General features: G+C 41.0%; 2 protein-coding genes across 3 annotated transcripts in view; one reads left to right on the top strand and one right to left on the bottom strand.

Annotated features, from left to right (window-relative positions):
* The window catches only part of fam169ab (family with sequence similarity 169 member Ab), a 16,259-nt gene extending 11,452 nt beyond the window's left edge, over positions 1-4,807 (top strand). The window contains exons 11-12 of one of the 2 annotated variants that reach the window (XM_063011468.1): positions 1,649-1,786; positions 1,862-4,807. In XM_063011468.1, coding sequence (XP_062867538.1) covers positions 1,649-1,786; positions 1,862-3,109 — 1,386 coding nt within the window. In that variant the 3' untranslated portion in view covers positions 3,110-4,807. Of the gene's footprint in view, positions 1-1,645; positions 1,787-1,861 lie in introns of both variants that reach the window. The other variant, XM_063011467.1, reaches the window with a different exon arrangement.
* A 9,894-nt stretch (positions 4,808-14,701) lies between these two features.
* lhx5 (LIM homeobox 5) lies at positions 14,702-46,705 on the bottom strand. The gene is made up of 6 exons (XM_063011662.1): positions 46,689-46,705; positions 36,085-36,302; positions 32,455-32,678; positions 27,021-27,289; positions 19,607-19,772; positions 14,702-15,601 (listed from the first exon to the last, which is right to left on the bottom strand). The coding sequence occupies exons 2-6, from the start codon at positions 36,255-36,257 to the stop codon at positions 15,312-15,314; spliced, it is 1,122 nt and encodes a 373-aa protein (XP_062867732.1). The 5' UTR covers positions 36,258-36,302; positions 46,689-46,705; the 3' UTR covers positions 14,702-15,311.
* Between the last annotated feature and the right edge of the window lie 25,384 nt (positions 46,706-72,089).

The following is a 72,089-nucleotide window of genomic DNA, read 5'->3' as shown; positions in this document are numbered from 1 at the left end:
CCCCCCTCCGTGTGCCTACCTCGAACATGTGTTTATTTGAAACCGCAGCATTCATTAATAACAGTGGAGCGATGACTGAGAAGAGAAACTTGTGCTTCGCTTCATACGAATCGACTCCTGAATCACTTATAGCGATATTGTGAACAGAGCATCTCCCATGATACACCTCTTAAAGACACACACACCCATGTCCAATAACAGGAGTCATTGTTTTAGTCACTGATTATCTTCACCGTTAGTCCTATTTTGAGGGGCGACACGGTGGCTAAGTGGGTAGCACTGTCACCTCACAGCAAGAAGGTCCTGGGTTCGATCCCCAGGTGGGGCGGTCCGGGTCCTTTCTCTGTGGAGTTTGCATGTTCTCCCCGTGTCTGTGTGGGTTTCCTCCGGGAGCTCCGGTTTCCTCCCACAGTCCAAAGACGTGCAAGTGAGGTGAATTGGAGACACTAAATTGTCCATGACTGTGTTCGATATAACCTTGTGTACTGATGAACCCTGTGAAAGGAGTAACTACCGTTCCTGTCATGAATGTAACCATGAGTAAAACATAACGTTAAAATTCTAATAAACAAACAATAACAGTAAAAACGGAGAGATGACTGATAAGATTCATACGAATTGACTCCTGAATCACTTATAGCAATATTGTGAATAGAGCATCTCCTACTATACACCTCTCTTAAAGACACACACACACCCATGTCCTATATACCCATGACAGCAGTCATTGTGTTTGTCACTGATTTATCTTCACTGTTAGCCCTATTTTTAAGTTTTGCTAGCCAACGGTCTAACAAAGCGTGTGCGCGTGGTCAGCGAGACTAATCAAATATGTCTCCTGTGGGTGAAAAATGAATTGCTTTAGTTTTAGAAGTAAAAAAATCTCATAATGTTGCGCCCCTCCCTGGACAGGTACTCACGCCGCCCCCCCCCCCAGGTTGAAAACCCCTGCTCTAAGTTTTGCCCAGGTGGTGCAGCAGTTTATAACACACTGGCACACCACTGCAGTGTGTTTGAACTCATGTTTACACAAACACAATTGGCTGGGTTTGAAGGAGGGAAGGTCGGATGGGTTCTCTTCCCACTGATGCACGTGTTGGAGTTAAACATTCAGTTTGAAACAATGATGCTCGCCTACTTAGAGAACTCGTAAAACTCAGTTCTGTACCACGCAGCCTCCGAGCCACTAGTCTTGCTCGTCTTGATCCTCCACCCAGAACTCAAGGAAGACAAGCATCAATGCTCTTCTCTGTACCGGTACCCAAGTGGTGGAACGAACTTCCCCTGTCTTTCAATCTCTTCAAAAGATGATTAAAGACCCACCTTTTTATTAAGCACTCGGGCTGAGCAATAACATGCACTTCTATAACCTAACCTAACCTTCTATGGCATATTAATAAAAAACCTTTGTTCTAACCGAGTTTGAGCAGATTTGTATCATTGGACTGTTGTTTACTTAAACTAGAGTAAGTGGAAACACTTCTGTAAGTCGCTCTGTATAAGAGCATCTGCTAAATGCCGAAGATCTAAATGTAAAGCGACTAACTGTTACAGAATACAATCCAGGTGGATTAGGGTCTAACCAAAAGAGTTATCCAGTTTGTCATGCCTCATTTCTGTGCTCTCTGTAAATGTTACTATGAAGCAGGTTGAGGATCAGAAGGAGGTGAAAGAAGACATGGAGGAGGTTGGATCCCTTCTCCAAAATGGCACTGCCAGAAAAGAAGAGCAAATGGAGGTGGAGGTGGAGCAGGAGGCTGATGAACATCATTCACGTGCAGTAAAGGTGATTAGATCTTCCAAGTTTGCTGTTTGTTTGGTGCACTCCCTTAATAACCTTTGATATTGTGTCCATCCACAGGACTCTGATGATCGTGTGGACACTTCAAATGTTCTAGATGGAGAGAAGCTGGACAATGCAACCACAGAGGAACAGGAAGTCGGATTAGATCCGATAGCTGAGGTACAACTCGAAGATGGAAATCTTGCAGCTGAGGAAGAAGGACGGGAAGTAGAGGATCTGGCAGCCCATGAAGATGTAAAACATGATGCCAATGTTCCTGATGAAGTGGAAATGGCTCCTGCACCTGTGGACCAACTTGAAGATCCTCCTCTTGTTGAGGAGCAACCGGAAGTGTCAGCTGCTCCTGAGGATCACGACATGACCACTGCAGCTGAGGAGGAACCAGACGTTTCTCCTGCACCTCACGTAACTGAGGACCAGCAGAAAGCAGCTACTGAAGGAATGACTTCTGCTGTGACTGATGAACCAGACGTAGCTGCTGCAGCCGAGGAAGAGCAGGAAGCAGCTCTTACTATTGACAAGGAACAGGAAATGGCTCAACCAGCTGATGATGAACCCTCTGGAGATGTGGAGTTTAGGAAAATAATACCTGTAGGTGAAGAAACTGGAGCTGAAAATGGTAATGTAGTGTCTCCTGGTGCTGAGGAGAAACCTGAAGTAGGTGATGCTGCTGACCAGGAGGAAAAGGAAGCAGCTCCTTCTCCTGAGGAGGATCAAGACATGGTTCCTTCTGCTACCGATGACGAAAACAAAGCAGTTTCTACAGTTCTGGAGGACAAAGAGGAAGATCTTGAGGAAGATCATGAAGCATCTCCAGCTGATGAAGAGGAAGGACGGGCTGAGGACATGGACGGTCTGGACGAGGAAATGATGGACACACCTCCAAAGGAAGAGAGCCAAGCTTCTGCAAAGAAAGAAAATGACTCCAGAAGCATAGAGGAGGAGGAGGAGGAGGAGAAGTCTTTGCCAAACACTGAGGAAGGTGGAAAAAGCTCAGACGAGGCTCCCGACATCCAGGTTCTTCAAGAAACCAGGATTGAAGCAGCACCTCCATCCCCCAAACAAGCAACCAAGAGACTGAGCACTGTGGTTCCGGAGAGAGAGGAAGAAACGAAACCAAAGGAGGTAACCGTAGAAGGTCCAGAAGATGAGAAGATGATAGCAGACGAAGAGATGGAGCCCAGCACAGTTGGGGTGGTGCAGGATGAGGATCCACCTGCGATTGACAGAAGGGTGTTGAGAGGGAAAACCAAAGACATCCAGGCCACGTCGCGATCCAGATCCAAGAGACGTAGCCGAATGTGAACACACCACCTTCACACCCACTGGACGTTCACACATCGTGTCAACCTAACCTGTATGTGTATCGTATGTGTGATTACCATACACAGTTTGAAAATGTCACAATATTACTGGGCTAATGAAGCTCAATAACAGTTACAATCATTCCAAGATTAATCGTGTCCCAATACTTTTGAAGCGATCAGTTGCAACAGTTAATTTCTTCAGGACTAAAGTGTGTCCCGGGTCCCATCTCTCTGTTCTGTGGCACTGATCACACCCATTTACCATTGCTGATGGCTGCCATTTGTTCCCACTGTTCTAAATTGGCACTTTGCATTATCGATGAATGACCCCCTACTGATTTTTTTCTAAGACTGTTCCTGCCATTATGTCCATGCTGTATAGGCAGGACGGCAGATTAGCTCGCCCCATCCGACTCAACACCAGCCAGTGGTGAACTCTTTGAAGGTTGTACCTTGAACCAGGGAACACGCTGTACTCAAGTAGTCCTCGACCAGGCAATACCAGTCTCTATTGCATTGGCGGCATTCGCTCCCTTAGATACGCCCAGTTGTGTCTGCAAAGCTCTTGGCGTAAACGACTGCTGTGCACATTTAAAACCCAGTTCAATAATATGCTATATGGTCAAAAGTAGGTGGACAACAGCTTGTTAAAGGCCCTTTTCTGTTAGGTAATCAAAGTCTGTATAGACCTGGCTTGATGAGTTTGGTCTGCTGGAACTCCAGTGGCCCACATATTGCCCTGACCTCAACCCTACTGCATACCTCGGGATGAATAGTAACTGCCGTCAATTGCCGGCCAGGCAAGACTAAAAGCTTTTCAGAGGGCGCTCAGGTGGCGCAGAGGTAAAACACGCTAGCACACCGGACTCGTCGGTTCGAAACTCAGCTCTGCTACCAGCAGAGAGTTGTTCAAGGAAGGGGATTCCTTATTACGACCTCTGCTGGCTGATTGACGGCACCTGCACAGGGTTGGGGAATAATGTGTGATCAGGGTGTGTCTCTCCATACACAAAGCTGATCCACATACGAACTCGTCTCGTGCAGGTAAAAAGATACAGTCGGTCATTACACACGTGTTAGTCACGGCTCTCCTCAGTCAGAGTGGAGGTCAACATCAGTAGAGAGGACGCATAAGGCAATGGGGTTGCATCGGGTATTGGATATGACTAGATTTGGAGGAAAATTAGGGGAAAAATGCAACAAAAGTGAGAAAGCTGATCTAATCTAGGGTTTTGAAATGGAAAGTGGCGACTAGCTTATGGTCTGGTGTCCACATACTTTTGGGCGTATTGTGTTCTCATTGAACTAACACTGAACTAGCTCAGTTTTTTTGTTGTTCTTTTCTTGCAATATGTGTGTAAATTGGTGGTGGGTTTAGATTACTACCCCTTACAACGAGTTTATTAAGAAATTGCTTAGATTTTGAAGGGTTTACCACTTTTTGCAGTACACATACAATACAGATGTGGTGACAATGGGTTGACACTGAAGCATTTCTTTAGCACAGCTGTTTCAAACAAGGTTCAAACAAAAACAAATGTACACAGACGTATAAACTGAACTATTGTCCAGTTTTATAGGGAACAAGAACAGATTTGTTTAGGGGTCTGGGGTTCTTGAGGTTCACGTTCTTCTTATTACAGCTTTTTGGGAGCTCACTTTCTTACTCGTGTAGAAAATAAATAAACTTTTAGTATTTTGTACAAATGTTTTAGGCTTTTTTATTATTTCTTATTAGGAATGCACAAACATCTAAAACTTAATAACTAGAAGGGGTGTCCACATAACTTTGGTCACATGTTGAAAGGCACCCCAAAACAATCTGGATCCAAGTAAAGTGTATTTATGGATTTTAGCCATTTTTAATCTCTACTTTTTGGTATGTGAGTATAAATATTGTCCAAACAACTTCATTTAAATACAGTTTGTAGTTGTATCCTCTTTCCCTGACCGTTTTACTCACCGTTTTAATTTCTCTATTTTACCTTTGCCACAAGAGGGCGCTCTAAGGTAAACAACATCATGGCTGCATGGCATGATTTTTTTTTTTTTACTCGCCCTACAGTTGTAGCTTTTTGCTCTTTGAATTAAATAAATCAATACAGAAATACATTTTATGGAAATACATTTAAGCTCTAAGCTGTATAATCGAATCCAGTCAAAGTTGACATTTAAACTATTAGAAGATTACAAGGTTCTCCAAAATATACTGAATTAAATCATAAGTAAGCAACGCTGCTACCCATTATTATAAAGAGACTGTTGGATGTGGGGCATTAATAAGTTGTGTTTACAAGAATATATCAGTGATCTAAGATTTTTCAAAACCATTTTAATAATAATATAGTACTATACCATATAATACTGCAGGTTTTGTGACGTGGTGCTATCGGGTGGCTGGGTGTCTACACAGACATGATTGACTATCTATGGTGGCTGAAACCCTGAGATGGATTGGCACCCTGTCCAGGGTATTCCTGCCTTACGTCGGTGAAACTGGACCTGCCACGAACCTGTCCCATTTATCTCCCAATTTAGCGTAGTCTTCTGCTGCTGGGATTGCAGTCGAGGTGGGTATATTGCTGCTCACGCCTCCATCGACCCGCGCATGGCCCTTTGCGGAACACTTTTTTACGTAGGCACTCTGCACAGGCGCCTCTTTATCTGCCAATCAGGGTCCTTACATAGCGTTTGACCCCACGCACATAGTCCGGTCATCTCGCCCTAGCAGAACCGTGTCTCCTGCAGGCACTGGCAGTTATGCTCGCTAGATGCCGAGCAATGCCGAGTTTCGAACCGAGGAGTTCAGAATCTCAGCGCTGGTGTGCTAGCGGAATATGTGCCAACCAGTGGCACAAATCTTGATTATAAATTAGAGACATTTTAGAACTAGAGGGCTGGGTAAAAGAGACGCAGAAGCTGGCTGCAATAAGTGTTGTATTCATATCCAATGCTACCAAGAACTAAGTACATTCAACTATTTTTTGTACACACAATTGTTTCAAGTTCAAATTTAAAGTAACTGCATTACTGTTTGCTCTGGTAAACACGGTAGATACTGGACTAGACACTGTTGTATCTGAGATGTATTGGGCAGCAAAGCGCCAATAAAAGCTCATCAGTTCTAAATTCATATGAGCTATGTGGAGAAAAACAGTCCTGCTCCTACATCTGTTTCATATTTGTGCAGGTCTTTGAATTGCATGAATACATACATATAGGGAGGAGGTATGAGGATGATGTGGTGCTAGGTTTTGATAAAGAAAAGGTGTGTGTGTGTGAGAGAGAGAGAGAGTGTGTGTGCGTGTGTGAGAGTTTTTTTTGTAATTTCTAACAAAAGCCGCCAGCTGTCTATGCTCGGCCTCCACTCACTGGCCCTGGATTGCGTTTTTATATATATTTTTATTTGAATATTTTGTTCTTTATATTTAATCTTGGACATTTCTAGTGTTATTATTTTAATACCGTTTAATATCTGAAAACAGTGGAATTAAACCTTATTTTACGTATTAACCCTGTATACATGGTTTCGAATTGAAGACAAGATTAATAAAACAACGATATGTTAATGTAATGATTTGCATGTAACATTGTTTGTGTTTCCCACCATTACAGAGGGTTCAGGCTCATGAGTTTGAGTCTCAGCGATGCTACCAACCTGGCTGGGTGTTCAACAGACACAAATGGACAAATGGTGTCTGATGGAGGGAGGGTCGAATAGGGTTGTCTCCTCTTTGCCAGATCGATAGCGACTCCTAGAGCGACTGCTAGAAAGATAGCCAGTGCTACCGGCCTGGCTGGGTGCTAAACAGACACGGATGGACAAATGGTGTCTGAGGGAGGGATAGTGGAATAGGGTTTTCTCCTCTTTGTCAGATCAATAGTGACTCCTGCTGTCAAGTCGAGGTGCTGGCACGAGTAGTAGAGGAATACATAAGTCATAGCGTGACCCTTCAGGTGCGATATGACTGTGCAAGAATCTAGTCTGCAGGTATAAGTGGCCGAATGGTTGCTGAACAGTTAAGATCCTGGACTATTGATCGGAAGGTAGCTGGCTTAAGTCATATCACTGCCAGGTTGCCACAAACGTGCCCCTATGTGCAAGTTTTTGAATAAAAATGTTTGCTCATGGCCGCTCAGGTGGTGCAGCGGTAAAATACGCTAGCACATCAGAGCTGGGTTTTCGAATATATCGTATCGAATCTCAGCTCTGCCATCCGGCTGGGCTGGGCAGCTACATGAACAACGATTGGCTGCTGTTCACAGGGTGGGATTAACCGGACCAGGGTTTTTCATAACTGGTGCAATTATGACCTCTGCTGGCTGATTGATGGCGCCTGCAGAGAGTTGGGGAATAATGCTGATCAGGGTGTGACTCTCCGTACACAAGGCTGATCTGCATATAAACTCGCCTCGTGCAGGTGAAAAGATGCAGTCGGTACTGATCATGTGTCGGAGGGGGCGTGGGTTAGCCACTCAATTGCTTAGACAAGAGTGAGGCTCTGAAATAGAATTTTTTGAGGTTGAGGAGTGGGCCGTGGTCGGGTCTCAAATCTTTTGAACCCTTATAATGACGGTTTTGGTTGAGGTTGTTCCATATACTGCGCGCATTGCAAGTTCAATTGTCTGATGCACAGAAGACCATCTGTCATCACATTTACTCGAGTTTGATTGCACTCATGGTATTTGAGTGTTTGCATGCATTAGTGTGTATGCTTTTAGAGTGTGTGTGTGTGTGTGTGTGTGTGTGTGTGTGTGTGTGTGTGTGTGTGTGTGTGTGGTAGTGCTGGCTGATTAAGCATGGTACAGGTTTTTGTGTGTAATTAATGATGTGTCTCGTGTTCTCTCCCCTGGTAAAGGCTAATAGGATTTCCCTGCCCTGGGCTATTGCACTGAGAGGAGGTGCAAACAGAGCAGTGTGAAAAAGGAGGTGTGTGTGTGGGGGGGTACATCAGAGGTAAGGTAGATTTGAGTGTGAAAGGAGACATTTTTGGACTACAGATGAGAAATGAGAAATGATCTGCCAATGTTCCATGGAAAGTGGAGGCTGTTATAGCTGCAAAAGAATGAGGGGTGTCATATCATATGGACATATGTCACATGGTCACGTCTGGACATACAGTGAATATTTGGAATAGGATTGAGAATAGGATTGGTGGAGGATGTAATAGTTAAGATGACGTATTGACTGAATGGTTTAATATGGTATGGCATACGTTTTAGGGTCTAGGGTGCTGTTTCAAGGGCACTAATATAAGGGAATAGGAATAAAGGGGGATGGTTGTAGGATGATAAGGAACACCGTAGGGAAGATTGTATTATTTGAAGAATTTAGAAGACCCGGTTAGGATTTTACGGTGTAATACTTGGCCAGTGATGTTGGCCAATGTCCTATGAAGAGTGGAGGCTGTTCTAGCTGTAAAAGAGGGAAGGGTGCTATCTCATATCAAGGAATTTCCAACAAGCTAAAGGTCACGTTTGGACATTGGTGTCCATTGGTGACAGTGGACAATACAGTGGTAAATATGAGGTATTGACTGAAGGGTTAAATATGGTATGGCATACGTTTTAGGGTCTAGGGTGCTGTTTCAAGGCCACTAATATAAGGGAATAGGAATAAAGGGGGATGGTTGTTGGATAATAAGGAACACAGTAGGGAAGATTGTGTTATTTGAAGGGTTTAGAAGACCTACAGTAGTTAGGATTTTAGGGTGTAATACTTGTGATGTTGGCCAATGTTCCATGGAGAGTGGAGGCTGTTATAGCTGCAAAAGAATGAGGGGTGTCGTATCATATGGACATACAGTGAATATTTGGAATAGGATTGAGAATAGGATTGGTGGATGATATAATGGTAAAGATAACGTACTTACTGAAGGGTTTAATATGGAACGACATACATTTTAGGGTCTAGGGTACAGTTTCAAGGGCACTAACATTAGGGAATAGGAATAAAGGGGGGTGGTTGTAGGATAATAAGGAACACAGTAGGGAAGATTGTATTATTTGAAGAGTTTGGAAGACCCAGTTAGGATTTTACGGTGTGGAATGGGTAGGATGAAGGTTGTTGAAACACAGTGGTGACTATACTGGGATTATATAGACTGGAAATGTGAAGAACAGTGGTAATAACTGAGATGTTAGAGTATTGGCTGGAAAGTTTAGACCACAAAGATGCTGAAGTTGAGGGTTACAGTAACGGCTTCTGTGATTCAGTGGAGTTGATGGCGTGAAAGCACAAATAGTGTGTGCTGTGTATTTGGGTGGAAAAAATAGAGAACAAGGATGTGATTTATAGCAGCAGACCCGCTCTCTCTCTCTCTCTCTTTCTCTCTCTGTCTCTCTCGCTGAAGCAAAACAGGGAAATCCATTTCGAAAGGGTATCAGAGATGATGGCCTGTAGGCTGGATGTGTGTGTGTGTGTGTGTGTGTGCACAAGCACGACAAAACATATATCAGAGTAATAAACCACCGAACACTTTCCAAGTTACATAGCTGCCAATAGCGGCGTGACCGGAGTCTGACTTCTCTCTCTCTCTCTCTCTCTCTGTGTGTAAGTGTGTGTGTGTACACATACTCTGAACCCTCCTCATAGCGGCGTTAGTAATGTGGCCTCTCTTCTCTCAGCTTGTGCTTTCCAATAAAGTCATCCACCTCTTTCCAGACTGAACCCCAGAGACCAAACAGAGGGAAGGAAGGCGGGTAAATAAACGGGGTCGGTAATGGTGCTGCGGCGCCGACGAGCACGCCCGACTCTGCGTGTGGGTGGGGGCCCTCGGCACCCCTCTCACTTTACCCCTTATGTTAAAGGCAGTCGGGGGGAAAATTGGAGGCGGCGCGGTTCTCCGCAGGCCCACCTGAGACCGACGCCGTGAGACGGAGATGTGATGGTGGGGGATGAAATAGGGGGAAGTAAGGTGGATGTAGGGGCAAAAAAATAGTGGTGTGAGAAAGACAGATTTTAAAAAGCTAAAGGACAGGAAGAAGAGACAGCTGAAGAGGGCTAAAAGTTTGTAGACACCTGACCATAAGTGTGGAGTAGGCTCCCTCCCACTTGCATTTTATCTGTCAAGTCAAATGTCGATTTTATTTATATAGTGCTTTTTACATTGGACGGGGCGGCATGATGGCACGGTGGGTAGCACTGTTGCCTCACAGCAAAAAGGTCCTAGGTTTGATTCCCATCTGCAGCGATCCGGGTCCTTTCTGTGCTGAGTTTGCATGTTCTCCCCGTGTCTGCGTGGGTTTCCTCCGGGAGCTCCGGTTTCCTCCCACAGTCCAAAAACATGCAGTCAGATTAATTGGAGACGCTGAATTGCCCTATAATTGAATGGGTGTGTGTGTGTGTGTCTGTGAGTTTTTTACTGTGTGCCTTGCGCCCATTGAAAAGCTGGAATAGGCCCTGCTGGAGTTTTTAAATACCGTGTCCACTCACTGTCCGCTCTATTAGACACTCCTACCTAGTTGGTCCACCCTGTAGTTGTAAAGTCAGAGACGATCGCTCTTCTATTGCTGCTGTTTGAGTCGGTCATCTTCTAGACCTTCATCAGTGGTCACAGGACGCTGCCCACGGGGCGCTGTTGGCTGGATATTTTTGGTTGGTGGACTATTTTCAGTCCAGCACTGACAGTGAGGTGTTTAAAAACTCCAGCAGCACTTCTGTGTCTTATCCACTCATACCAGCACAACACACACTAACATGTCAGTGTCACTGCAGTGCTGAGAATGATCCACCACCTAAATAATACCTGCTCTGTAGTGGTCCTGACCATTAAAGGACAACATGAAAGGGGGCTAACAAAGCATGCAGAGAAACAGATAGACTACAGTCAGTAATTGTAGAACTACAAAGTGCTTCTATATGGTAAGTGGAGATCGGTGTATATAATACAGTAAGTATTACTTATTACAACACATTTCTACTAGTATAGCGCCATAATAGTGTCACTTTGTTTTAGTGTCCTTAATTTTAAGATGCTGATTTTTGGCACTCTGCACCTTTCATTAGAAAGTCTTTATTTTGTTTTTCATGCTATGTGAAAAGTAGAAAATCACGGATTATAACTGGTTTAGGCCTTTGTATGTGACTGCATGGAGTTTGTTACCGTTCCCGACCTCCAGGCGGTGCTACTCCGAGGCGGGTCCTGGAGCGCAGATGTTGCCCGCACCCTTCTTTTGTTTTACCCCTTTTCATGCTGGAGAGAGACCTCAGCTGTTCGAGGAGATTCCCTATTATGGCCTCGGTGTTCTTTTGTAAATCAGTTCCATTAAAAAGCAAGGTAATGAAACAAAGGTTAAATGGAGTTGAACAAGGCTGCGCTTCTGTAAAGGCGCCCAGTGACGGATGATTGTGTCGGTGCTGGGCCTTCAATCACCTACACGCTCTGTGTGTGTGTGTGTGTGTGTGTGTGTGTGTGTGTCATTTTGAATGGGAGGTAAGATGAAGGCTGCCAGGTTGGCTCTTCCCCATCCTCTTTTATAAGCTCTGAAAAAAAAATGCTAAGAGCAGCTAATTGATAAAGATAAAAATTCTGATAAAGGCCATATTTAGCCAAATACTGGTCTGTTATTTTAGCCATACCTGATGCAAACATGCCACCTTTCTAACAAGTTGGTTCATCATGGTTGGGGCCTGTAAGTCCCCCATTTAAAGTTCTGCTATTATAAAGAGATGTCTAGGAGCAACAACAGGCTACCTATTTTAGCGTAGCCAATTAGTCTACCACTGCTGGAGACCCCAAGGAGGGTCTATTTGCCTGACAGACGCTCCCTCCGATGCGTACACAGTCCACCCCATCTTATTTGCCCATACTTTGGTGGATTTGTCTCACACATGGAAAGTCACATGCTGTGTTTCCAATGACCACAGTGGCCTCAATACTCTTTAAACAAAAGAAGCTTGCTACAACCTAGAGTTGACCATCTACTTGGAGTTTGACAAGGACTCTGCACATCGCCAGGCTTATATCTTCCATGCTGTGAAACATGGTGGTGGAAGCGTCAGACTATTGAGGTGCATCTCAGCACCGGGGACAGGCAGACTGGTAAGAAATGAAGGACAGATTGATTCAAGAACATGGCACCACCATCAAGCATTGTCTGGACTGGTTTTCTGCCAAGATGTGTTGAACCTACCAAAGAAAGAATGTCTGTGGGTGCCGAGGTGGCACAGCAGTTCTGGGATTCTGATCTCCACACTGATCTCCACAGTCCACTGTAAAGGCACCTCAGGTTACTAACCAGGGTCCTTGCACAGCGTCGAAAGTCCCCACCCGCTAGTGCGGTCATTCCCAGCAGATGAGTAGTTCAGTTTTTTTGGCTGTGGCGAGGGGGCGCCCAGCCTAGCCTTAGAAAGTTCAGAATCCCAGCACTGGTGTGCTAGTGGAATATGCTGCTGTGCCACCAAGCCTTTGGTAGGTTCAACACAGCTTGGCAGACAACTCTTGATGTGTATGGGGGTGCCAGTTCATCACAGGACAACACACACTAATATAGTGGATTCAGAAAGTATTCAGACACCATGACCATTTATTGAGTTGTGGATTTGATTTTAAATGGATACAATTGCCTTTTTACCCTTAAATCTCCCCTTAATCACCCATAATGGTGAAGTGTTTAGATCCTTTGAAAGGGGTAGACGCCCCTTTGGCAGCGGTTACAGCTGCAAGTCGCCTTTAATACAAGCTTTGCTCTTCTACGCTTGGGCAGTTCTTTAGGTCTCAGATTTTGCCCCAAAACCACTCCAGTGTTGTTTTGGCTGTATCTTTTGGGGTTGAAGGTTGAACTGTTGCCCTGGTCTTATATTGTGTATGTTTTGGAGGAGCTTTTCTTCAATGATGTTCTTGCATCAATCTGTCCTTTTTTTCTTACCAGTCTGCCTGTCCCTGCTGCTGAGATGCACCTCAATTGTCTGATGCTTCCATCACCATGTTTCACAGTATGAATGATATAAGCCTGGTGATGTGCGGTGGCTGTTTTTTCCCAGACAAAATGCAAAGTCCTTGTCAAACTCCAAGTAGATGGTCAACTCTAGTACGGTTCAAGGTTGTACCCAAATTCTTTCGTTGCAAGACTATTGAGGCCAATGTGGTTCTTAGAAACACTCAAAGCTTTAGAGGTGCTACCATTTGATCATGGAGCTCTACAGACAGTTCTTGAACTCTATGGCTTGTTTTTGTCTTTGTAATGCAGTGTAAATTGTGGGATCTTAAGGACCAGGTTTGTGCCTTTGTGTAATCAATTCAAACTACAACCGTTGACCTCCAATTGATTTCTAGACACATCTCAGGGGTCTGAATAATAGATTTCAGTTTTTAATTTGTAATACATAAAAAAAAAAACAACAACTGTAAAACATGTTTTTACTTCATCTGTAGATTGTCAGGTCAGGGACAGTGGTAGCCTAGTGAGTAGAGCTATCGATCGGAAGATTCTTGGTTCAAATACAGGCTCTTCTATGCAGCCAGGGTCCTTGAGCAAAGACCTTAATCCTGTCTGCTCCAGGTGCACCGAACAATGGCTGACCCTGCACTCTGACCGCTATATGTATATACACCGATCAGCCATAACATTTAAACCACCTCCTTGTTTCTACACTCACTGTCCATTTTATCAGCTCCACTTACCATATAGAAGCACTTTGTAGTTCTACAATTACTGACTGTAGTCCATCTGTTCTCTGCATGCTTTGTTACCCCCTTTCATGCTGTTCTTCAATGGTCAGGACTCTCCCAGGACCACTACAGAGTAGGTATTATTTGGGTGGTGGGTCATTCTCAGCACTGCAGTGACACTGATAAGGTGGTGTGTTAGTGTGTGTTGTGCTGGTATGAGCGAATCAGACACAGCAGCGCTGCTGGAGTTTTTAAACACCTCACTGTCAGTGCTAGACTGAGAATAGTCCACCAACCAAAAATATTCAGCCTGCAGAGCCCTGTGGGAAGCATCCTGTGACCACTGATGGTCTAGAAGATGACCAACTCAAACAGCAGCAATAGATGAGCGATCGTCTTTGACTTTACATCCACAAGGTGGACCAACTAGGTAGGAGTGTCTAATAGAGTGGACAGTGAGTGGACACGGTATTTAAAAACTCCAGCACAACACACACTAACACACCACCACCATGTCAGTGTCACTGCAGTGCTGAGAATGATCCACCACCTAAATAATACCTACTTTGTAGTGGTCCTGACCAGATAAACAGATGGACTACAGTCAGTAATTGTAGAACTACAAAGTGCTCCTATATGGTAAGTGGAGATGATAAAATGGACAGTGAGTGTAGAAACAAGGAGGTGGTTTTAATGTTATGGCTGTATCCATTATATCCATAATGAGAACGCAACCTTGCTGCTACACACATTTTTAAATGTATTCTTGTATTCATTCGTTTTCATCAACGACTTATTCCAGATTGGAATTGTGGTGGGTCTGGCTACACCCTATAACACTGGGCTCAATGCGGTAGCATACCATGGACCATCCATGGACAGTTCCTCATAATCTGAGGCAGGAATTTAACGAAATCTCCAGCATACTGAACCTGTGTGGCACCCAAACCAAAAACTAGTGAACTTTAAGAACGATCTCAGTGTTCATCAAAAGGTTTATTGAATGAGTTAACCAAAAACTGCATGTTTCAACCCGATCAGGGATTTAGAACATGGGAAAACAAAACAGTACAAAACAAAGTAAACATAACTTATGATGTATGTAATGACTAAACCCAATTTGTGTAGGTATTAGTTTTTTGAAGATTAGATCAGTGGGTTTTGGACATAGACCAACACCCTTTGCTAGCCTGGAAATGATAGAAAAGGAAAAAAAATACTGGTCGAATCTGATAGGCAGCAAGTACATTTCAATGCCATACCATAATACTTGGTCCATTAAAAAAAACAACTGTTTGTTTGGGTCGTAGAAAGAGAACAGAGTGAATGTGAACGGAAAGCTTTTAGCATCCTTGTTTGAGTCACTGTGTCCTTTAATTGTCCAGCTTCTTCTTACAGTAAAACATCGTCCTGATTTGAAGAAGCAGTAATGCTGGGAACTGACCAAAATAGAGCTAGTGGGGCTTGTCAGAATTTTTTTAACGGGGGTTGAATGGGTTTCTGGTGCTATACATGTTCAGTCTCGTGTCCGTCCTGCACCACGTCTCATTCTGCCCCTCGATTCTCAGTCCAGAAACCCCACCAGCCCTACCATACGGTGTTCTCTCCCATCTCTTGCCCACTGTAGTTAGCATTACCAGCCAGCGAAAAAGGCGGACTGGGCCCCGTCCCGAATCCCCCTTCGTTCTGCGCGTTGGGGTGCAGCTCGGGGCTCGGCGTGTCATCGTGTGACATGATGTCTGTGAAGCGCTGGTCATCTCCGGAGCCGGAACTGAGCAGGAACGAAGCCTCGGCCGGAGACTGGGCCTGAGATGAGGGTGGACCGTGGGGGAAGAAGTCGTAGTTGACACCTGTGCTGTAGTAGTCGCCCTGGTACTCTGGAAATCAAAAACAAAAGACGGTTGTCAGGCGGGGGGGTAGGTAGCAAGTTTGTTAAATAATCAATATATATATATACAGTGTATCACAAAAGTGAGTACACCCCTCACATTTCTGCAGATATTTAAGTATATCTTTTCATGGGACAACACTGACAAAATGACACTTTGACACAATGAAAAGTAGTCTGTGTGCAGCTTATATAACAGTGTAAATTTATTCTTCCCTCAAAATAACTCAATATACAGCCATTAATGTCTAAACCACCGGCAACAAAAGTGAGTACACCCCTTAGTGAAAGTTCCTGAAGTGTCAATATTTTGTGTGGCCACCATTATTTCCCAGAACTGTCTTAACTCTCCTGGGCATGGAGTTTACCAGAGCTTCACAGGTTGCCACTGGAATGCTTTTCCACTCCTCCATGACGACATCACGGAGCTGGCGGATATTCGAGACTTTGCGCTCCTCCACCTTCCGCTTGAGGATGCCCCAAAGATGTTCTATTGGGTTTAGGTCTGGAGACATGCTTGGCCAGTCCATCACCTTTACCCTCAGCCTCTTCAATAAAGCAGTGGTCGTCTTAGAGGTGTGTTTGGGGTCATTATCATGCTGGAACACTGCCCTGCGACCCAGTTTCCGGAGAGAGGGGATCATGCTCTGCTTCAGTATTTCACAGTACATATTCATGTGTCCCTCAATGAAATGTAACTCCCCAACACCTGCTGCACTCATGCAGCCCCAGACCATGGCATTCCCACCACCATGCTTGACTGTAGGCATGACACACTTATCTTTGTACTCCTCACCTGATTGCTGCCACACATGCTTGAGACCATCTGAACCAAACAAATTAATCTTGGTCTCATCAGACCATAGGACATGGTTCCAGTAATCCATGTCCTTTGTTGACATGTCTTCAGCAAACTGTTTGCGGGCTTTCTTGTGTAGAGACTTCAGAAGAGGCTTCCTTCTGGGGTGACAGCCATGCAGACCAATTTGATGTAGTGTGCGGCGTATGGTCTGAGCACTGACAGGCTGACTCCCCACCTTTTCAATCTCTGCAGCAATGCTGACAGCACTCCTGCGCCTATCTTTCAAAGACAGCAGTTGGATGTGACACTGAGCACGTGCACTCAGCTTCTTTGGACGACCAACGCGAGGTCTGTTCTGAGTGGACCCTGCTCTTTTAAAACGCTGGATGATCTTGGCCACTGTGCTGCAGCTTAGTTTCAGGGTGTTGGCAATCTTCTTGTAGCCTTGGCCATCTTCATGTAGCGCAACAATTCGTCTTTTAAGATCCTCAGAGAGTTCTTTGCCATGAGGTGCCATGTTGGAACTTTCAGTGACCAGTATGAGAGAGTGTGAGAGCTGTACTACTAAATTGAACACACCTGCTCCCTATGCACACCTGAGACCTAGTAACACTAACAAATCACATGACATTTTGGAGGGAAAATGACAAGCAGTGCTCAATTTGGACATTTAGGGGTGTAGTCTCTTAGGGGTGTACTCACTTTTGTTGCCAGTGGTTTAGACATTAATGGCTGTATATTGAGGTATTTTGAGGGAAGAATAAATTTACACTGTTATATAAGCTGCACACAGACTACTTTTCATTGTGTCAAAGTGTCATTTTGTCAGTGTTGTCCCATGAAAAGATATACTTAAATATCTGCAGAAATGTGAGGGGTGTACTCACTTTTGTGATACACTGTATATATATATATATATGGATTGCATTTCTACTGATGCTGATCCTCACTGCTGATTGAGGAGAGCGAGACTGACACACGCCCCCTCCAACACGTGTGTTGAGGCAAGGGTGGGGTGCAACACTGTTCTTGGACCACTTTTCTGTTTTATGTCATTGGGCAGATCTGTGACTGGCTAACTTCAATGACCTTGGATTGGCTGGGGAGCCAGAAATCCACAGAAAACAGGACCTATCAGCTTCCAGCTCCTGGCCACCAATGGGTTGTGCTTGTGCATCACCTGAGCTCAAACAAGTGACCTCTGGTCCTAAACTTGTGTCTACCAATGAAGGAAATTCAGTACTGCTAATACGATCCAAGCAGAATTCTCAGCTGGGTGCTCAGGTGGCACATCAGTCTAATGTGCAAGCCCTCCACTGCTATCTTGAGCTCTGTAGAGCAATCGACTTGGTCAGGCATAGCCAAGGACACAATTGGCTGTGTCTGAGGATGGGGGTTTTAAAGGGTTTCATTGCTACTGTGTAACTGCGCCCTCTGATGTCTTGTTTGAAGCGCTAGTGGTGGACAATTTGTGTGGTGCTTAGTGTGACTCCCCTATTGACAAGTGAGTACATGGAAGGGATGTGTGTTGATTTCAGCTGTCTTTGCCACCTTGGGGGTTGGAGCAGGCCGTCAGAACAGGAAAATAGGGTAATTGTCTATGATTTGATTGGGAAAAAAGGGGTAAAATCTAAACAAGAAAAACCAGAACTTACAACAACTTAAGTCTTAAGTTTGCAAACAACTGAATGCTAAAGACGTTTGTGTGACATTTGGGGGGGGCAAACTGATCACTCAATTTCAATTAATCCCAAATGGGGTGTGCAATGGGTTGAGGTCAGGGCTCTTTGGAGGGCACTAAAGTCCCCTGTGACTGATTAGCCAGGGTATTCCTGTTATCCACTCTCAGGTTTGGAATAGAAAGTCCAGGAGGACGATCAGGTGAGGACGATCAGGTGGCACAATGGTCTATTATGCTAGATCACAGTATTTGCCGGCCGGATGTCTACACAGGCATGATTGGCAATGTCTGTGGGGGGGATGGCCGTAGCTCTGCGATTGATTAGCCAGGGTGTTCCTGTTATCCACTCTCAGGTTTGGAATAGAAAGTCCAGGAGGACAATCAGGTGAGAACAATCAGGTGGCACAATGGTCTATTACGCTAGATCACAGTATTTGCCGGCCGAATGTCTACACAGGCATGATTGGCAATGTCTGTGGGGGGATGGCCGTAGCTCTGCGATTGATTAGCAAGGGTATTCTTGTCATCCTGCCATTGTTTTCCAAGTGTTTCAATAATACTAATGCAGACTATACTGGAAAAATAGGAGTAAAAAGGGCGACTGTCTGGTATAATAGCTTCCTTGAGAAGAAGTCTACCACATAAAAAGATTACTTATACATTTCCCGTACTTTAAATTTCTGTCTGATACATAAGCTGAAGAAAGGAGAAAGCCGGATTAGAGTAATACATTCTTATCCTCGCTGCCTCCAGCTTTGTGGCGTGAATTCACGCTAATGTGGCTCATTTACTGTAAGAGCACAAATAGTCAATAACTGGCGACCCAGGGAATTCTGAGCCGTGAGATTACACGCCTCTTTGCTTTGACAAATTAACAATGGATTCTGTTGCACACACGCAGGCTGTTTATAAAAACACAGCTGCATTATTTTATACTGAATAAATAAATCGCCTGTCTGTCTGGTCATGGACGTCAGGTCAGTGTTTGTTTGAGTTTTCTGCTGATTCTGAGACGGGCTAGCGGTGGAAATGGTGGCTGGGTACTTCATTTCCCAGCAGGCGCCGCCCAATAAAAAAAATAAAGCCTGTATCCCTGGGCGGATCTAAACCCGAAGCTGGTATACCTCACGCTGCTCTGGCACGCTTCGGTGCCGGATGAGGTCTTCTCAGGTGAGACTGTTTTAGGCCATAAAGAGTAATGAGTCCAATCTAGATCCACCCAGCTTAAAGCACGGATCGTGACTGTGTACTTAAAAATCGGATTACGGATCCTGTGCTCCGAACTATCCAAGCTCATCTTTTGTGCTTTAAGCTTTCAGTGGGTTGAAAACAAGGCAAGAAAGAAAAGAAAACACAGAGACGGAGAAATGAGAGGCAGGAATCAGTGAAGCTTTTGTTTTTTTCAAGGTGAGAGAGAGAACAGTCTGAATGCGGTCTGTGTGCCGCACGAAGGACAGACGTCTTTGTCCGTAAAAAAAACAAGATATATAATGAGATGTTCTCATTCATACCTCCGTAGTAGCCGTATCCCCCAGGGCCAAGGAGATCTGCCTCGTCCAGTCTGCTCCCCAGCGGCCGCATCCTTCTGGGGCCTCTGAAGAACGCGTGGCGCCGGGCGCCGAGGGCACTGAGCTGCTTCATTCTGCGTTCTTTCGACCGTCTGTTCTGAAACCAGACCTGGAAACGAAGCGAGAGAGGGAAAATGATTAGAATTAGGGACCGACCTCGGTGAACTGACTGTAGAACAATCTGAATGAAAAAGAAATGATGTCTTATTTTTTTTCCTTTTATTTTATTTTATTTTATTTTATGTTCTATTGATCCAACTGACATCTTGTCCTTCTAGTCGAAGTGATAAAAACTCTCCTGCATTTACAAGTGAACAACTGGTTAGAATATGAAGTAAGACCTTGGTGGCTGAGCATTACTTGAAGGGCTTTTTATATAAAAAAGCATTTGAAATATCGTGAATATTTAAATTCAATGTGTAAACCTTTATGTCAGCGAGCACTTTCGTAGAAGTGCCTGTGTTTTATCTCAATAAAAATGGTAAAATCTATAAATGTTAGTTATTTAAAATGTATTAATGAATGCTGAACACTGTTAGTGTTAACATATTATTCACAGTAACGGATTACGTATACAGAGTATGTTTTTTCCCCTTAAAACAGCAGTGCTTCTGTTTTTTTGAGGTTCATGCAGTTCTTGTGTGATAATTTACAGTCGTAATTGGCGGTATTAGGTCAAGCACTATTTAAGACTATTACTATATAAATAGTATAGACCACGAAGCTACGTTCGTGGTCTAATCAAAGCCCGCTCTGCACCACGCAACCTCCGAGCCACTAGTCTCGCTCGACTTGAGCCTCCACCCAGGACTAAAGGAAGACAAGCATCAAGGCTCTTCTCTGTTCTAGCACCCAAGTGATGGAATGAACTTCCTCTGTCTGTCCGAACATCTGAGTCTCTTGCTGTCTTTAAAAAAGGATTAAAAACCCACCTTTTTACTAAGCACTTAAGCTGACTTGTACTTATTTACTAAATTTTTTTTCCATTTCCAAAAAAAAAAAAAAACCACTTTGGTTCTAACAGGTTTCAGCAGATTTGTGTTCTTTGACTGTTGTTTACTAAAACTTGAGAAATGAAATGTTTACTATTGAAGCTCTTCTGTAAGTCGCTCTGGATAAGAGCGTCTGCTAAATGCAGAAAATGTAAATGTAAATATACAAACTGTATGTGTTTGGTTATGATTCGGGGTGGCACGCTGGCTAAGTGGGTAGTACTGTCGCCTCACAGCAAGAAGGTCCTGGGTTCTGTCCCCAGGTGGGGCGGTCTGGGGCCTTTCTGTGCAGAGTTTGCATGTTCTCCCCGTGTCTGTGTCGGTTTCCTCCCACAATCCAAAAACATGCAGTCAGGTTCATTGGAGACACTGAATTGCCCTATAGATGAGTGTGTGTGTGTGTGTGTGTGTGTGTGTATGTGTGTCTGCGTGTCTGCCCTGGGTGTTACTGTGTGCCTTGCGCTCATTGAAAAGCTGGTATAGGCTCCAGAACCCATCCCCGTGACCCTGATTGGATAAGCGGTTAAGAAAGTGAGTGAGTGTTTATGATTGTTTTAGGTTCCAAATAAAATCTGAGACTGTTTAATGTATTGTTTATAATACTTGCATGGCAAAATTACCGGAAAGCACAGCAGAATGAATGAAAACTCACCCAGACTGGGCTTTAATGATGGATGGACAGACAGATAAATACTTTACTGGTCCTGGAGGAAATTTAGGAAGGGAGTTTACCCCTAGATGCATAAAAGAAAGCTATATTTAAATAATACAGTCCGGCTTCCGGAAATAGTAGCTTAAGCTTTGACACAGGATGAACCTGGAAACCTAGACGCAAACCTAAACTACACTACAGTACAATGACTAGAAGATACAAGACACATACAGTCTCATACAAATGTTTAGAGGTAATATTGGTAATGGTAATATTACATGTAAAAAACTATATTTTATTTGTCCATGTCATATTGTAAATATTGGTCATATTGTAAATGTGTAATAATGTGTATAATAATAATAAACACACATTTGTATTCTGTAGATGATGTGTCAAAATCAACACGACATCATGACCCTCTGTGCCCTCAAAGAGGGCGTACAATATTCTACAATGTTCAGTTCTAAATTTACTTTATCTACTCAACATGTAAACAAATCAAATCTAAGCAAATTAACCTTGCAAACCTGCCTATTCAATTTAGGTTGTAATGTAAAGGATTAAATGAAAGAATTAAGGCCCATTTGTCTCCTTATCTGAATTTAGCCAATTCTGCTTTTCCTGGGGGGCAGCACTGGGCACACTGGGTCGTGCTGTCACAGCAAGAAAGGCCAGGGTTTGATTCCCTGTCCAGGTGTGGAGTTTGCATGTTATTCTTGTGTCCGTGTGGGTTTTATTCCAGGTCAGTTAGAGCTACTAGAATTTACCCTGCATTCCCTGCAATTGTGTGTGTGTGTCTGTCTGTCTGTTCTGTGATGGGCTGGTGACCTGTCCGGGCTGTTCCCAATGAATCAGACCCAGCGCAAACTTGACCAGGATGAAGCGGAGGTAAAAAAAAATGCATATGATGAATGAATTAATGAATGAATGCTGTTGCTTAAAAGAATGTTGGTGATTGGTGGTGGTACAGATATAAATTTTAAGAGGGCCAAGCAATAGTAATTTAGTGAGAGACCAATTTCAAATGACAGTAAAAAAGTGGGCTTTGTTACTATTATAACTTCATGTCAAGTTCCGACCTCAGTGGAGGCAATTCATAAAATTGTTAATAATTGTAAGCTCTGGTATTGCTTATTTTATGTTTAATTGTAACATGTATACTGTAAGTTTGAGTATAGTGAAGTCACACATGTAATTTATGGCTGTTCCTATGTTCAGTGAATAAATATACACTGCTAATTCTGTTTATTTAAGAGTATAATAGAACAGAATGAGACAACAAGCTTGCATGGATTTGCATTTTGCTTAAGATATGAGCTATTTTGTTTAAGTGGCTCTTTCAATACCCTAACAGCAATGTGATGACTGAATAGCCTGCATATTTCACCCAGAAGATGTAATCTGCTCTGTATTTGTATTTTCTAGCATAGGAGCAAGTACAAGAAGAAGTCGAGAGAGATCTACACAGGATAAATCTGGAAACCTAGAAGGCATGAACTACCGTAAATGCACTATATACAGGTAACTTTATAATTTGATCGATCTGTGTAAAGAAAGTGTGGATATAATTAATGCTCATGTATATATTTTGATTACCCAGTTCTAACCAGTACATGCAAAATCCTATTCAGAATCTGATTTGTGTGAGGTATTACTATCATTATTTGTTTGCACAAACACGGTAACTAAGAAAGTAGTTGTCCTAGGGCCAGACTCAACCAGATCAGTTAATGCTGCATTTACATAATATCATGCTACTATGGTATTACGCTTCTGTATCTGATCCACTTATACCAGCACAACACACACTAACACACCACCACCATCATATCAGTGTCACTGCAGTGCTGAGAATGATCCACCACCCAAATAATACCTACTCTGTGGTGGTCCTGGGAGAGTCCTGACCATTGAAGAACAGCATGAAAGGGGACTAACAAAGCATGCAGAGAAACAAATGGACTACAGTCAGTAATTGTAGAACTACAAAGTGCTTTTATATGGTAAGTGGAGCTGATAGGAACAAGTAGGTGGTTTTAATGTTATGGCTGATCAGTGTAGTTTAAAAATAGGGTGAGTTATTTATTTGTACTAACTAACATTAATAAGGTCAGCTTTTAGAAGCAAAGAAAGGAAATAGTAAGGAAATTCATACAAAATATCCCAGTGTCTCAATCTGCTTTTTTACTCCATAATAAATAATGTCGGAGAAAAATAGAGAATAAAAGACGCAAATAAAGAGACTGTAACGTACAATGAAAGAAGACAGGAATTGTTCAGATGAAGGCATGATAGAAATAACAAGGCAAAGAATTCAAAGCAATTCATAAAACTGTCAAAAATTGACTGCAGTCTTTCCAACAGGTATTGTTACGTTTGTAAAAGAAGAAAAACAACTAGATATCATCATTAAAAAAAACACCAGCTAAAACAGCCACCACACATCACTTCTCCTTATCTTATGCCATCCCAACGTTTGAACCCTACTTTACATTGACGATCTATACCCAATCTGTACCTCTTAAGCGTTTTTGCCATGCTTAGCAAACACCTGCTCATTGAGAATAATCAGCTGATCGTCGGTGAGCCTTACTTTAGGATTACCAACACACCATACTAATGGAAAAATACCAGAGCAGCACTGTGATGACCCACCTGGGTGAGAATGAATATACAATGTGTGCAATAGAGAAGAGAAAAATGCACAGCAGGGGCAGTATGGGTATACGTATACAATTAATTTAGTAATCTTCAGTACCTGCTGATCGTTATAGGAATTAATACTGGGTGGCAGGTGCTTATAAGTCTCAGGGCTTCACATACAGTGTATCACAAAAGTGAGTACACCCCTCACATTTCTGCAGATATTTAAGTATATCTTTTCATGGGACAACACTGACAAAATGACACTTTGACACAATGAAAAGTAGTCTGTGTGCAGCTTATATAACAGTGTAAATTTATTCTTCCCTCAAAATAACTCAATATACAGCCATTAATGTCTAAACCACCGGCAACAAAAGTGAGTACACCCCTTAGTGAAAGTTCCTGAAGTGTCAATATTTTGTGTGGCCACCATTATTTCCCAGAACTGCCTTAACTCTCCTGGGCATGGAGTTTACCAGAGCTTCACAGGTTGCCACTGGAATGCTTTTCCACTCCTCCATGACGACATCACGGAGCTGGCGGATATTCGAGACTTTGCGCTCCTCCACCTTCCGCTTGAGGATGCCCCAAAGATGTTCTATTGGGTTTAGGTCTGGAGACATGCTTGGCCAGTCCATCACCTTTACCCTCAGCCTCTTCAATAAAGCAGTGGTCGTCTTAGAGGTGTGTTTGGGGTCATTATCATGCTGGAACACTGCCCTGCGACCCAGTTTCCGGAGGGAGGGGATCATGCTCTGCTTCAGTATTTCACAGTACATATTGGAGTTCATGTGTCCCTCAATGAAATGTAACTCCCCAACACCTGCTGCACTCATGCAGCCCCAGACCATGGCATTCCCACCACCATGCTTGACTGTAGGCATGACACACTTATCTTTGTACTCCTCACCTGATTGCCGCCACACATGCTTCAGACCATCTGAACCAAACAAATTAATCTTGGTCTCATCAGACCATAGGACATGGTTCCAGTAATCCATGTCCTTTGTTGACATGTCTTCAGCAAACTGTTTGCGGGCTTTCTTGTGTAGAGACTTCAGAAGAGGCTTCCTTATGGGGTGACAGCCATGCAGACCAATTTGATGTAGTGTGCGGCGTATGGTCTGAGCACTGACAGGCTGACCCCCCACCTTTTCAATCTCTGCAGCAATGCTGACAGCACTCCTGCGCCTATCTTTCAAAGACAGCAGTTGGATGTGACGCTGAGCACGTGCACTCAGCTTCTTTGGACGACCAACGCGAGGTCTGCTCTGAGTGGACCCTGCTCTTTTAAAACGCTGGATGATCTTGGCCACTGTGCTGCAGCTCAGTTTCAGGGTGTTGGCAATCTTCTTGTAGCCATGGCCATCTTCATGTAGCGCAACAATTCGTCTTTTAAGATCCTCAGAGAGTTCTTTGCCATGAGGTGCCATGTTGGAACTTTCAGTGACCAGTATGAGAGAGTGTGAGAGCTGTACTACTAAATTGAACACACCTGCTCCCTATGCACACCTGAGACCTAGTAACACTAACAAATCACATGACATTTTGGAGGGAAAATGACAAGCAGTGCTCAATTTGGACATTTAGGGGTGTAGTCTCTTAGGGGTGTACTCACTTTTGTTGCCGGTGGTTTAGACATTAATGGCTGTATATTGAGTTATTTTGAGGGAAGAATAAATTTACACTGTTATATAAGCTGCACACAGACTACTTTTCATTGTGTCAAAGTGTCATTTTGTCAGTGTTGTCCCATGAAAAGATATACTTAAATAACTGCAGAAATGTGAGGGGTGTACTCACTTTTGTGATACACTGTACATATGATCATGAGTCATGAGTATTGGCATTGACACAGAAATGCCCCCCTCTTGGGCATCATAGCCTTCAATTTCTGGAAAGGCTTTCCACAATATTATTATGTCTGATTGTTCTATGAGAAGACTTGATTCATTGGCGGTTATACTGGAACAGAAAATGACTTTCCTAAAACTTTAACTTATAGATTGTTTTATATAATACAGTTTTTACTAATACGGTCAGATGTAATAGGTCAGATGTAATAGTTATTAGGGGCCAGTGATAGCTCAGTGGTTAAGGTACTGGACTAGTAAACAGAAGGTTGCCGGTTCAAGCCCCGCCACCACCAAATTGCCACTGTTGGGTCCCTGAGCAAGGCCCTTAACCCTCAATTGCTCATCGTGTTCAGCTCATTGTGTAAGTCGCTTTGGATAAAAGCGTCTGCTAAATGCTGAAAATGTAAATGTAAATGTAGTTAGGAGAAATGCTTCATACTTTTGGCTATATATTATTTATTTATTAGGATTTTAACATCATGTTTTACACTTTGGTTACATTCATGACAGAACAGGTAGTTACTCATTACTCAAGATTCATCAGCTCACAAGTTTAATGTCAAACACAGTCACGGACCAATTTGTATCTCCAATTCACCTCACTTGCACGTCTTTGGACTGTGGGAGGAAACCGGAGCTCCCGGAGGAAACACAGACACGGGGGATCAAACCCATGACCTTCTTGCTGTGAGGCGACAGTGCTACCCACTCTGCTTCAGTTCATCCTAAAGGTGCTCAGTGGGACTGATGTCAGGGCTCTTTGAAGGCCACTCAAGTTCCCCCACACCAAACTCAAATCATTTGTTTATGGACCTTGTTGTGGGTTCATTAGTGGTTATACTGGAACAGAAAATGACTTTCCTAAAACTTTCCACAAAGTTTGAAACTTATAGTTTGTTTTATATAATACATTTTACACCCAGACTTTGTAATTAAGAGAGGTGCCTTATACTTTTGGCTATATATATAATGAGCTATATATAACAGGCCAGGTATGAGCAGCCAGTCCAACTGTACTTGAAGGAAACCCTACTCTGACTGTAGGCAAGGTCAATCATTAAGTCAATAAATCAAATATTGACAAGTCCAATTTATAGTAAACAAATGTAATCACAAACGTAATCGGGGTTATTAATGCTGACTCTTTGGAATACTAGATAGTGTATTAGTGGACATTGGACTGAAAATAATGATTGAAGATGTGTTACCTGGATGACGCGCATATTAAGGCCGGTCTCCTGAGCAAGCTGCTCACGGATGTGGCGGGTGGGTTTGGGTGTAGCTATGAATGCTGCTTTCAGTGTCTCCAGCTGTTTGGCTTTGATGGTGGTGCGCGGACCGCGTCGCTTTTGGCAGGTGCTTTGCTCCTCGCCTTCATTAGCGCCGGTGTCCTTGTCTGAGCATGTCGAGTTGTCCGTCTCCTTTGGGTCGTCCGTCATTGGCTCGGGGGACAGGCTGCGATCAGTGCATGACGATACTGCAAGGAAAAAGCCCAGAACACTAAGTTTTCGGCATTTAGCAGACGTTTTTATCCAAAGTGACATACATTACAGTTATAGCATACAGTCTGAGCAGTTGAGGGTTAAGAGCCTCGCTCAAGGGCCCAACAGCAGCAACCTGGCAGTGGTGTGGCTTGAACCAGCGACCTGCTGATTACTAGTCCAGTACCTTAGCCTGACATAAGGGTACACAAATCCATTCGCTGCCAGCAAGTGACCTTATGGTCACCTGATCAAAAAAATACATGTAATTTTTAAATGAAGTTTCCATGTTTGTTTATTCCAACAGTTGACAAAATTTTCAAATAAAGTTTCAATGTGAAATGTGATTATTAACATATCATGTGTTTGTTTAATTTACATTTACAGCATTTAGCAGATGCTTTTATCCAAAGCGACTTAGCAATTGAGGGTTAAGGGCCTTGCCCAAGGGCCCAACAGCAGCAACCTGGCAGTGGTGGGTTTGAACCAATGACCTTCTGATTACTAGTCCAGTACCTTAACCGCTAAGCTATGGCTTGTTTAAAATAGACTGTCTCATAAGTTTGACATTCTACATTTATATGATCAATAAAACAACCACTGTTGGACCCTTGAGCAAAGCACTTTAGGCTTAGTTATTTGAATCATGTTTTGTAGCATGTATGCTATAACAGATGCCCCAATTGTAGGCTGCTTGGAATAAGTGCAGTCCAAAGAAAGTAAAGTGATTTACTGTCATATTACATTTACATTTTCAGCATTTAGCAAACACTTTTATCCAGAGCGACAGTTACAGTATACAGTCTGAGCAATTGAGGGTTAAGGGCCTTGCTCAAGGGCACAACAGAAGCAACCTGGCAGTGGAACCAGCGACCTTCTGATTATTAGTCCAGTACCTTAACCACTAGGCTACACTAGTAAATATGCCTGCCTTTCTAGATTTTCTTTTACAGTAAATACAGACAGGGCTGTTACTACCTTACTACTGTAAATGCAATCATTTAAATAAGCAATCAATTCTAATCATTATAAATAATAATGACATGTTTTTCTTTATTCTTTTTCCTTCTTGAGCGTTTGGCGTAATTACTTCACATCGCCTCTTGGTGGCGCTTTATTAACTTACACATAAATGAGCAGAACTCAGATTTACGTGTCTGGCTGGAACCAGTTTAGAGATTTAACATACAGTATAAATAGCCTATATCATATTTCATATTGATATATAACATGCAGGTGTCATTGTTAGAGTACTTAACAATAAATGGGTCAGGCCCACTACAATACTCAATTGTCCATTGTATGAAAGGTGTTATTTAAATAAAGATTATTATTATTATTATGAAGTTCAATTTTTTTTATTATTTATCTGTATTTGTTTGACTGTTTACAAGGCCACCGAGTGCCACGCTTTCCTGCTCATTGTGAATAATGAATATAAAATCTAGTGCACCATAGAAAGAAAATTATTGAGTCAGATATACATTTCTATCTTTGCTAACATTTATGCAGGTTTATTTATTGACATTTAAGAATCATGAGGATGAGGATTCATGACAGACCAAATTATTCACATAAATATAAAAACCTCACCATGCTGCATGTCTGAGGGTGCATGACTGAGGTGCAGTTGGGATGCCTGGTTGTTACAGAGTTTCATTACAGATCTGCTGCCTTATACTTCTGCCACTGGTGTTTTCGTGTACGTTGACCAGCATAAACCAGCATGTTTCAATCGTAAGATTGTTTTTAATTGGTTTTATGATTTTAATGTTGAGTTAACAGAGCGTCTGACCCAGACTGTGAGTTTCTTAAGCTAACCTGTATATGATGGTGCTTATTAACCAGCCCATCATTAAGCTGCCCAGTTTAAATCAGAAATAGATCAGCAGAAACAAGCTTAGCAGGGTTAAGCACAAACAACAAGTATATGCCACTATTTAAATATGAGTTGGCTAACTTTCTATTAAGCAAGGGTTGTATACTGATTATTTTAAAACAAAGATGTCAAACATGTCTTTTTAAAGATTTACACAGACATTAAATACCCACATTTATGAAGCATTAAAAAAAAAACAAATGTCCGCAAACTTAAAAATTAAATTAAAAATTAATATTAATATTAATATTAATACATAATACATAGTCAATAATGCAATGGATTTGCAGATACATCAGTACCGGTCACAGATATGCTGCAAACCTTTCATAGCTGTAGTCTCTTATATATACTAAATAAATAGCTTAATATTATTTAAATGTAGACACAGACCTTGTTTCTTTAAAACATATTGACCTCCCAGGTTAAAAAAATTGAGAGATGCTTAGTCTATAACCAGTCTACGTATAATCATGCTTAGTCTATAATCAGTGTTACTAGGTAGTAGGATAAATGCACAGTACAAAACTCATATACTGTATATTCAAAACAATCTATCTGTAACCCCCCCCCCCCCCCCCCCCCCCAAAAAAAAAAAAAATAGACACCACAGTTTGAAAAATACTTGTCTAAAGCCAGTCTGTATATATAAAGTCTATAACCAAAAATAATGAGTAAAATATAATACAAAACAAATTAAATTCAGTAAACCAGTGCAGAACATTTAAAGGCTTGCACATGACAAACTTTTTTGTCTCTCTATTTGAGTAAGCAAGGCTGTAATTACAATATATGCCCCCACCCACCCACACACAGAGTATTTATGCTCAAAATGTACCCCCTCAATATACTGTTGTAAAAATTATGAATAAATACGTATAATATACTCAAAAGCTTTGTGTGATGTTAGGACCCGTTAGTCTACCCATCAGTTGTTCATAGGCCAGTGCCGTTATAGAATTTAGAACGTGGTCAGATTGCCTTAAGATTTTATTTAACCCATTGAGATTGAGAGCCTTTGGACTTTTTGGTAGAAGGTAACAACCCATATTTCACATCTCTTGCTCTCTTGCTGTTTAGTGTTTATAGTTTTCTAGTTTATATTCTGTTAATTACACCACAACTGGGTTTGAATGTATATACGCTGTCCGTGGTTCTGAATTCACGAAGGCTTTAGGCAGCACACACACACTTGTTAGTTTGTTTATTAGGATTTCAACGTCATGTTTTTTTGGTTACATTCATGACAGGAACAGTAGTTACTCGTTACACAAGGTTCATCAGTTCACAAGGTTATATCAAACACAGTCATGGACAATTTAGTATCTCCAATTCACCTCACTTGCATGTCTTTGGACTGTAGGAGGAAACTGGAGCACCCGGAGGAAACCCACGCAGACACTCCACACAGAAAAGATGCGGACCGCCAAATCTGGGGATCAAACCCAGGACCTTCTTGCTGTGAGGCGACAGTGCTACCCACTTAGCCACCGGCACACGCACACTTAAATACTTTATACCATGAGGGTGAGTAATTTCCTTTGACTTCTACACGCATTATGTGCTAAAAGTGGACTAGACCCAAATCAGAAAGGAAAAGCTATTGGGCTGACAATTAAAATTGGTCTGTTGTTGCTGTCCTCCTCAGTTTCACAAGATTTTTCAGCTTATCTGTGAGAACTTGTGCACCTTAAGTCAAGAGCTTTGTCAGGTCTTGGTGCATAACTTGCAAAGGCTTGTCTGTTTTCTGACCTTGTATGGTGCTCCTATGTCAGTGGATAAGACTATAACTCACAATATAACTTAAACACAAATTTGTGTTACAAGTGTTGTACACTGTATGTACAAAAGTATCGGGACAATTCTAATTGTTGAATTCTACTCATGTGTTTCAACCACAACAACTGCTCACAGGTGTAAAAAATCAATTAAATAAAGAAAATCATGTGCCTCCAACTTTGCAGCAGCAGTTTAGAGAAGGCCCTTCCCTGTTCCAGCATGACTGCGCTCCTGTGCACAATACAGGGACTATGAAAACATGAAGAAACTCCAGTGGCCTTTACAGAGCTTAGTCTTGTGAAGACCTTAGTCTCACTGAACAGCTTTGAAATGAACTAAAACATCAAGTAAGGCTTTCAGATCAGTTCCCAGTCATACAAATGATCTTTTGACTTAATGGGCACAAATTCCAACAGACATACTTGAGGGGATGTTGTTACAGCTAAAAGATCCCATAGTGGTCACTCGTATAACGGTCTCATTTGATGTTTACATTTACATTTTCTGCATTTAGCAGACGCTTTTATCCAAAGCGACTTACAATTATGACATGAACATGATTTTGAGTGGTTGAGGGTTAAGGGTCTTGCTCAGGGGCCCAACAGTGACAAGCAGTGGTGGGGCTTGAACCGGCAACCTTCTGATTACTTCACTTCCGGCACCGCAGCGAGTGGCTGCCTACTCGATAGCTCCCGTGTCGCGTTACTTTTATACGATATACGATTTTTCTTTTCTGTCTGTTTTACACGTTTTAGTGTGTATACAGATACTGTTTGTATAATGTGAATCTCTGTAGTGTGTACTATTACTTTTGATTTATCTATCTATTATCTATTTATCCATCCATCCATCCATCCATCCATCCATCCATCTATCTATCTACTAGTCCAGTACCTTAACCACTGAGCTATCACTGCCCTACTGCCTGCCTGATGTTGAATTTGATTTGGTAAGGTGTCCAAATACTTTTTGACAGTGTATAGTGTATGCTGACCAATGACATAACGTGTATTTTGAGTCCAATATCATCATCATTTTCATCGTCATCATTATTATTATCGTTCTTTAAAACTGGACAATTAATATTGGAAGGTCTTAAACACACACAGGTTTCAGAATCAGGGAGGAGAGGGGGGGGGGGGGTGTTAAAAAATATTTAAATTAGTGTTACTTGTCCGTTCTAATAAAATAATAAATAGAGAAATCAATAGATATAGTATTGACTACATGTATAACATAACTGAAATTATTTAATTTTGATAATGTTTTTGTTGGTAGCCAGTCTGGTACACATTTGGTACCCACCCAGGTACTCCGAATTGCTCCAACATTCCAAAAACATGCAGACAATTGGCAAGTTAGAATAAATACATGAGTAGATGTGTGGTGTGGGTATATGCACACCTTGCACGCATTAATCCCAGGTGCTATCGGATCCACCACGACCCTGGTTAGGATTAGAGAAAACGCCCTATACTGACAAGACGAATCCAGATGTTTTACCTGAGTTGAGCTTGACCTCTCGGGTTGCACCTGAGCTGACGTAATCCTCTTTGCACACGAACTTGTTCTCGTCGATGACGTAGAGCTCCTCTCCCGTGGACAGCTGCTTGTTACACACCATGCAGGTGAAGCAGTTCAGGTGGAACACTTTACTGCGCGCTTTACGCACCAGGTCGCTGGGTGAGATGCCCTGGAAACAGCCTGCGCACTTTGTCCCGAAGCGCCTGGTGAACACAAACACCAAGAAATCAACCCAAGCGAACTGCATTTACAAACAACAAGAACGTAGTAATAATGAGAACTGATTTCAGTGTTTTGTTAATTAGGAACGAACAAAATAACGCGTAAAATGTTTATCATAAGGATTTGCAAACATGCGCAGGATGTATAACGTACACCAGACTATCCAGCCACCAGAGCTTTGTCTGCACGTTGTTTCCAGCAGCTTTTGTGTGTCAATCTTTGAGAAAAAAAAAATCCACTAACAACAGCAGCAGCATCAAGGTTGTTGCCTAATGCTGCAGCGCATAATGAGGTGATATTACAGGATTAACAGGACTAAATGTTAAACCGTGAAAAGCATCAGTGGAAGGGTGGGAGGTGGAAAGACAATTGACACCTTCAAATATACAAATCGGATGGCTAATCCCATTATTATGTACCACAAAGACGTTTTAATGAAATAAACAAGCACATGCAGGCTACAACCCTAAAAAAAGCTCAAAACAATGTTGGATTACCAGAAATTGGATGTTAGTTTTTTGGTCTAGACACGTACATTATGTGAGAGAAAAATGTTAATTTACACTATAAGTATTAATACATGATTAATTACTACTTAGAAAATATAGACATGCTTAGGGCATTTTGCCAGTATGCCAGTAGTCATATTCCAAGAATACTGCTACAATAGAATGTTACTGGATGTGTACATGATAAGAAGTGCGTTAATTGCATTGTATGACATTACAGTACCGTGATATCATAGTTTCTAAGCAATTGAGGGTTAAAAGTCTTGCTTAAGTGCCCAACAGTGGTAGCCTGTCAATAGTGGGGCTTGAACCAGCAACCTTTTGATTACTAATCCAGTATCTTAACCACTAGGCTACAACTAGCCTACGTCCAAAACCCAGTTCTAGCTGATTTAGACCCGTTGAATCTTCCACTTTCCTGCAAGGTCACCAACAAGATATATAATGATGTTTGTTATTATTATTGTTATCGCATTCACAGAGCCTCACAATCCAGTCTCATATAAATGAGGTTATTAAGGGTTTTTTCCACCACAATTACATTACATTGCCCATTATAGTATGCACACATACATACACACACGTCCTAACATGATAACCAAATCTCCAAATGTCCATTAAAGACACCCTTGGTGCTAATAAATACAGTAAATACGCATGTTTTATTTTTTTGTTGTAGAAAAATCATTTAAAATTAAATATTACACAAAGTTCCCTTTGTTAATCAGTTAATTTATTAAATCACAATTTATTCAGTATATGATATATTTAAAACCACAGAAACAGTACAACCAGGGCTCCTTTTTCGTGTACAGAGAGACCAGAGTGATGGGGGGCATCTAGGGTTTATTTTAACACTAATGTACCGAATCACCCCCATTTGTTTTGTTGTGGAGTCTCTCTCGCTCTCTCTAGCTCTCTTTTCAAATGCATCTCTCTCAGTGAAAGGCCAAAACCACTACTTACACAACAAATGGACGCATTAGGGGTGATTAGGACTAATGGTCCCCACATTCACATGTGATGGTCAAGGCCGTTTGGGGAAAACAATGCACAACACCAGATCACATTCAACCTCTCTGTGTATAAATACCTAACAACAAAAAAAGAAGTGGGTCTGCTGTTCAGATACCAAGATACCAACACGGTACATACAACACTGTTTTAAATTAGGGTGGGATTTAAACATATCAGATCGACAGAAACAACCGCCGATTTGCGCCAGAATTAACGGATATTAAAATTCCTTATTTAAATTAGTTATATAATATTTTTTTAAAAATCAAGTCATACAAAAATGATCTGTAATAATTAAAATGTATCTTATAATATTACCTAGCATATTATACTGTATGATCGACCATCTCGTTTGATAAATGGTAAACACAACAAATATTATTATTATTATCTTTAAAAAAAACCCCTAACATTTAAGTGATGCTTTTTAAATATTTTAAATAAGAATTTTTAAATCCAGAAATTCAGAGAAAATTTGACGTTTTATATTGTAGATCAAGCTTTTTATTTTTCCTGGCTCATGCAAAAATAGATTCAATAGATACAGTATGTGTAAACCACTTACACTTACTAAATCACTTACTAAAAAATGTTTATTATTATTATTATTATTTTTTAGGTCAAATAAAAAAATCCATTATAATAGAAACAACATGTTAACAATCGTTGAAGGGTTCGTATGGATGTGTCTTTACATTTAAGAAACCATCTTGTTTTGACAATCGACCATAAAAATCCCACAATGTGTTTAAATGTCTTATTTGGAGAGATGTAATAATACCTGCCATTTATTATTATTTATACATTTTGTTTTAAATAAAAATTAATATAAATTCCTCATGCTTCAGGTATAAATGCTGCACCAAGATTTTATTCTTTAAGCCATAAAATGTTAGTAACTAATTAAACAATATTTCCTTCCATATTTTTGCTACATTCTCTGGGTTAATGTGATTTTCTTTTTGTTTAAGGAATAAACGTTTTGTTCCCTAATCACCAGTAATATTAGCTTTTTATGGGAGATTAAAGCAAGTAAATACACAACACTTAAATGGGCAATACAAAAAGGGGCATAATTATTATTGTTAATTTAATTAAGCAGTGAATATTTGTGGGCATAATTTCTAAATATAAATACTCACAATATGTAGAGGTGATTTTCTTCATCTTTACTTAGACATCTAAAATACATTATTAACTTTAAATTGGAACAAGAACAAAACTGGAAGGGATTGGCTAATAATTTACTATGAAAATATGCATTACTCTAAAATTAAGTAAAATAATTTAGATACCAATGTAAAGTTTATTTCTATTAAATTTTGTACAATTGCCAGACCAAAATAATAAATATTTTTTGAAAAAAAAAGATACCTGAACATGCTAGTATAAGGGCCTTTTCTTAAATGCTTTTTTTTTTTTTTTTTAGCTTATTTATTTATTAGTTTATTAATTATTATTGTTTTACACTCTTTGGTTACATTCATAACAGACATGGACACAAGATGTCAAACACAGTCACGGACAATTTTGTATCTCCAATTCACCTCACTTGCATGTCTTTGGACTGTGGGAGGAAACCGGAGCTCCCGCAGGAAACCCACGCAGACACGGGGAGAACATGCAAACTCCACACAGAAAGGACCACTCCACCTGGGAATCAAACCCAGGAGCTGTGAGGTGACAGTGCTACCCAATGCAAGTAAAAATGAGCTGACACCAGTGAGGAGCTGTGATTGCTTGACAAATCCGCAAATTGCGTCTAATCCACAAAGACGCAACTAAATCCTTAATACCTTTTCTCCCCCAAACACGAATTACAAGAAAAGTAGGCCTATCACAATCATCACGCCAGTCTTACCTGAAAAAGTCCATCTTGCAGTAGAGTTTGCCCTCCCGGGTGAAGCATTTTTCGGTGAGGTTGCAGCTACACTCGCAGCACTGCACACACTCGGCGTGCCAGGCTCGATCCAGCACGTTGAGTAGGAATCGGTCCAGGATGGGCCTGGCACACCCGGCGCAGTGCACCATCATGGCGTCCAGCTTCCTGCGAACCACGCACCCCGGCGTCTTGGCCTCCTTAAATAAATGCCAAGGTTTGGGAATCAAAATAGGTTTCTCCACCAGGTTTAGACGCAAACTCTCCGTGCGCCTTTTCTCCTTGAGCTACCTGCTGGCATCCAGACATCCAGAGCCATTAAAAATAAACAGTAAATTAAACACTGATGCGTTTTTAGGAAAGCTTTTTTTCTCGTATATATATTGTGATATATATATATATATATATATTTCCCTTTGGTTATATGTTGGTCTCTGGTGCGCTGGTCCGGGTTGCGCTCTACGCTTGCGCTTTTCGGCTCGCTTTGCTGAGAATCGCGGGAGCCTGGCGCATCCGAATTCAGATCTTATGACGTTTTGCGGCCGGTCGGCCAATCAAAGACAGGTTGCCGTGGCAACCGACTTAAATAATGGCAGTGTCAGTATGCCGCCGTGCTTTCTTTTTAAACCTGCTTTAAATGGTAAAGGTAGCACAGACACCTTCTTGTTTTGTTGTGGGCTTATCTGCCCTTCTTTTATCTTTGCTTAATTAAACTGCTTGAATCAATAAAAAAATGAATTCCAGCTTGGATCATTTTTTTTAATTATTAAGAAGAAATTGCTGTTTTTTTTTTTTTTTAATAAGAAAACGCTTTTTGATTGCGGCTTCTTCAGGAACCTATGAAGACTTACAGAAGTATAAATCTTTACAAGCGTGTATGCTTTATTTTGATGATCATTTTGGACCATGATGGGTCAAGGTAAAACCTGCGGGATGGTAGGGATGGAAAAGTTTATGTATCAGCCTTCAAAAACAAACTACCTGTGTGTGTGTGTGTGTGTGTGTGTGTGTAGGTGTGTGTGTGTGTGCGTGCATGGGTGGGGGGTCAAACCCTGCCTTTATCATGTAAAAGTTTATTTACAGGGAAATGTGCGGGATTAGAACACACGGGTTCATCCCCATTGGTTTGACTAAGTAGCCGCAGATCGAGGGGAATTTAAATATTTACCCAGATAATCATTTTGTTAGTCGTGGAAATGCTAATTTATACTCAACATCAGCGAGACTGAATTAACAAATCTTTAGCAGCTCTCTAATACTCTAAAGATTAGTCTAGACGCTTAAAATAAAACTGGAAAGACTTAAAAAATAAATAAATTAATGCTTTATTGAATGCGCACGTTTAATTCTGTTTTTATTAAAGCAACAAAAAAAAAAAGTTATTTTTATGTGTTAAACGTTTTATGATTTACTGTTCTGTCCGGTTTTACATTATTACCTTTTGTATATTGCCTTTTAAATATTAACTTACAATTTGATTTCTTATTTTTGCAGTTATAAGAGCCAAATTTTACGTTTTGTAAACATATAGTGACTGTGTAACGCGTTCAAAAATCGTAACAAATAATAATAACAATAATAATAATAATTCATTGTCTGTTTATTGTTCGAAAAGCAGAACACACATTATTATTATTATTATTATTATTTATGAAGATAAAAACAACAAAACAACATTATAATAACAATAACATCAATAATAATTCATTAACACACATTAGTATTATTAATAAGGATAACAACAACAACAGAAACAACAATAATAATAATAATAATAGTAATTCATTTAATTATTGTCTGTTCTTTGTTTGAAAGGCAGAAAACAAACACCCATTATTATTATTATTATTATTATAAAGGATAAGAACAACAACAATAATAAAATAATAATACAATAATAATAATAATAATAATAATAATTAACTTATTTATTGTCTGTTTATTGTTCGAAAGGCAGGAAACAAACACCCATTATTATTATTATTATTATTATTATTATCAAGGATAACAACAACAATAATAATATAATATATTGCATGAAATTTGGCGCAATCTTGTAACGCCGGTTTTGTGGCGCACATAAAACTCATGGCTGGCAAGGCAGCATGAATTAGTAGACATACAGTAGTTAAGTAGGGTTCGATACGCACATCTGTGCTCATTTAAAATGAATAAACTGCGCACAATCCAAACCGACGCTGTTTATGACTTAATACAAGACGATTTTGATAGCATGCATGTTGGATATTTTATAGGCTGGTTGATTTGTTAGATTTACACAAATAGGCATATAGGCACATATATACATTATGTCTTTGAAATTAAATCTGTCTGTGTGTTGGTCTGTCTGTCTGTCTGTCCGTCCATCCATCTATCCATCCATCTACAACGAATGTTCAATATCCATTATTTAGGTTTGTGTGTGTGTGTGTGTGTGTGTGTGTGTGTGTGTGTGTGTGTGTCTGTCCAGCTTTTGGCAAGCAAGCCCAAAACCTTAATCCAGTCACGATTCGCGCTATTTATTTTACTCAAACGTTATATTTAAACTAAATAGGTGGTTATACTTATTTATTCTTAATTAAAAAAATAGAGTATTGTAAAGTACAAACTAAACGTATATAATATATAGGGTTGTGATAAAATAAATATCTGTACGTTAATGAATTGACTGAAACTATGACATGCTGACCTAACACACACACACACACACACACACACACACACACACACACACACACACACAGAGGAATCTCGTGTGTGATTTGTGCCTGTCCATTTATTTGGCTTTCAAACTACGCGTCTCTAAAAAGTCCTCAAAAAGACCACTTGGCATAATGCACATGGATTACAGAGGAACACCCAGGATGCGATGCACCCATTCATTCACTCATTCATTCATTAATTCATTCTGATAGCTGGCTGTGCTTTCTTTTACTGGATTTCAAGAACTTAAAATGATAAAAATAGAATACCATGCAAGTAAAAAAAGAGAATAAATAATAAACAAATAATAAACAATTCTATGTTATGGATACATCATTTTAAACCATAAGATATTGAGAATAAGGGCAGCTTCTAAACTATTATATTTATACTGTTATATTTAAATTATAATTTTATTAGAGGACATGAAGCACTATTGACTTTTGTATAATGTAAGAAAAAAAGAGAGATTTTAAAGCTTCAGTAAAGTAAGTTTAGCAGTAGAACTTTATCTAATTCAGGTGGTTTTCAGAAAAAATCAATTAACTGTGTGATTATTTAAATAAGTGGGTTAAAATAGCTATAAGGCCATGCAGCTATCAAAACATTAAATACTGTATCATATTAAGTCTTTTTCCTAATTGATCCTTTAGCTATTCACTCATCTCACAATGCTTTATAGTCTTAAATTAAAGTAATCTTTACATATCAAAACAGTAATTTGCTTTTATAATAATAAAAGTACACTTGCTATCTAGCTATACACTAGCAGTCAGTGTATAATTTTAGTCTTATGTACTTTGCCATGTAATTAATTTATTTCAAAGGTTGAGGAGATGAACAGTTGTGGTTGTCGTTTTGTAATGAATGTAGTTTCAACATGGAATCTAAGAAAGTGCAGCTAAATGAATCAAGCAGAGTGAATATAAATATTTAAGTGCATTATTACTTTAAGTATGTATGTAAGAAGATGATGTTCAAATGTACAGCATATGCTAGGCTGGCTACATTATAGTGTGAATGTTTCCTCAGCCTATAATAATTGCTGTACTTTGTTTGCTGTGTATTTTTGCTTTAATAGACAACCAATTGTACTGTCATGAATAAGGTGAAACTATCTGAGGAAAACAATGAAACAGAACTGAAACAATGCAAGTGTGTCCACCTAAGAGTCCATCTAAATTATTTTACATAATAAAAACAACCCCCGTGTCTGTGTGGGTTTCCTCCGGGTGCTCTGGTTTCCTCCCACAGTCCAAAGACATGCAAGTGAGGTGAATTGGAGATACAAAATTGCCCATGACTGTGTTTGATATAACCTTGTGAATTGATGAATCTTGTGTAACGAGTAACTACCGTTTCTGTCATGAATGTAACCAAAGGGTAAAAGATGACGTTCAAATCTAAATAAACAAACAAACAATGTTATACAAAATTCTACCCAGTGTACCCCATTGTATTTTACAATGTCACACTAGAATTACATTTAGCTATGACTAAACTAGCTATAACTAACTCTCTAAAAAGTAAAAAGCAATACAATTCGGAAGCACAAGCACATTTTCTAGTCAGAGCACAAGAATAACAATTAGACTGTGATGTACTAAAGTTCTGGATTGGAATCCCAATAGAATTCAGAATTCTAAACATGAGCACCTTTTTCTAGTAAGACCACAAGAATGAGAGCTGAATTGTGACAAACTGACATTCTGCAACACAATTGCAATACAATACAAGTCAAAGAATGAGCAGTTTTTTTTTTTAGATAGAACATATGAATGCTAATTAAACTGTGAAGTAAAAACACATTAGAACAATGCAACTTTGTCTTAAAAAATCAAGAATTAAGTAAGTAAATAAGAATTTACTGACTTCTTAGGACAAGCACATTTTTTAGTCAAAACACACAGTAACTAGAGCTGAATAACTAATGTACTATCATCTGGGAGCACAATAGAAACGAAAATAAGAATTCCAAGCATGCACACACAGGAATTGAATTAAATTGCCATGTATTAACATTCTAGAAAACAGTAACAATTGAAATCAGAATGTTTACAATGAGAACGGTTCCATAGTAAGAGCACAGAAATAAGAACGAACACTTGGAAAACCCCAGCAATAGAATTTAGAATGCACTTTTCAGGTAGAAAAGTGGACCTTTCATTTCTTTGTGACATACTGGTGGTATTAAACACACCAAAAATAGAATTTAGAATTACACCGATCAGGCATAACATTATGTTACATAATATTGTGTTGGTCCCCCTTTTGCTGCCCCATACACAACAAACTGCGATGCGCTGTGTATTCTGACACCTTTCTATCAGAACCAGCATTAACTTCTTCAGCAATTTGAGCTACAGTAGATCGTCTGTTGGATCGGATTACACGGGCATCAATGAGCCTTGGCCGCCCATGACCCTGTCGCCGATTTACCACTGTTCCTTCCTTGGACCCCTTTTGATTGATACTGACCACTGCAGACCAGGAACCCCACAAGAGCTGCAGTTTTGGAGATGCTCTGACCCAGTTATCTAACCATCACAATTTGGCCCTTGATTCTAACACATCAACTTTGAGGATAAAATGTTCACTTGTTGTGTAATATATCTTATCCACTAACAGGTGCCGTGATGAAGAGATAATCAGTGGTATTCACGTCACCTGTCAGTGGTCATAATGTTATGCCTAGTCAGTGTATAAGCATTAGCAAAGTTTTCTAGTTAGGACCCAGTAATGAGAAATGAATGGTTATATAGTGACATTCTGGAACACAGCAACGTTAGAATTCAGAATTTTAAGGACAAGCACGGATTTTTAGTTAGAACACAGGAACAAGAATTGAATTGTGATGTTCTAATGTACTAATGCTCTGAAACCAAATAGCAAAATAAAAAACAGTAAATGTTACAATACAGGATTTCAAGCAGTTTAAATTTTGAATTAAACACTTCTCTTATTTACTATCTACTCAAAATAATCTAAATTTAAAATACCCAAGCCATCTTTGACACCTAGTACAACTAGCAGTCTTTATTTATTATGAACAGATACATGTTGTGCAGGATACACCAGGATACACCAATGAACATCTGGACTCTGCCCACTTAAGAACATCTGTTTCTTTATATACTACCTGTTCTATGTTGCATTGACAGTATGTTTTGTGTTCTTGTTGTTTTTTTACAGTAGCTGTTGAAAAAAGTGCCTGTTTTAAACATTTAAAGGGACAGCTTGATTTAGCCAGTATAGGTAAACTTTTATATATTTCCTTTCCTTTATGATAATCCAAAACCTTACTGAATTATAAGCAAGAACACGTTTTTGTAGTTAAAACACAGGTATGAAAATTGGATTTTGCAGTTCTGTTGGTATTTCTAATCACAAGCACAATGTATTAGTAAGAACACTGGAACAAGAATTGAATTGTGATGTTCTAATACACTGGAACACAATAGCAAAATAAAAACCTGAACACTAAATGTTACAATACCATCAGTTTAAATTTGGAATCAAACACTTCTCTTAGTAAGGACAAAAAAAACAAAATTTTCTTTAATATCTACTCAAAAAAATCTAAATCTAAAACACCCAAGCCACCTTTGATACCTAGTACAACTAGCAGTCTTTATTTATTATGAATAGATACATGCTGTACAGGATACACCAATGAACATCTGGACTCTGACCACTTAAGAACATCTGTTTCTTTATATACTACCTGTTCTATGTTGCACTGACAGTATGTTTTGGGTCATTGTTGTTTTTTACAGTAGCCACTGGAAAAAGTGCCTGTTTTAAACATTTAAAGCCTGGCAGTCAGAATTCTACTCACGACCGCAGTGCCTTGGAACACAAGGCCGCGAATTGAAACGCAGCCATCTAGGAACTGTCCGTGGTGCTGAATCCCAGCGGGCGGTTGCTGTCCGTCATGTGGAAACAGTCCCAGTCCACACAGCGTTCACACCACTAACTGTGGATTTATTGATCATCCAGTTGAGACAGTGAGTGTTGTATTTTTTAAATTCTGTTATGAGGAAAACTGTAATGAAGAAACTGATTCATCCGATAGTAAAAATTCCCACATTTATTCTCTATCTGTTTATCCACAGCTTTATTTAGGTCAGTGTCAAGTTGGACCTGATTCACTGGACTAAAGGCAGGAAACACCCCAGACTGGTAGCAAGTCTATCACAGGGTACGCACACACTCACACCTAGTGCAATTATAGTAGCTCAAATTAGCTGTATGTCTTTGGACTTGAGGGAGGAAACTGAACCCCCCAGAAAACACCTCCATAGGCACATAGAGAACATGCAGAATCAAACCCCGGCCCCTTTTGCTGTAAGGTGACCGCACTACCCACTTGCCACTGTCCCGGCCATAGTAAAACTGAAGAATGGAAAAAATACATTATTTTATTATGAATAATAAAATAACAAAAATATATAAAAGTTTAAATCTGCCATAAATTTAGTATTGTTTTCACCTCAGTTTGTTTAGAAAATTCTGAGCAATTGTTCATTAAAATGTATTATGTACCAATGTACCATTTTTTATTTTTGCATTAATTAAACACATAATTTAACTGAACCGTCTAAACAAAGATTACAATAATTTCGTATTATTGTATATAGCTGATCAAATAAAATATTATTTAAATATATTTATTATATGAAATATATTTAATAATAATATTCTTTAAAAAAACATCCTTCATATATTAATTAATAAATTAATTAAAATGTACTTCACTCCAGAGTCACTGTGAATCCAGTGTCAATCACAGGAAACAAAAAGGCATAAATATTCCCCAGACAGGGGTGCCAGTCCATCACAGGGCATCATACTCATATTTATTTACGTTCAACCACACAGAAAGTCAATCCACCTATGTTTTAGGTCAATCAGAAAATCAGATAACCAGTATAAACGCACTTGAAGGTAGAAACAAAAAAGGTGTAACCAGTACAACGTGTTTTACTTGCAGGGCCACCAAGCTGGCAACAGAAACATTATTTATTGTCAATTGCATAAAATAATTACCTCCTTTTACATAGATGACAGGTAAACGTTACAATACTTTACTATCTACTCAAAGTAATCTAAACCATCCATTTTTTATTTTTTATGAATAGGTACATGTTGAGCAAAATTATTTATCATGTCACGTTAGTCGGTGATCATTGGTGTTCAAACCAAGACTGATTTGACCATTCAAGAACACCTATTTGCATTGTTTTTAGGTCATTGTTGTTTTTAGCCATTCAAACAAGTGCCTATCCAATTTCAAAATGTAAAGGGGCAGCCTGATTTAAGTAAAATTTAATTAAAATGTATATTTCTTTTTCTTTAAGATGAGCTTCAGGAGCAGTGAAATGGTTTGGTATTCTTCTGCAGTTCTGAGATTCATTTGCTGTGTATATGCTTAATGCCTTTACTTTAATCTATGTGAACAGTATTTACCATAATAATAGACTTCATAAAGAACTATTTAATATTTGTAGAATTATTAAAAACAGCACATACAACTGTTGGATATATTTAACATTGTCTTTGCTGGTGATTTCTATAATGTCACAATGCATTGTACTCTGTAAATGTAGGTTAAACATTTACTTCATGCAGCAGGTAGATTGGATTCTGCACAAAAAAGTGGGTCCTGAAAACTTGGGTTTGATCCTTTCGTGTGGTTACTGTCTGTAAAGAGTTTTGCATATTCTCCGGTTCTTCCAACCTCCAAAAACTATAACAATAGTGGATCACCTAGTTTCAGTTGCCTCCCCGTGAGAGTAGGTGAATTAATGTATAAATGTGTAGCACCCTGCTATGGACTAGCATCCTCTCCAAAGGGTATTTCTGCCTTGTGCCCAGGGTTACCATGTGACTCTGACCAGGATAAAACCATTACTAAAAATGAGTAGATGACGCAGACACATTCACAAACACACACCCTCTGTAGTCTTATGTTCTGTGTGACCGTGACTGTACATAAACTAACAGGGAACAGAAGTCAATCAAGGGTTTTTAATTATGATAGAGGGACAGATCATAATGCCGTAAACACACAAGCACAAGGTTTAAATTAAATCAAATTAAATGAAAATAATGTTATACGCAGACCGAGAGACAAAAAGCTAGTACAATACACACACACACACACGCACATACAAATACAGCACAAGCACAAGCACCCTGTGAATAATGCATTCCGAGGACACAAACAGGTCCAAAACCGTGAACCATTGAGATGCAGATTTTTGCAGATTGAGATGCAATTTGTATGTCTTTTCAGGTGTATGAACTATTATTGGAACTATATATCCAGACATTTAATTATTATTAAAAGAAAATTATGTAAAGATAGTAAATTGTAGAGGAATGGTTGTATAAAACAACATCCTTTAACTTAACTCTGATTTGCAAAGCCCATGTCTAAAAAGGTGAAATATTTTATAACTAGTAATAAACAAGAATCAGGGATTTGTTGATTCTCATGAAACTATATTAGCGGGCAAAAGTACAAAGGAATGACTGTTAGTAAGTATAAACAAATTTGACATATGATGCTTGCAACACATGCAGAAAAAATGATAAGCTTGTTTTGGAACAAAATTGATGTCCATGCCATCACTAGTTTTCAGTGAATAGTGCAAAAGCCAACATCGGTCATGGCATGGGCGTGCCTCAGTGCCCGTGGGGTTGATGACTTCCACAGACAGACACATGCTGCCAACAAGGCGATGTCGTTTTCTGGGAAGTCCAGGGTTATTTTAGCAAGACAATGCCAGGCCTTAAACACAGAGTGTGTGTGCTGGACCGGCCTGCCTGCATTCCATATCCGTCTCCTATTGGAAATGTATGGCACATCATGAGTAGAAGAATGAGAACACTGCAACCATGGGCTGATGAGGAGCTGAAGTCTTACATCAGGTAAGAGTGGGCAAAAATTCTACTTGCGGCGCCCTCGATTCCCAAACAAAAAGTGTAATCAAAAGGGGACTCTGTCCGAACCTTTGTCGAGTGTGTTGCAGGCTTCATATTCTTGAAAACTACACTGATCAGCAATAACATTAAAACCACCTCCTTGTTTCTACACTCACTGTTCATTTTATCAGCTCCACTTACCATATAGGAGCACTTTGTAGTTCTACAATCACTGACTGTAGTCCATCTATTTCTCTACATGCTTTTACTCTGTTCTTCAATGGCCAGGACCCCCCATAGGACCACCACAGGGCAGGTATTATTTAGGTGGTAGATCATTGACAGTGACACTGGCATGGTGGTGGTGTGTTAGTGTGTGTTGTGCTGGTATGAGTGGATCAGACACAGCAGCGCTGCTGGAGTTTTTAAACACCGTGTCCACTCACTGTCCACTCTGTTAGACACTCCTACCTAGTTGGTCCACCTTGTAGATGTAAAGTCAGAGACGATCGCTCATCTATTGCTGCTGTTTGAGTCGGTCATCTTCTAGACCTTCATCAGTGGTCACAGGACGCTGCCCACGGGATGCTGTTGGCTGGATATTTTTGGTTGGTGAACTATTCTCAGTCCAGCAGTGAAAGTGAGGTGTTTAAAAACTCCAGCAGTGCTGCTGTGTCTTATCCAGTCATACCAGCACCATGTCAGTGTCAGTGCAGTGCTGAGAATGATCCACCACCTAAATAATACCTGTATGTTGAATGAATTTACCGTAATTCCGTATTTAAATACGCTTGTTAGCGTTACTACTGTATAGCAATTAGTATTTTTTACACAGAATGCTAACTCGTTAGCGCTATTTTACGTTTGCTTAAATTTCATATTGTACTCTTGTATTTTTATTGTTTGTATTGTGTAGTTTTACTTCATTCTCAAGCAAATAAAACCGACCTAACTGTATTTTGGAGGACGTTGTCTGTCTGTCTGTCTGTCTGTCTGTCTAGCTGAGAAAGGTGGAAACACTTTTATCGAGGGCAGAACAACAGTGTTGCCAACGCCTCAGTAAGAAGAGTAGCTATTGGCTGTCCTAAAAGTCGCTAAATGACGTCATCAACTAATTTGCATAACACTCATTTGCATGTTTGTTTGTTTGTTTATTAGGATTTTAACGTCATGTTTTACACTTTGGTTACATTCATGACAGGAACTGTAGTTACTCATTACACAAGATTATATCAAACACAGTCTTGGACAATTTAGTGTCTTCAATTCACCTCACTTGCACGTCTTTGGACTGTGGTAGGAAACCGGAGCTCCCAGAGGAAACCCACGCAGACACGGGGAGAACATGCAAACTCCACACAGGAAGGACCTTCATGCTGTGAAGTGACAGTGCCACCCACTTAGCCACCGTGCCGCCCATTTGCATGGAACTGACATAGATATGTAGACAGACTTTATTGTCATTGTAGTTATACAACAAAACTTTGTTTGGTAGCTCTCAGAGAGACAAGCAGCAATAATAAAATAAAAATAAGATGACAATCTTAAAATATATAACTAATAAAGCTAAAAAATAATATATGTACATACAGCGATCAGCCATAACATTAAAACCACCTCCTTGTTTCTACACTCACTGTCCATTTTATCAGCTCCACTTACCATATAGAAGCACTTGGTAGTTCTACAACTACTGACTGTAGTACATCTGTTTCTCTGCATGCTTTGTTAGTCCCCTTTCAAGCTGTTCTTTAATGATCAGGGCCCCCACAGGACCACTACAGAGCAGGTATTATTTAGGTGGTGGATCATTCTCAGCACTGCAGTGACACTGACATGGTGGTGGTGTGTTAGTGTGTGTTGTGCTGGTATGAGTGGATCAGACACAGCAATGCTGATGGAGTTTTTAAACACCTCACTGTCCCTGCTGGACTGAGAATAGTCCACCAACCAAAAATATCCCGCCAACAGCGCCCCGTGGGTAGCGTCCTGTGACCACTGATGAAGGTCTAGAAGATGACCAACTCAAACAGCAGCAATAGATGAGCGATTGTCTCTGACTTTACATCTACAAGGTGGACCAACTAGGTAGGAGTGTCTAACAGAGTGGACAGTGAGTGGACACGGTATTTAAAAACTCCAGCAGTGCTGCTGTGTCTGATCCACTCATACCAGCACAACACACACTAACACACCACCACCATGTCAGTGTCACTGCAGTGCTGAGAATGATCCATCACCTCAATAATACCTACTCCTTGGTGGTCCTGTGGGGGTCCTGACCATGGAAGAACAGGGTAAAAGCAGGTTAAAAAGTATGTAGAGAAACAGATGGACTACAGTCAGTAATTGTAGAACTACAAAGTGCTTCTATATGGTAAGTGGAGCTGATAAAATGGACAGTGAGTGTAAAAACAAGGAGGTAGTCATAATGTTATGTCTGATCGGTGTATATATACACACACACACACTCTACCAGTCTACTACAGTCGTTTCTCTGGTTTTCAGGTCTGCTACACCTTTAAATCCATCCATCCACTTTACTCTATTTGTGTGTGTGTGTGTGTGTGTGTGTGTGTGTGTGTGTGCGTGTGCATGTTGGTGTGATGGATGGCTGATTGGTAGCCCTCCCCAGGGCTCAGGGCTCGCTCACCTCTGGCAGTGGGAATTAAATGGCGGTTTGTCTCCTGTGGGTCCTCAGCTGCTGAGAGCGGCCGGGCAATTTCACACAGATCAGGGAGACCATTACTGCCGTCTGTTAGGGGGAGGATCGGGAGGGGACATGCACACATGCACACACACACAACATTGGTACCTACATAGTGCCTTCATATCATATGCTGGAGGATTTATAAAGACCTCCTGTCAGAACCAGTAAAGTAACATTAAAAGTAGAATTTAAAATGGAACAAAAGGCAAAAAGTAAAAACATTTTTTGATGGAATGGATTGTTTCTACAGCCTGTCAGCATGATGATATTCATACCCTGAGAAAAAACTTGGCAATGCATTTGTTCACATGACTATTATAGGCATTAATGTCACTTTTACTCTGTTTCATTGTTTACATGTGCTGGCTAAATAAATGATGTTGATGCCATTAAACTGAAGTGGTGACCAATTTCCATTCATATCTCTTATGTCTTGAAGTCACATGAATGAGGGATTTAAATGGCCTTAAAATAAATAATAAGATGTGTTAATGTTTTCTTTATTATTTATGATTCTGCTTAATAAAAAAAATATAATTGTGTTTATATATATATATATATATATATATATATATATATATATATATATATATATATATATACTGTATATATACAGTGTATCACAAAAGTGAGTACACCCCTCACATTTCTGCAAATATTTTATTATATCTTTTCATGGGACAACACTATAGAAATAAAACTTGGATATAACTTAGAGTAGTCAGTGTACAACTTGTATAGCAGTGTAGATTTACTGTCTTCTGAAAATAACTCAACACACAGCCATTAATGTCTAAATGGCTGGCAACATAAGTGAGTACACCCCACAGTGAACATGTCCAAATTGTGCCCAAAGTGTCAATATTTTGTGTGACCACCATTATTATCCAGCACTGCCTTAACCCTCCTGGGCATGGAATTCACCAGAGCTGCACAGGTCGCTACTGGAATCCTCTTCCACTCCTCCATGATGACATCACGGAGCTGGTGGATGTTAGACACCTTGAACTCCTCCACCTTCCACTTGAGGATGCGCCACAGGTGCTCAATTGGGTTTAGTCCATCACCTTTACCTTCAGCTTCCTCAGCAAGGCAGTTGTCATCTTGGAGGTTGTGTTTGTGGTCATTATCCTGTTGGAAAACTGCCATGAGGCCCAGTTTTCGAAGGGAGGGGATCATGCTCTGTTTCAGAATGTCACAGTACATGTTGGAATTCATGTTTCCCTCAATGAACTGCAGCTCCCCAGTGCCAGCAACACTCATGCAGCCCAAGACCATGATGCTACCACCACCATGCTTGACTGTAGGCAAGATACAGTTGTCTTGGTACTTCTCACCAGGGCGCCGCCACACATGCTGGACACCATCTGAGCCAAACAAGTTTATCTTGGTCTCGTCAGACCACAGGGCATTCCAGTAATCCATGTTCTTGGACTGCTTATCTTCAGCAAACTGTTTGCGGGCTTTCTTGTGCGTCAGCTTCCTTCTGGGATGACGACCATGCAGACCGAGTTGATGCAGTGTGCGGCGTATGGTCTGAGCACTGACAGGCTGACCTCCCACGTCTTCAACCTCTGCAGCAATGCTGGCAGCACTCATGTGTCTATTTTTTAAAGCCAACCTCTGGATATGACGCCGAACACGTGGACTCAACTTCTTTGGTCGACCCTGGCGAAGCCTGTTCCGAGTGGAACCTGTCCTGGAAAACCGCTGTATGACCTTGGCCACCATGCTGTAGCTCAGTTTCAGGGTGTTAGCAATCTTCTTATAGCCCAGGCCATCTTTGTGGAGAGCAACAATTCTATTTCTCACATCCTCAGAGAGTTCTTTGCCATGAGGTGCCATGTTGAATATCCAGTGGCCAGTATGAGAGAATTGTACCCAAAACACCAAATTTAACAGCCCTGCTCCCCATTCACACCTGGGACCTTGACACATGACACCAGGGAGGGACAACGACACATTTGGGCACAATTTGGACATGTTCACTGTGGGGTGTACTCACTTATGTTGCCAGCTATTTAGACATTAATGGCTGTGTGTTGAGTTATTTTCAGAAGACAGTAAGTCTACACTGCTATACAAGCTGTACACTGACTACTCTAAGTTATATCCAAGTTTCATGTCTATAGTGTTGTCCCATGAAAGGATATAATGAAATATTTGCAGAAATGTGAGGGGTGTACTCACTTTTGTGATACACTGTATATATGTGTGTGTGTGTGTGTGTGTGTATGTGTGTGTGTATATACACTTACCATATAGAAGCACTTTGTAGTTCTACAATTACTGACTGTAGTCCATCTGTTTCTTTGCATGCTTTGTTAGCCCCATTTCATGCTGTCCTTCAATGGTCAGGACCCCCCACAGGACCACTACAGAGCAGGTATTATTTAGATGGTGGATCATTCTCAGCACTGCAGTGACACTGACATGGTGGTGGTGTGTTAGTGTGTGTTGTGCTGGTATGAGTGGATCAGACACAGCAGCGCTGATTGAGTTTTTAAACACCTCACTGTCACTGCTGGACTGAGAATAGTCCACCAACCAAAAATATATCCAGCCAACAGCGCCCTATGGGCAGCGTCATGTGACCACTGCTGAAGGTCTAGAAGATGACCAACTCAAACAGCAGCAATAGATGAGCGATCGTCTCTGACTTTACATCTACAAGGTGGACCGACTAGGTAGGCGTGTCTAATAGAGTGGACAGTGAGTGGACACAGTATTTAAAAACTCCAGCAGCACTGCTGTGTCTGATCCACTCATACCAGCACAACACATACTAACACACCACCACCATGTCAGTGTCACTGCAGTGCTGAAAATGATCCACCACCCAAATAATACCTGCTCTGTGGTGGTCCAATACTGATCATGTATAACCTATATAAAATAAAATGTTAAATTAAGCTTTTAATGCTGTTATTTGAAGAAAACTTTAATATCTGGTTCTAGCTGCTCACCAGAAAATGAAAATCTAAGTATTAATTAAAGTTTACAGCCTCAGATCAAGATTTGTATGTATTTTCGACTTGTGCTTGATTAATTCTACAAAAACAGTAGACTGAAGAACTGATTCAATGATTTATCGCTAGTTGCACACGGCAACACTTTTCTACCAGGGAGGTCTTCAAATACCCATTTAACAAATGTTAGATACCGCAGCTTTAACCAAATTACAAGAACTGCAGGAATACAAATCGTGAGGGTAATGCGATCTGATTTGAATCTACCTGCACCGAATGTAACTAATGTAGTTTATTAGCAATTAGTTAGCAGACCTGCTATAATGGGATGGCTACAGGACAGATGGGAGTACATCAGCTCCTCTTAATCACAACCCTGTGAGGAAATCTATTTTACCTCGTCTCGACATACCTGAATCAGCTTAGCAAGGGCTGCTAATGAGCCGAGTCAGATGAGTGAGAATCACTGAGTCAGATGTTTCACTGTGGACAAGCACTGATTTACATGCAGTTTTACACCTGATGGTCACTGCAGGTCAACATGTTTACACACATACATACAAATATCTTCAGAATATTTGATTCATTACAATTTATCAGCAAAAATGGGTTAATGAATCATGATTGGGTATAAACAAAGGATCCACCAAATAAACCAAATCTCAATGTAAGATAGCAAATAATTGAGGTCTTTCTCCATGTACCGTACATAATATAAAAAGATTGCAAAGTCGAAAACCCTTGTTGAATGTACAGTGTATCACAAAAGTGAGTACACCGCTCACATTTCTGCAGATATTTAAGTATATCTTTTCATGGGACAACACTGACAAAATGACACTTTGACACAATGAAAAGTAGTCTGTGTGCAGCTTATATAACAGTGTAAATTTATTCTTCCCTCAAAATAACTCAATATACAGCCATTAATGTCTAAACCACCGGCAACAAAAGTGAGTACACCCCTTAGTGAAAGTTCCTGAAGTGTCAATATTTTGTGTGGCCACCATTATTTCCCAGAACTGCCTTAACTCTCCTGGGCATGGAGTTTACCAGAGCTTCACAGGTTGCCACTGGAATGCTTTTCCACTCCTCCATGACGACATCACGGAGCTGGCGGATATTCGAGACTTTGCGCTCCTCCACCTTCCGCTTGAGGATGCCCCAAAGATGTTCTATTGGGTTTAGGTCTGGAGACATGCTTGGCCAGTCCATCACCTTTACCCTCAGCCTCTTCAGTAAAGCAGTGGTCGTCTTAGAGGTGTGTTTGGGGTCATTATCATGCTGGAACACTGCCCTGCGACCCAGTTTCCGGAGGGAGGGGATCATGCTCTGCTTCAGTATTTCACAGTACATATTGGAGTTCATGTGTCCCTCAATGAAATGTAACTCCCCAACACCTGCTGCACTCATGCAGCCCCAGACCATGGCATTCCCACCACCATGCTTGACTGTAGGCATGACACACTTATCTTTGTACTCCTCACCTGATTGCCGCCACACATGCTTGAGACCATCTGAACCAAACAAATTAATCTTGGTCTCATCAGACCATAGGACATGGTTCCAGTAATCCATGTCCTTTGTTGACATGTCTTCAGCAAACTGTTTGCAGGCTTTCTTGTGTAGAGACTTCAGAAGAGGCTTCCTTCTGGGGTGACAGCCATGCAGACCAATTTGATGTAGTGTGCGGCGTATGGTCTGAGCACTGACAGGCTGACCCCCCACCTTTTCAATCTCTGCAGCAATGCTGACAGCACTCCTGCGCCTATCTTTCAAAGACAGCAGTTGGATGTGACGCTGAGCACGTGCACTCAGCTTCTTTGGACGACCGACGCGAGGTCTGTTCTGAGTGGACCCTGCTCTTTTAAAACGCTGGATGATCTTGGCCACTGTGCTGCAGCTCAGTTTCAGGGTGTTGGCATCTTCTTGTAGCCTTGGCCATCTTCATGTAGCGCGACAATTCGTCTTTTAAGATCCTCAGAGAGTTCTTTGCCATGAGGTGCCATGTTGGAACTTTCAGTGACCAGTATGAGAGAGTGTGAGAGCTGTACTACTAAATTGAACACACCTGCTCCCTATGCACACCTGAGACCTAGTAACACTAACAAATCACATGACATTTTGGAGGGAAAATGACAAGCAGTGCTCAATTTGGACATTTAGGGGTGTAGTCTCTTAGGGGTGTACTCACTTTTGTTGCCGGTGGTTTAGACATTAATGGCTGTATATTGAGTTATTTTGAGGGAAGAATAAATTTACACTGTTATATAAGCTGCACACAGACTACTTTTCATTGTGTCAAAGTGTCATTTTGTCAGTGTTGTCCCATGAAAAGATATACTTAAATATCTGCAGAAATGTGAGGGGTGTACTCACTTTTGTGATACACTGTATGTGACCTTTAAGCCCTAAGACGGCATTGCATAAGTAATCAGGACATGTTGCTGTGATAAATATAGCTACATGGGATTTGGAGAACTTCGGAATACCGTTGTCACCTAACACAGACTGCTTCTGTATAAGAAATTCCACCTGTAACTGTAACTGTATTAAACCCGTACATCAATTCAATGTAAAAATGCAGCCGAGTCTCTTAGGTGGACTGAAAGACAGTGGAAATGACCACGGTTATCAGCGAAAGGTGCAAAAGCAAGCATCTACCACGGTATGGAAGTGCATCAGTGACCACAACATGGGGGACTAGCATATGTGTAAATATACCATTAAAGCTGAGATGACTTGACTTCATGTTAAATATGTAATGAATATGTTTGGCACACTCTGGGTCTTTTAGTACCAATCGCGCACTATTATTATAGTACTGTTGGTCAGCATGTGCATCCTTATGGATTCACTATCTTAGTATGACTTTAAAGATTGTTACTTCCATTACTTATGGATACGCCACCCTGGCCACCCTGAGAATGCCTTATCCTATCTGATCTTAGAAACTAAGCAGGGTTGGGCTGGGTCAGCACTTGGATGAGATCCCGTTTGGGAATTCTGATTGCTGTAAGCTTAGGACAGCGGTAGCCTGGTGGGTAGAGCTTTGGTCCATTGATTGGAAGGTTGTCGGTTTGAGTACTGGCTCTGCTACGCTGCCACTGTTGGGCATTTAAGGCCCTAAACCCGCTTGGCAAACAAATAAAAAAACATTTAATCATACTGTACTTATGAACAAGATACTGTGTTCTTCAATGGCCTTCCTAGTTGTCGGATCTGAATCCCAATAGAGCACCTTTGGTATATTGTACAACGGGACATACACAGCAAGAACGTGCAGCCGACAAATCTGTCCTACCAAATATAAACATAGTGTTTCTAATAAACTGGCCAGGGAATATATATATGTATATGTATCCACTTAAAATTCATCCCCTGTTAGCAGCTTAATTATCAAGATTACCTGCAAGCCCCGGCACATCCTAATGATACTAATAATCCTAAAAAGGGTAATGACAGGTAATGACAGTGTCTATACATAGGCATGACCTGTCTATTCCTCTAATAGCATTGATGGGATGGTGTCTGTTTCCCTCTTTACACACACACACACACACACAGAAGCGTATACTCAAATGGACCCTAAATGGCCCTGTCTACTCATAACAAGACCTGAGATGTAGTGGGGTCCAACAGTGTCAGTCTATGATCAGGACTACATTAAATAATGTTACCCCAGTATGTAGCCAAAAGTATGTAAAAACTTGACCATGAGATTGTTGAGCATCCCTGGAAATGCTTCAAGATTCTGAAGTGTGTTTTGGAAAATAAATCATTTGCAAGATCAGATACTGTTGTTTAATGAAATGGCATGTCTCACAATTCATCCCAAAGGTATTCTTTTGGGGTTAAGGTCATTGCTCCGTGCAGGCTGAGTATCTTCAGATCTGAAAATAAAGTAAATGTATGCTTAAAAATAATACATTTAAATAGCTAGTAGAGTGTGTTGCTCAGTAGCATGGGTTTGTTCCTCACTTCTATTCCTTGTGATGAGTGCAGCATTTATGTTCTGCATCTCTGGTGTCCTTCCACCTCTCAGAAACATGTACCCAGTGGACTAGCTGCACTATATTTCCCCTATGACTGACTTGTACCCTGGTCAGGGTGTTTTACTTGTTGGTATATTTAGATGCCAAGAAGTATAACCGGTTTGCCGGACACAACGTGGAAACATAGATAGAAAAATAAAAGTTAAGGGACAGTTTTAGCAATTGTTGGATTGTCAGATTAATAGTGTCTTCAATGATGTCTTTAAAAATACTACTTTATTAAAAATGTTGCTTCCCGGGAATCTGTTCCACTCTGGTTTATTAGCATACAGGTGTGTAAGCGTTGGTCACAAACGTGTGTCGGCTACCATTTGCCAGATACAGATCTTTAACTTTCTCAATTTACCAGCTGGTTGAAGTGCTAATTTGGGTCATTACTACTAACCACATTACCAGTCAATCCAGTCTGTGAAATTCTTCAGGCTGTTTCTTTATTTGGTGCTGGTCTCCATCCATGAGTAACACAATTCTTGGGTGTTGATTTTGATCTATGATGCCATATAAACATGTATATGCATGTGAGGCCAGTCTCGTGCATGGAGAGTCATGCACTGATCTCAGCACTGATCTCAGCTCTTAGCTGAGCGCTCCCTAGCAGGGGTGGGGTCTTCGACGCTGTGTAGGGTCCCTGGTTAGTAGGTCAAGGCGCCTGTACAGAAGTGGAGGAATGCGTATGCACCAAAGTATGGGTGAATAAGAAGGGGTCATTGGGCTAAGTAGGGAGGAGGAAGGAGCGTGTGTCAGGTGAATATACCCTCCTCGGGTGCGACTGGGGTCCCCAGCAGCGGAAGACTTATCCCAGAACCCCAGCCTTGGTGTGCTAGTGGAATATGTATGTACTGTAGATAGATGTCTTAGTAATGCATCTGTACTCTCTGAACAGACTGTTATGTACAAATAAGTTAAAAAATGAAACGACACGATGAATGTGAATGAAAAAAAGTGGTAGATATCATACTAGCTTATGAAGGGAATTGAAAATAGACCGAAATGAGCAAGAAGGTGCGAGTGCGAAAGAGACCAGGTGAGAGAAAAAGTGCCAGTGTGTAAAAGGGAGAGCGAAAGTGAAATGGAGTGCTATAGAGAGTGAGCGAGAGTGTATAATCTGCTCTGTGTATGGAAGGCTGCGCCTCTCTCTCCTCTGGCTGGCTGCCCCGGGAGCCACTTGAATTAGCCGCTAAGGATTATGGGATAGCGGCTCATTAATGGGCCAGACAAACAGCAGCCAGTGTGCATATTTGCACCCCGAAATTGAAAAGATTAAGTTCTATTTGGCAGTGACTGGTGCGCTCGGAGAGCAGCAACTGTTAAATATTCATACGCCGCTCACAACACTACACCAGTGTGTGTGTGTGTGTGTGTGTGTGAGAGAGAGGGTAAGAGTGTGTACACATTTGTTAATGCCAATCTTTTAGAAATATGGGGAATTTGGTTACGTTCATATACTTTGCATCTTGAATCATCAGGGCTGTTATTTGCAAGTCCAAGACCAAGACTAACCAAGATTAAGTCTGAAGGAGGGCAAGTCTCAGTCAAGACCAAATATATTTCTCCTTTGCTTCTAATTTAGTCATTACTATTTCCCTATTACCTGTTAGCAGTTGCCAGCCATTTCTTTACACCAGCCAGAGAAATAGCTTTATCATGAACAGAATGTCATGCTATGCCTTATGTATTCCTCTACTACCCTGCAGACAGCAGACTATCAGAACTTTCCACCCTCAAACACATATGATTGGTGTGTGTTAAGTTACCACAGCTAGTTGGCTAGCTTACAGTTTTTCTCAGTCGATTTGGTTCATTTCTCAGATCAGAATTGAAATTCTCAAAACTGTTCATTCAATCTCCACATCTCCTTGTCACTTGTGCAGATCATAATAGCATTTCTCATTGTGTTTCACATTTTGCGAATGCTTTTGTACATTCATGCAAATGGTCATGTACAATTGTCTGCTGTTTTTTGCATTATCAATTGCTTATGTCATGTTTATCAAAATGTGTTCTACTGATTGTCTGTTGAATTGTCTTACCCTCCAAAACATTTAGGCTTTGGGTCATTGCCTAGGTCATTACATGCAAAAGTGCCGAACATGTTGTCATAATCTCTCAGGCATAATTTGTACATTTCTATGAAACTTTTTTGGTAAATTTTGGTAATTTATCATAAATTGATTAAATTGTTCTCAGGTAAATCTTGGCTTTCAGTTAAGAAGGGGAATTTGTGAAGGTTTAGATCAACCAATGGTCAAACAGCTCTCAACCATAGGTCAGAGGTACATCTCATGAACCTTCAATTGACAAACATATAGACACAAAACATTGCAAGGTCACAAAGTCTCACAATGAAAAGACAAGGCCGTGTACAGGGTGAACAGCCAAGAAGAGGGGTAAGGCTGCGTGGTGGAAGGCTGAGGGGACAAAACAGAGGAAGAGGTAGGAGAGTCCATGCCACTCTAACACCATCAGGCAATGGATTGCCAATCATTATAGAATGCTGATGGAATTCCTCCCACCCTACTCCCCATTCCTGAACCCAATTGAGGAGTTCTTCTCAGCCTGGAGATGGAAGGGGTACGATCACCAGCCGCACACCCAGATGAACCTGCTGACTGCCATGGATGCAGCTTGTGAGGATATCACAGATATCCAGAGGCTGGATTAGGCACTCCAGGAGATTCTTTCCACGCTGCATTGCAAGGGAAGATATCCAGTGTGACGTGGATGAAAACATGTGGCCCAACAGAGAGGAGCGTCAGGATGTATAGAAAAGAAAGCACTATAATTCCTTAAGTTGTTGTCTCAAGTTGTTTTGAATGTTTAGAGTAAGTTTCTAATTTTGTAGTTTTTCCTCTGTGTTATAGAGTGCTGCCAAACAGTTGTCTGTCTTTCCTGAATTTCTATCTGATTTTTTTGTCAACAAATTGCAGTGTGAACAATACAGTAAAAGAATATTACTGTATAAATTTGATTCCAGTCCAATTTCTTGCTGTCAGTCTCCCACATACAGTCATGTGTAACTTTGTGTTCTGTGTAAGTTTGTATTTTGTGTGTAACACGTACCGTTTCAATTGATATGCCACAAAATGTGCAGCGTTCTTGTAATCAAAAGCTTAGCTGGTTTCTATCAGAATATACTTACAGTGTACACTGTTGCACTGACAACATGACTAAGTATTTTTACTGCCTTGTTCATAGGCAATGACACACAGACTAGACATTCTGATGGCACTGACAAGTTGATTGACATAAATATTTGCTTTTGAGGCACAAACAAAGAATTGTGAGCAAGGTACGTGCTTTTGCAGGTATTTCATTGAGTTTTGCTGTTTGCACTAACTGTTTTGAGAAATGCACTTGTTGTGATGCCAATGTAAATCATGATGTGAGAAATGTACCAAATCGACTGAGAAAAACTGTATTAGACTCCTGCACCACCCAAGCAAGATAGACAGACATATAGATTGACAGACAGACTGATAGATAAATAGACAGATAGACAGACAGAAATATAGACAGAGACACATAGACATACAGACAAATAGACAGATATACAGACAGATAGATAGACAGACAGACATATAGATAGATAGATAGACCGACAGACAGACAGATAGATTAACAGACAGTTAGACATAAAGATAGACAGGCAGTCAGACAGAAAGCTAGACAGACAGGTAAATAGATATATAGACAGACAGATAAGGCAACAAACAGGCAGACAGATAGATAAATAGACACAGATAGACAGACAGATTGACAGTCAGACAGACAGAACTATTGACAGACAGACAGATAGACCGACGGACAGACAGACAGATAGATAGATCGATAGACAGACAGATAGATAGAACACAATGTAATGTGTAGTATAACCTATACGTATAATATAAAATAACAGTATATGCATACATATATACATATCTTCATTTATATACATGCATGTACACACACACACACACACACACACATATACTATATATATACAGTGTATCACAAAAGTGAGTACACCCCTCACATTTCTGTAAATATTTCATTATATCTTTTCATGGGACAACACTATAGACATGAAACTTGGATATAACTTAGAGTAGTCAGTGTACAACTTGTATAGCAGTGTAGATTTACTGTCTTCTGAAAATAACTCAACACACAGCCATTAATGTCTAAATGGCTGGCAACATAAGTGAGTACACCCCACAGTGAACATGTCCAAATTGTGCCCAAAGTGTCAATATTTTGTGTGACCACCATTATTATCCAGCACTGCCTTAACCCTCCTGGGCATGGAATTCACCAGAGCTGCACAGGTTGCTACTGGAATCCTCTTCCACTCCTCCATGATGACATCACGGAGCTGGTGGATGTTAGACACCTTGAACTCCTCCACCTTCCACTTGAGGATGCGCCACAGGTGCTCAATTGGGTTTAGTCCATCACCTTTACATTCAGCTTCCTCAGCAAGGCAGTTGTCATCTTGGAGGTTGTGTTTGGGGTCGTTATCCTGTTGGAAAACTGCCAGTTTTCGAAGGGAGGGGATCATGCTCTGTTTCAGAATGTCACAGTACATGTTGAAATTCATGTTTCCCTCAATGAACTGCAGCTCCCCAGTGCCAGCAACACTCATGCAGCCCAAGACCATGATGCTACCACCACCATGCTTGACTGTAGGCAAGATACAGTTGTCTTGGTACTTCTCACCAGGGCGCCGCCACACATGCTGGACACCATCTGAGCCAAACAAGTTTATCTTGGTCTCGTCAGACCACAGGGCATTCCAGTAATCCATGTTCTTGGACTGCTTGTCTTCAGCAAACTGTTTGCTGGCTTTCTTGTGCGTCAGCTTCCTTCTGGGATGACGACCATGCAGACCGAGTCGATGCAGTGTGCGGCGTATGGTCTGAGCACTGACAGGCTGACCTCCCACGTCTTCAACCTCTGCAGCAATGCTGGCAGCACTCATGTGTCTATTTTTTAAAGCCAACCTCTGGATATGACGCCGAACACGTGGACTCAACTTCTTTGGTCGACCCTGGCGAAGCCTGTTCCGAGTGGAACCTGTCCTGGAAAACCGCTGTATGACCTTGGCCACCAAGCTGTAGCTCAGTTTCAGGGTGTTAGCAATCTTCTTATAGCCCAGGCCATCTTTGTGGAGAGCAACAATTCTATTTCTCACATCCTCAGAGAGTTCTTTGCCATGAGGTGCCATGTTGAATATCCAGTGGCCAGTATGAGAGAATTGTACCCAAAACACCAAATTTAACAGCCCTGCTCCCCATTTACACCTGGGACCTTGACACATGACACCAGGGAGGGACAACGACACATTTGGGCACAATTTGGACATGTTCACTGTGGGGTGTACTCACTTATGTTGCCAGCTATTTAGACATTAATGGCTGTGTGTTGAGTTATTTTCAGAAGACAGTAAATCTACACTGCTATATAAGCTGTACACTGACTACTCTAAGTTATATCCAAGTTTCATGTCTATAGTGTTGTCCCATGAAAAGATATAATGAAATATTTGCAGAAATGTGAGGGGTGTACTCACTTTTGTGATACACTGTATATATATATATACATATATATATATATGGCACTCAGTTAATACTTGATACAATCAGAAGGGCAGGACAAGTATTAGTTGAATTATATTACATGTATTATAGCAATTGTTGGCTTATATTTGCTTACTGGCGGTATTTTGTTGCTCTTATTGTAGAACTTTTGTCAAATGTCCTTTGTAGAAGAGCCGTTCTCGAAAACAGAAGCTGCAGCCTGAGAAATCAACATCAGGGATTAAAATCAAATCAAGGCCACAAGGCAGAACCCAGATGAGATCAGCGCTGTGTAGACATCATGCCAGGCTGAGTCAACATTACACATACATCTGTGAGTCGACATTAAACGTCTCTGAATGATATCAAACAAAGCCTTCAGATATGACTGAATCAACACCAAGATTAACACCGACAGTCAAAGGCAGCCATTATTTAACCATTTGCAATCAGAAGCCCCTGCACGCACAACAGCTCGCAGATCATCAAAGACTGGGAAATGAAGTCTGAGCAAACCTCTCGGTTCTGTTCAGTTCAAAGAACTGGAAAGATCAATATCGAGTGCACATATTTGTACAATTAAGCCTAAAATAAATGTAATTAAGAAACCAAGACATGAAGCATTTGCTTTTATGTTAAAAAATACATTTATATTAGTTTAAGGTAAATTTAGGTAGATTTAGGGACATAGACCGATCAGCCATAACATTAAAACCACCTTCTTGTTTCTACATACATTGTCCATTTCATATAGAAGCACTTTGTAGTTCTACAATTACTGACTGTAGTCCATCTGTTTCTCTGCATGCTTTGTTAGCCCCATTTTATGCTGTTCTTCAATGGTCAGGACCCCCACAGGACCACCACAGAGCAGGTATTATTTAGGTGGTGGTGTGTTAGTGTGTGTTGTGCTGGTATGTGTGGATCAGACACAGCAGCGCTGCTGGAGTTTTTAAATACCGTGTCCACTTACTGTCCACTCTATTAGACACTCCTACCTAGTTGATCCCAGGACCACCACAGAGCAGGTATTATTTGGGTGGTGGATCATTCTCAGCACTGCAGTGGCACTGACATGGTGGTGGTGTGTTAGTGTGTGTTGTGCTGGTATGAGTGGATCAGACACAGCAGCGCTGATTGAGTTTTTAAACACCTCACTGTCACTGCTGGACTGAGAATAGTCCACCAACCAAAAATATATCCAGCCAACAGCGCCCCGTGGGCAGGGTGAAGGTCTAGAAGATGACCAACTCTAACAGCAGCAATAGATGAGCGATCGTCTCTGACTTTACATCTACAAGGTGGACCAACTAGGTCTGATCCACTCATGCCAGCACAACACACACTAACACACCACCACCATGTCAGTGTAACTGCAGTGCTGAGAATGATCCACCACCCAAATAATACCTACTCTGTAGTGGTCCTGGGAGTCCTGATGATTGAAGAACAGCATGAAAGGGGGCTAACAAAGCATGTAAAGAAGCAGATGGACTACAGTCAGTAATTGTAGAACTACAAAGTGCTTCTATATGGTAAGTGGAGCTGATAAAATGGACAGTGAGTGTAGAAACAAGGAGGTGGTTTTAATGTTATGGCTGATCGGTGTACACCATTGAGACACAATGCCAGACCTCACTTTTGTCACTTAAAAAAAGCTTTAAAAAAATAATAAATGTCCCAACTTTTCTGGAAACATGCTTTGTACATATAGAATTATTTGTTGTACTGTAATTTTGTGAGTGCAATCAGAGGTCAGTACAAATGAGAGCCTTCTGACTGGCAGTGTAGTATGCAAGGTGAGCAGCTTCAGTGTGTGTGTGTGTGCTGGTGTTTAATCGTCTGCTCTGCTGTGATAATGCTGAAGCCTCTTATCAGCTTCATCTGGCCCGAGGACTCAGTGGACACACGCGGCTTTTCATATCTCTGACTCACACATTCCTTTCACAGCACGGGGGAACGAGGCTGGTTGTGACAGCCGGCGTTCACCACAAACCTCTGACACACTGGCGGTAGAAGTGTGTGTGTGTGTGTGTGTGTGTGAGCAAGCAAAGCTCAGAACACTTTTGCATTTTCACTCTTTTTTTCTTAATTGATTGAATCTGTCTATTTGGGCAGCACGGTGGTTTGATGGGTAGCACTGTCACCCCATAGCAAGAAGGTCCTGGGTTCGATTCCCAGGTCCTGTCTGTGTGGAGTTTGAATGTTTTCCTCTGGGAGCTCCGGATTCCTCTGACAGTCAGGTTAATTTAAGAAACTAAATGGCCCGATGTATAAGTGTGTGTGTGTGTGTGTGTGTGAGAGTGTGTTTGCCGTGTAATGGACTGGCGACCTGTCTGGGGTGTTATTTGCATTTTTGGGCTGGTCAGAGACAATTTAACCATTTTCAGTACAATGAGGGAGATGTTAGTTGGCACGCTAGTGGGTTGTCTCACGTCTGCCCAGAGATGGGGGTTTGAGTCAGAGTCGCACGTAAGTCGCACATACAGCGACTTCAGACTCGACTCGGACTCGTTTCAAATGATTCTGACTCGACTCATGACTCGCAAAAAAATGACTCAACAAGAGTCCCTAACGTCAGCATGTGTTAACATTAGTTACGTGTGACTTTTATTTGATTGCAGACATGATGAACCTGAGATATTTAATGTTTTATCTGCTCAACTTTAATTCATTTATTAATAAACATCCATTCCTGCATTTCAGGTCTGCAACTAAACAATAAAAAAACTAAACAATGATGTGATTCCAAACAGGTGATTGTAATCATGATTTGCTACAAAAGCTGCATCCAGGAAAGGCTGATGATCAGAGAATCTCCAGTTTGTCAACAAATGTAAGAAAATGATTAAAATGATTAAAAACAATGAACCTCAAAGAAAGATTGGAAGGGATTTGCATATTTCTTCCTCTACAGTGCATAATATCATTAAACCATTCAAGGAATCAGGAGAAATTTCAGTGCGTAAAGACCAAGGGTGCAAGCTTAAGCTGAACGCCTGTGAACGCCATCACTCAGACGGCACTGCATCAAGAACCTCCACTCAACAATAGCTGATATAATCACATGGGTGAGGGATTACTTTGGCAAACCTTTGTCGAGCACTACAATAAAGAGTTACATGCACAAATACCACTTAAAACTTTACTGTGCAAATAAGAAGCTTTATGTTAACCATGTCCAGAAGTGGCGTCAACTTTTCTGGGCTCTGAGGCATCTAGCATGGACCATCACACAGTGGAAATGTGTATTGTGGTCAGATGAATCAGCATTCCAGGTGTGCTCCGGACCAAAGACGAAAAGGACCATCCAGACCATCCAGTTATCAGCAACAAGTCCAAAAGCCAGGGTCTGTCATGGTATGGGGTCGTGTCAGTGCCCTTGGCAAAGGTCATTTACACTTCTGTGATGCAGCATTAATGCAAAAAAGAAAAGTACATCGAGATCTTAGAGCAACATGTGCTGCCTTCAAGACGTCGTCTTTTCCAGGGACGTCCAGCATTTTGGCCTACGACAACCACGTACTGTTGCACATCTTAAGACGTGTTGCTTGAAGAATGAGACAAAATAAAAGCTGAAACACTAAATCACTTGGTCTACTCGGTGCCAAAACGTCTTTTAAGTGTGGTGACAAGGAATGGCAACATTACAAAGTGGTAAATGCTTTACTGTCCCAACTTTTTTTTGGAATGGGTTGCAGGCCTGAAATGCAGGAATGGATGTTTATTAATAAATGAAATGAAGTCGAGCAGATAAAACATGAAATATCTCAGGTTCATCCTGTCTGCTCTGCAATCAAACAAAAGTCATGCTGTCCCAACTTTTTCTGATTTGGGGTTGTAATAAATTTCCATACTCTCCCATTATATTGAAATTATAATACATTTCTGTGAGCAGGTGGGTTTGATGGGTGGCGAGATCACACACCGAACACAGGGGCTCTAGATTCCCCCACCATACACTCTTCCCCGTGTACCCAACCCCCCATTTCAACTAATTACTTCTTTTTTTAAATGCAAAGCAGTTAGAGAAAGTGAGCTGATTTCTTTTTGGGGGTAAAAAAAAACTGCTCGGGACGAAGGACGGAGGGATGAAAGAATGAGGTGACTTTCCCCTTCTGTGAGGCCTTTGAAGTCGGAACGTGATGCAAGAAAGGACGAGAGGGGTAAAGTGAAGAGGGGAGCGGGAGCCGGGGAGATCGTGTTAACGAGGCGGCTTCTGAAGGAGAATTAAACACCGGGGGAAAAGAAGCGCCGTCGGCCTCCTTTCTCCTGCTTAGGGTACTTAGGGCTGTTTTAAAAGGTGTTTCAAAGCACGCATTTGCGGCGAACCCGGGCTTTCGGCGTTCGAGGGGAATCCGGGATGAATGTAGGCACACATCGGCGCTTTCTGAATGGAGGGAGGTAGAAAGGGAGGCGGATAGGGGACTTAGACGGCAACACGGGGGTCAGAAGTGCTCGAGGATTACAAGCTAGCTAAGCCTTTCAGGATCCCTTGTTTTCACTTGTTCGCTGTTGTTTGTTGTTCAGACATTTGGTGTATGTGTGTGTGTGTGGGGGGGGGGGGGGTAGGGGGTTGAGAAACGTGTGTGTGTGTGGAATTAGTTGAGCAGAAAGGCAGTCCATTCACACCTCTTGTCGGCAGTTTTGGAGTAATACCCCAGCCCTCCCGTTCTGCGTTGCCGTGAAAGAGCGTTAGTGTCGGCTTTTGTGCACACCAGAAAGAGAAAAAAGGAGGCTCTTTGGATTCCGCCGGAGGAACAAGAGGATTTGGGATTTAAAAAACAAAAAAAAAACGCCCCCCAAAAAAACCTGATCCGCTCTCACTTTGATTAGATCGGCAGGAGAGCTCGCACCCTCTTTGTTGATTAATCAAGAGATTTTCTCTCTTGTGAACCAACACATACACACACACCCGAACAAGTGTGTAAAGCTTCAGAAGAATTCGCGTTTTACTCGTGTCTTACTATCATACTTTCACATCTGCTGAGGGTTTTTACGTGTTATAAAACACGTCTGGATTGAACCCTCAACCCCCTTGTCGGAACGTGACTATAAAAAAAAGTTCTGGCTTGGAGATTTGACGATCCCATCGAGTAACAGATGACAAAATGCTGGAACGGAAAAAAAAGAAAGAGAAAAACACAATAACACTCTAACAAATCGTTCCGCGGCGCTAATTTGGAAAGCAGGCGCGCGGAGTGCGATTTGACACCACCAAAATAAAGCCCAGCATAGCCGGGAATAAACAGATGAGAGCCGTGTCATCTGTTTATCTCACGTAGGCTTTCATTAAGAATTCCTGATGTTCTTGACACTGTGTGTTTATTCAAGTGTGATTTTTATTTAACGTTTGGGGGAGCGCAGATCTGCAGATCTATCAGCGGGCTTGGCGTGGCACAAAGCGATCGTACCAACAGCACGGTTGGCTTCTCTATCTTCTCGTCTCTGTTTTACAGTCTAACTTGCATGTCATGGGGGTTGGAAGATCCTCCATTGGAAGCAAAACCTAATGCAACAACTTAATGCCCCTGAGCATAAGAGGTACAGTCTTTCTTCTCCAAAAATGAAGTTACCCCATCATCCCCTTTGCGCAGACCACTGGAGTTCCTCCACATCGCACTCGTCCACGCATGTCTTAATAGACGTTGCTTTAGACACGTGACAGTCATCCTGGAAACAGAAAGATATAATGAAGCCACCTCAGTAGTTTTTAAAATTTAAAACCCCTTTTTCTCCCACTTTAGCGCATCCAATTTCTACCCGTCAATCATCCTCTCACTAATGCTGGTCCCTGCTCCTGATTGGGGAGGACGTGTCTGCTCCACGCCCCCTCCGACACATGCACAGCAATCGAACATCTTATCACCTACACTTGACGAGCGCAGTGCGGTACAGCGCTGTGCACGGAGGGCCACACCCTCTACCGCACTCCATCCCCATCTACGTGCAGGCGCCACCAACCAGCCAGCAAAGGTCGTAATCGCACTAGTCTGAGATAGAGTCCCCATCCGGCTTTAGTCCCGCCCCTTATCTGAACAACAGGCCAATCGTTGTTCATGTAGCCACCCAGCCTCAGCCGGCGAGGCAGAGCCGAGATTCGATACGATGTATTCGAGATCTCAGCTCTGGTGAACAGCGTGTGTTTCTAAGAATTCGGACAGCCTCCGTCTTAGGAGTGCAGGTATGATGACGTAAAATATTGTCTATGTAGAGAGCTCACTAGGTTTTCGGCTAGACCCCATGGCTCTCCTTGGCCTAGTGCAGGAAGAGTTGACAAGGTGGTTTGAAGATCCTACATCGGAAGTAAAACCTCAAAGCCCCTGAGCATAAGAGGTACAGTCTTTCTTCTCCAAAAAAAGTAACCCCATCATCACCTTTGCGCTGACCACTGGAGTTCCTCCACATCGCACTCGTCCACGCATGTCTTCAAGGACGCTGCTTTAGACACGTGACCTGGTCATGGTCATCCTGGAAACAGAAAGATTCTTTCTCAAACAGTTGCCACACATTCAAAACATCCAAAGCGACTTTACTGTGACACAATACAGTCTAAGCAATTGAGGGTTAAGGACCTTGCTCAAGGGCCCAACAGTGGCAACTTGGCAGTGGTGAGGCTTGAACTGGCAATCTTCTGATTACTGGACCAGTACCTTAACCACTAGGCTACAACTGCAACCCAGCAAGTTCAACATGTCCAAAATGAATGAAGTTACCTTTCCCCCCTTCTGCACAGTTCCTCCACATCACATTAGTCCAAGCATGTCTTCATGGACATTACTTTAAACATGTGACTAGTCATCCTGGAAACAGAAACGGTTGCCACACATTTTGGGGGCACATAATTTTCTTAAGGGTTTTTTAAACCCTTGGATGGGTCGTGAGCCAGGAGGCTTTATGTCACATCTTGTAAACCACAGTGAAACCAGATTGCCGAAAATTCCTGTTTTAATAAATTAAACAGTAGTACCTTGAAACTCTACGTCAGTTGGTTCTGGAAGTGGCATTGAGTTTCAAGGTATTTTTTCCCATAAGGATGTAGGGGAAACCTGTTAATGCATTCTGTGGTCCCATGGAACTGCATATATTTTAGGCTAATGTAAAATAATGGTTTGTTTTTGACACTGAAAATAACACAAATATATCGTGTCCAAGGAAGGTATATCTTGCCTGACCCACGCTCTCTCCGATGCCTGCGTACTCCACAGACCCCTTCTTATTCGCCATACTTTGGTGGATTCGCACGTGAGGCCAGTCCTGCGCATGGAGAGTCATGCACTGATCTCCACATTCCTCCACTACTGAACAGGTGCTTTGGGCTACTAACTTGGGTCCTTACACAGCATCGAAGACCCTGCCCCTTTTTTAGTCCAGAGGTGAGGTTCAAACTCGAGGAGTAAGTTTATTTTTTTGGATGCATTTTGCCATCATTTTTTTCTGGTTCTGTGTTATCTAAAACATTGCAGATTGGGTCAACTTGGGTCCTGTAACAGCACCCCACTCAACGTGTGCAATGGATTTATTCAGAAATAAACATGATTCTAAGTAGAAGGTTTATTACTGTGCTGTACTATTTTTTTTCTAAACAAATATGATGAATAAGAAGAAACACCAGACATTTAGGACCTCACGTACAATCTTTACTAAAAAATAACATCATAATGAGTCACCTAGGCTTAATGGCAAACAATATAATGACAAATATCTGCCAAGCTAAATGAATCCTTTACCACGTTGACATCCTCTCAATTAAACGACAGCTAAGATATTAATAGATCCACGTTATACCGTGCTTAAAGATGTTAAGGAATCTAAATCATCTTTATTTCATCAGATAGGTAATTTCATGTTTGTGATTACGACAGCAGCCTCTCGAAGTGTGTGTGGGAGAAAGAGATAGAAAGACGACAAGGGTGTCAGCGCTAGAAAGAAAGAGATTGAGTGAGAATGATAAACAGAAAGGAGGGGGTGGATTTCAACAATAAATCAAGTTCCACACTAATCTATTTAGCATGCTTTCACCATTATACTGTCAGTGAAACAGCTAATTAATTAACTGATGCCACAAAGAAGAGCTTTTGAATGAGCCCATTTGGGTAATTACTACCAAGAGCCGTTTGGGCGACTCATTTACCGCAGCTGCACGGGCACTCCGTCCTGATACTGCGACATTAGAGAAATGACAAAGAATTTAGGTTATGTATGTGTTTATTTGTGCATGTGCTTAATGGTGGTGACAAATCCGGGCAAAGATATAAAGTGTGGCACATTTATCCATTACGTTCTACTCCAGTGTATGTATTCAAGCGTAAAGCAGAGCAATGTTAGTCCTGGACTCTTTGGGTTCAAAAACCTCCTCCGTCCACAGTTTATGAATAGTTTTGCATGCTCTTCTTTGTTAGCACTTTTTTATAAGAACATGCAGAAGATGGATTTGCATCTTTACATGCAGGAATCAACTGTATATTTTACATATGCAATATGTAAATTATTATTATTATTATTAATAACTATAATATGATAATTAATAACAATAGTAATTAGTATTAATATAATCTATATTTATAATAATAAAAATAATTATTTTAATAATAATTGTTATTATAAACACTTAATATTAATAATAATAATTATTAATAACTTATCATAAATAACAATAATAATTATTATACATTATAATATTAATAATAAATATTATAAAACAATAATAATTATCTTAAATAATAATATTAATAATGATTATTATAAAGATTATATGATAATAAATAACTATATTAATAATTATAAAAATGAATAATAATAATATATTGTATTTTTTAAAATATATTTTTTACATTGTCGGATTGTTTTTATAATATATTTCTCCTAAATAAGTAAATAAATAAATGTCTTCTATTTTATGCATTGCTGGAATAATAAAGCCTGTAAATTTGCTTATGCAATTTCTGGTGAAAATGTTACAAATTTTAAGGGGTTAAAACAAAAACTTCACATTTACTCACAGGGTATTTACTTCAATTAATAATAATTGAAAAGAAATGCTAATATTTTTATTAAATTAAATATGTACCCAGGATACACCCTTGAGGTATACCACTGTATTAAGTTGTGCAAAATAATGGTTTGAAATTAAGCCAGTGAGGTTCTAATGGTCAGGCGTCACGGCATCTATACATCGCAACTTTATTGTTACTGGTTTGTAATACATTTTTATACAATTGAAGAGGATGGTTGTCTGAATGCTTTTAATGAACAAAACTAAGCAGGATGCCAAAATAGCCCCTTGAGGAAATGTTTAAAATCTCTTCCTTAATAGAGATGTCTTAATAGAGACACAAGGTTATTGTGATGGAAACTTGTTTCAACTACAAAAAAAAATCTATTTGGTGTGGCGGTCATCTTTGATTAGATTACCTTTAGGATTCCAAACACCCAGTGTTCACACAAAAGTGAACATAATCACCGATTCAGCTCGTCGTACTAAGTAAATGAAACTGATCACAATACACAACCTAATCAAAGCGGAGGCCGGAGAAGAGAAACGGCTCGGAGGCAAAGCCAGTGTGGGAAAACACGTCTTCTGCTCGTGAACAATGTGGACGCTGACATAAAGAGAACAACTCAGCCGACAAAAGAGCTGATGAAGATCGTTCCACCGAGCGCTGTGCCGTGGTCAGTGTTTTTAACACCTATGGCTTTGGAGAAAAGAAAAAAAGGGAAGGGCGAAACCCTCTCCATCAGCTCGGTGCTTCTTCATCAATACTGCTCGATCTCTTCAGAGATTCTCTTTTCACCCCGGCTGTGTTCGTCATTAGCCCCCGCAACCTCCTGTTTGTTTGCCCTGGACGGAGGGCTGTTTGGCCTGAAAGAGGAAATCTGCCCTGCGAGAGGGAGATTAATGGGGCATAAAGGTGCTACGGTTAGAGAGGATTGGAATCAGGTTGGGCTAGAAGATATAGCGATCAAGATGTGAATGTGTTTGACACTCTTGAGAAATGCATCTGTATCAGCATGTTGAAGTGTTGTGGAGTCCAAGTATTAATTAGGAGAATCAGACCCCATCAATCCCCCTGTCAATTCAAGTATCTAGCTAGCAATTATACACTTTATTGCTATCTGAGTTCAACAATTCCATGCAAAACTATTTAAATATATAGACATTAGTACAACCCGAAATCAGAAAAAGTTGGGACAGCAATGTTTCTTACATTTACTTTGAGATATTTCATGTTTTGTCTGGTCAACTTCATTTCATTTATTAATAAACCTCCATTCCTGTACTTCAGGCCTGCAACACATTCCAAAAAAAGTTGGGACAGTAAAGCATTTACCACTTTGTAATCTTGCCGTTCCTTTTCACCACACTTAAAAGATGTTTTGGCACCGAGGAGACCAAGTGATTTAGTGTTTCAGCTTTTATTTTGTTCCATTCTTCCTGCAAACACGTCTTAAGATGTGCAACAGTACGGGCTCATCATTGCATTTTTGGTTTCAAAATCCTCCACACATTCTCTATTGTGGACAGGTCAGGACTGCAGGCAGGCCAGTCCAGTACCCGTACCCTCTTCTTCCACAGCCGTGCCTTTGTAATGTGTGCAGCATGTGGTTTTGCATCGTCTTGTAGAAAAATGCATGAACGTCCCTGGAAAAGACGACGTCTTGAAGGCAGCACATGTTGCTCTAAGATCTCAATGTACTTTTCTGCATTAATGCTGCCATCACATAAGTGTAAATGACCTTTGCCAAGGGCACTGACACAGCCCCATACCATGACAGACCCTGGCTTTTGGACTTGTTCCTGATAACAGTCTGGATGGTCCTCTTCGTCTTTGGGCTGGAGCACACGGCATCCATTTTTCCAAAAATGACCTGGAATGCTAATTCATCTGACCACAATACACGTTTCCACTGTATCCATCCTAGATGCCTCAGAGCCCAGAAAAGTCGACGCTGCTTCTGGACATGGTTAACATAAAGCTTCTTATTTGCACAGTAAAGTTTTAAGTGGCATTTGTGCATGTAACTCTGTATTGTAGTGCTTGACAAAGGTTTGCCAAAGTAA

This window comes from Trichomycterus rosablanca, chromosome 16, assembly GCF_030014385.1.
Source record: "Trichomycterus rosablanca isolate fTriRos1 chromosome 16, fTriRos1.hap1, whole genome shotgun sequence".
Taxonomy (NCBI): domain Eukaryota; kingdom Metazoa; phylum Chordata; class Actinopteri; order Siluriformes; family Trichomycteridae; genus Trichomycterus; species Trichomycterus rosablanca.
Note: the sequence above shows the minus strand (reverse complement) of the source record. Positions and strands in the feature narration are given on the sequence as shown.

What these genes read in the sequence shown, in the direction of transcription:
- lhx5 (XM_063011662.1), bottom strand. Translation starts at nt 36,257, where the DNA reads ATGATGGTGCACTGCGCCGGGTGTGCCAGGCCCATCCTGGACCGATTC. An exon ending in TGCAAGATGGACTTTTTCAG is followed by an intron (nt 32,679 to 36,084) that starts GTAAGACTGGCG and finishes TGTGTTCACCAG; the next exon opens with GCGCTTCGGGACAAAGTGCG. An exon ending in AGAGGTCAAGCTCAACTCAG is followed by an intron (nt 27,290 to 32,454) that starts GTAAAACATCTG and finishes TTTTCCTTGCAG; the next exon opens with TATCGTCATGCACTGATCGC.